This window comes from Setaria italica, chromosome VI, assembly GCF_000263155.2.
Source record: "Setaria italica strain Yugu1 chromosome VI, Setaria_italica_v2.0, whole genome shotgun sequence".
Lineage (NCBI taxonomy): Eukaryota > Viridiplantae > Streptophyta > Magnoliopsida > Poales > Poaceae > Setaria > Setaria italica.
Genome location: NC_028455.1, coordinates 22532286 through 22602500, shown reverse-complemented (window position 1 = coordinate 22602500; position 70215 = coordinate 22532286). Strand labels below are relative to the sequence as shown.

At 44.2% G+C, this 70215-nt stretch overlaps 7 protein-coding genes and 1 pseudogene across 10 annotated transcripts; 3 read left to right on the top strand and 5 right to left on the bottom strand.

Moving 5' to 3' along the window:
- Positions 1 to 4183: 4183 nt before the first annotated feature.
- LOC101756275 lies at positions 4184 to 6097 on the bottom strand. Its single transcript, XM_004973266.4, has one exon. It carries the CDS (start codon positions 5798 to 5800, stop codon positions 4421 to 4423), a length of 1380 nt encoding a protein of 459 aa, XP_004973323.1. The 5' UTR covers positions 5801 to 6097; the 3' UTR covers positions 4184 to 4420.
- A 2114-nt stretch (positions 6098 to 8211) lies between these two features.
- On the top strand, positions 8212 to 9955 carry LOC101755871 (annotated as a pseudogene).
- A 7390-nt stretch (positions 9956 to 17345) lies between these two features.
- On the top strand, positions 17346 to 18491 carry LOC101755458 (leucine-rich repeat receptor protein kinase EMS1). The gene has a single exon (XM_004973265.2). The coding sequence runs from the start codon at positions 17346 to 17348 to the stop codon at positions 18489 to 18491; it is 1146 nt and encodes a 381-aa protein (XP_004973322.1).
- Positions 18492 to 25296: 6805 nt separating this feature from the next.
- On the top strand, positions 25297 to 26443 carry LOC101754636. The gene has a single exon (XM_004973263.4). It carries the CDS (start codon positions 25500 to 25502, stop codon positions 26286 to 26288), a length of 789 nt encoding a protein of 262 aa, XP_004973320.1. The 5' UTR covers positions 25297 to 25499; the 3' UTR covers positions 26289 to 26443.
- On the bottom strand, positions 25996 to 29255 carry LOC101755051 (RNA exonuclease 4). Of its 2 annotated transcripts, XR_001393221.2 has the most exons (8): positions 28898 to 29255; positions 28716 to 28800; positions 27374 to 27482; positions 27180 to 27268; positions 27048 to 27112; positions 26880 to 26958; positions 26526 to 26769; positions 25996 to 26138 (listed from the first exon to the last, which is right to left on the bottom strand). XR_001393221.2 is itself a non-coding variant. In XM_004973264.4 (7 exons), exons 1-7 carry the CDS (start codon positions 29182 to 29184, stop codon positions 26602 to 26604), a joined length of 882 nt encoding a protein of 293 aa, XP_004973321.1. In that variant the 5' UTR covers positions 29185 to 29255; the 3' UTR covers positions 26245 to 26601. The 2 variants fall into 2 exon arrangements, 1 of the variants encoding a protein (XP_004973321.1); XM_004973264.4 differs by lacking the exon at positions 25996 to 26138 and having other exon boundaries at positions 26245 to 26769.
- A 956-nt stretch (positions 29256 to 30211) lies between these two features.
- Positions 30212 to 33122, bottom strand: LOC101754247. 2 transcript variants are annotated; one of them, XM_012846677.3, is made up of 2 exons: positions 32949 to 33122; positions 30212 to 31573 (listed from the first exon to the last, which is right to left on the bottom strand). In XM_012846677.3, exon 2 carries the CDS (start codon positions 31564 to 31566, stop codon positions 30769 to 30771), a length of 798 nt encoding a protein of 265 aa, XP_012702131.1. In that variant the 5' UTR covers positions 31567 to 31573; positions 32949 to 33122; the 3' UTR covers positions 30212 to 30768. The 2 variants fall into 2 exon arrangements, with proteins under 2 accessions (XP_012702131.1, XP_004973319.1); XM_004973262.4 differs by having other exon boundaries at positions 30212 to 31619; positions 32949 to 33118.
- A 3538-nt stretch (positions 33123 to 36660) lies between these two features.
- Positions 36661 to 38506, bottom strand: LOC101753851 (thioredoxin-like protein CITRX, chloroplastic). Its single transcript, XM_004973261.4, has 4 exons — positions 38206 to 38506; positions 37974 to 38096; positions 37191 to 37271; positions 36661 to 37075 (listed from the first exon to the last, which is right to left on the bottom strand). The coding sequence occupies exons 1-4, from the start codon at positions 38455 to 38457 to the stop codon at positions 36959 to 36961; spliced, it is 573 nt and encodes a 190-aa protein (XP_004973318.1). The 5' UTR covers positions 38458 to 38506; the 3' UTR covers positions 36661 to 36958.
- Positions 38507 to 39399: 893 nt separating this feature from the next.
- LOC101753158 (RNA polymerase II degradation factor 1) lies at positions 39400 to 53698 on the bottom strand. Of its 2 annotated transcripts, XM_004973259.3 has the most exons (13): positions 53499 to 53698; positions 52633 to 52727; positions 52219 to 52448; positions 51119 to 51286; positions 50029 to 50389; positions 49784 to 49927; positions 48090 to 48242; positions 47882 to 47998; positions 45380 to 45457; positions 45140 to 45289; positions 41828 to 43645; positions 40646 to 40696; positions 39400 to 40465 (listed from the first exon to the last, which is right to left on the bottom strand). In XM_004973259.3, the coding sequence occupies exons 1-13, from the start codon at positions 53581 to 53583 to the stop codon at positions 40385 to 40387; spliced, it is 3531 nt and encodes a 1176-aa protein (XP_004973316.1). In that variant the 5' UTR covers positions 53584 to 53698; the 3' UTR covers positions 39400 to 40384. The 2 variants fall into 2 exon arrangements, with proteins under 2 accessions (XP_004973316.1, XP_022683094.1); XM_022827359.1 differs by lacking the exons at positions 52633 to 52727; positions 53499 to 53698 and having other exon boundaries at positions 51119 to 51252; positions 52219 to 52356.
- Positions 53699 to 70215: the final 16517 nt, after the last annotated feature.

The following is a 70215-nucleotide window of genomic DNA, read 5'->3' as shown; positions in this document are numbered from 1 at the left end:
TTTGACAAGTTGATCAGAGAGTCAAATGGAGAGTCAAAAATATACATGCTGTTGGAGTTGATCTAAAGGTGGTGGCATAGTGTGTCACATATAGACTGGTGTGCACCCTTACCATCTCCCCTTTGGTTACCTACTTACCTCTTTTAGCCATCTTTTCCTAATGTTTTACTTTCTTTTAATAAGTATGTGATGTTATTATAGAAATTTATTATAATTTGCTTAGATTATAATAATTTGCATGGGACAGCAACTTTTTGTGCTTAATACCATTCGCATTTTTGAGATTGCATCTGGTAGTTCTGGCTTGAGTTTCGATTTGCATACAAAGATAAAAGCTCTATTGGCATGGTGCATGAAGCGTGTTTTCATGTAGCTAATAACTAACAGAGTGTTTGCATAAGTTCGGACCAGCAATATTCGAATAATTGGGTGTTCAACACTGGTTTCTTCACGAATTACTTTACCATAGCCATGCAAAAGGTCCTATTTGGATTCACCGAACTAACAAAAAATTTCTAAAGTTTAGGTAGCTAAATGAGAATTGAAGAGGTATTTATCTATCCTGCCCCTCCCTCCTACTTTATAATTTTTTTCCCAAGCAAGGTAGAGGAGCATTTTGGTCTTTTACCAGTTTAGCTGAGTTTAGTCAGGTTCCACCAACTAAAAGAATCTTTAGCCACTGGGTCCTATTTGGATTCATAACAACTAAATTTAGCTGATGGATCATAGTTATAGGAGAGGTGTGGAGGTGGAGTGGAGAGGCGGAGTGGAGAGAGTGGGGTTAACCGTCGTCAAAGGGGTGTGAGGGACTTTAAAGCGTAAGGATTAACTGACGTGCGGACCCATGGTCTTGTGACTTCTTTCTCAGTAAGGTCCTGTTTGGATCCACCCAAGCTAAACTTTTTCTTTTAGCTAGCTAAAGTTTAGCTAGGGGTGTTTGGATCCACTAGCTAAATAATAGTTGAAGAGGTATTTGTCTATCCTACCCCTCCTTCCCACTTTAGAAACTTTTCTCGTGCAAGGTGGAGGGGTAATTTAGTGTTTTACCAATTTAGCTGAGTTTAACTGGTTTAAAAGAATTTTAGCGGGCTAAACTTTAGTCAGCTAAAATTTAGCTGGTGGATTCAAATAAGACGTAAGAGGGAGTGGCGGGTCCCTCGAAGTTTGATGCAGCGTTGGAAGCCCGCCGTATTTTCCCGTAGAAAGCAAATCATCCTTTCAATATTCGTGGGAAACGCATGCTGAAAACACACCCCTTTTCTCCTTCGTGATCCATGGACGTTCAATGAGTTGTATGAAAATGGAATACTAAAGGATGATATTTATGTCTGGATGCAATACTTTTGTGGTGAAAGAGGTTATGTGGGTTTCTGAGTGACCAAGAAATGGGAATACTGAGGTGGGAATTGATCGTTGGAACTGATAATCGAAACAAGTGGATATATTTTCTTTGTTAAAATGTACCATATCATATTTGAATAAATCTTTCCATCACTTTTTGCTGAGTTTTCGAATTATCGTGGCCCATATGGCGGTCATGTTCAAACTTATCCTATGTTTATGCTACATTCTTGTGCTTTTGTATGAAATAAAGTTTTGTCGAATGGTTTGCAAATCGCATGGCGTGAATGAAAGTCTATGGTACTTAAGTCATGTCTTGCTTTGTGAAATTGGTCAAACTTTGGAATAAAACTATGGTTCCAAACTTCTACGACGTCCTTTTCCGATCATCATATATATTAATTCTGACTATTTTTAATAGTTTGATGGTTTCTTATCATTTTCACTTCATAGCAGACATACTAAATAAAAATATAAATATATGTCATGTTGGTACAACTCCATCTACAAGCTTTAGTTTCTTATGAAGCAAGAACCATGGGCCAATTGAACTTATTTAGTTAAGACATTTTGTCATTATTATTATTATTAAATACATATTTGAACCATTTTATTTACTTTGCAAACTAGAAATCTTGCATGGATATTGGAGCTGGAGATGTGGCATATATACAGGCTTACAGTATCAAACTTTAGGAAAAGAACAGTGAACACGTATCATGAAACAATATACCTCCATGCGAACTTAATGGCTTATTATCAGATCATCATGCTTGATTAAATAATATGTTTCAGCAATACACCTCGATGCTTGATCAAAACAATGTTTTGGGCAAGATCTCTTTAAAGGCATACAGATGGATCATGGTCGTATAAACAGGAACATGTTAGTTTAACATTCAAAGTTTTTTTTTAAAAAAAATGGGTGGTAACTTCATGAGATTTTCGGACCTCTATGGAATCTCTAACTTTTGAAAACCATTTTCGATCTTCCTAATTAACAAATTTTATGTGAACAAAATTCGGTAGAGTTTTGCGAACAATACACCTGAGCACGTTATTTTACTTTAAATCTTCTATTTGGAAAAAATAATGAATGTCCTACTGAAAAAATGGAGCGATATATTGCTACCATACCGTTCTTCTGATTTTTATAGCGAATCGTTTTCTGCTCTTTGATTCCGGATGTAGTACAGGCTTTTTTGCGCTCCGCGTGTGTCCCCTTGGAAAGTGCCCTTTCCGTGGGCCGTGGCCCGGGCGGCGTCGAGGCCGTTGCCCATCTGCTGCCGCTTTTGCAGCCTTGCAGGTGCTGTCGGGCCGTCAGTCAGACTGGAAACCTGTGGGTTCAACGGTCAGAATTCAGCAGGATGGGAGGGCACGCGGCCCCGAAGGAGCCGGGGAGGCCTGCAAAGCTCCATTCCTTGTACACAAATATCTTTGGAGCATTTCAAGGTACTCTCGTTATGTTATGTTATGTACGATCACTTCTCACGGGGGCGGATCCAGGAAATTTTTGTAGGGGGCCTACATATTAGAGATAAGGCTGTTGGGCTTGGTAATTGGGCTTGTTTTTATGACTGTGGACTAAGAAATGAAGCACAGTAGCAAATTGCATACTACTCGCTGGCCCAATAGCTGCTGTCTGGCCCAGTTTCACGAAATTGAAATTACAGTTCTTCCTCAATCACAAGCCGCCTCCAACCTCTATCTTCACGTCTCTATGGCGCAAAAATTCAGGAGTGATCTTTTATAGCTTCATGGGCTGTCTTTAGAGGTAACCAATTATCGGTATTTAGATCCGGGGTTGCCGAGCGATGTCCGAGATAGTGTTTTGGTTAGTGGGGCTCATCGAGATCAGGAACTTGAAGGTAAACGCAAACACACGATTTAGATAGATTTGGGTCACTGGATTGCGTAATACCCTACGTCCTGTACGTTGGTTGGATTGAATTGCTTTAGAGGGGGTCCCTGCCTTGCCTTATGTAGTCGGGGGTAGGGTTACAGGTCGGTTGGTTACAAGAATACTAGTCGGATACGACTAGAGGAGTTCTACTCTTATTCCAACGAGTACTTTCCTGATCCTCGACTAGTTCCCGTCTTTCCATGTAGACTACGCCGTCCTACGTCATGGTCTTCATGTCAGATGCGTCTCGGTGTCTAATCTCATATTTAGTACTGTCCAAACCTTCTGATGGACCCATAGATATATATGTACGACACCAATAGCTCTTTAATTAGTTTTGCAGGAAACCTTTTTGGCACGAGTGTGATGCCTGAATTTTGGTGCCATGGCTTAGGTGTCACCGCAGGTGCGGCTTCGTGGCTGCAGAGAAGAGAGAGAAAGATATCAGTACATATAGGTGGTAAAGCTCATCTCGATTTATGTCCCGTTTGGAGACAGGGACTCCTGTCACATCGAATATTTAGATACTAATTAGAAGTATTAAATATAGGTTAATTATAAAACTAATTGCATAAATGAAGGTTAATTCGCGAGATGAATTTATTAAGTCTAATTAGTTCATGATTTGACCATGTGATGCTACAGTAAATATGTGCTAATCATGAATTAATTGGGCTTAATAGATTTATCTCGCGAATTAGCCACAGTTTATGCAATTAGCTTTATAATTAGTTTACTTTTAGTCTTATCCAAATATCCTATGTGACCCGAACTAATTAGTCCATGGATCCAAACAACCGGTGACGGCAAGAATAATGAGCGTGGGTTGCATGTATATATTATACACACACACGTCTCCATGCTAGAAGCCACTTTGACAAGACATATATATACTAATAAGATTTAGCATATAAATTAAAGGAAAATGATTTGATCTTGTTGATTAGAATGCAATTTCTAGTAGCTTAAAAACCGATTCAAAATTTGCAAATATTTAGAAGACCACTTCAGTTTTTTGTGCCTGAACGCGTGACATAGCCACCCGCTGCTATCTCATGTCCCACTGAACATTACAAAACCCTTTCTTTGTGCTAAAGAAAAAGGACATCCTAAAGCACGCCAATGTTGACTTGTCATAGTCACATCCGCACAGGGATGTCACTTGTCATTGAATTTTTACGTGGCTGGTGTGTAGCTCAAAACAGCGTACACCGCCTGCACCACGGTGCAAAGCAGCCCGACGGCCGCCGCCGCGAGCCCGACGGCGAGCCACGGGTTGGTGAAATACTTGAGCATCAGCCACGCCGCCCACCGCCGCGGCCGGCTCCGGAACCGCCCCTCCATCGCCTGCCACGTCGCGTGCAGGTAGTTGCCGACGGGGTCGTCGGGCCTGAACGCGACACCCTTGCAGAGGCCGGCAAGGAGCCCGGCGACCTCGTCATGGCCGCCGAGGCCGTGCGAGATGACCCCGCGCCTGGACAGGAGCTCAACGTCCCGCGGCGTGCACGCCAGCTGCGACACGAAGACGCAGTACGCCGTGACGTGGCTCCCCGCCGCCGCCGGGTTGCTCTGCTCCAGCGCCATCAGGTTGCGCAGCAGCCGCCACGTCTCGGCGTCGACGTTCAGACGGGGGATCTCCAGCGTGCTGCCGCGGCGGTTGAGCTTCACGTCGAGGATCGAGCGGGCGCCGCCTATGCCGCCGAGGGGCCGGGCCCTGAACCCCACGCCGGCGCAGTGGTACTCCGCCGCCGTGCGCCACCGGCCGAACTGACGCTTGCCGCCGGTGGCTCTGCTGCCGGTGGTGTGTGGCGAGAGTGCGGTAGGCGTCAGGTGCATGTGGAGCAGGTGCAGAAGGTTGCCCGGACCCGGCGGCGCCGCCACCACCGGCGTGGCCACGGAGTACTGCTGCCCCCGCAGGAGCTCCCGGACGTACCCAGCGATCGCGTCCGTCGCGGGAACGCCGGCGTCCGGAACGGTGAGCCGGTGGACCTTGTCGACGACGAAGAACGGTATCTGATTCTCCGCGAGATACAGGGCGTCGCGCACCACCGCGACGGCCTCCATCATGTCGCCGCCGCCCACCGACGGTGCTGCCCCGGCAGCGCCGCCGCCGTTCCCGCGGCGTCCGGCGATGTGGCCGAACCGGACGAGCAAGTAGCAAGCGTCGAGCAGCAGCATGCGGACGAAGTCCGCGCTACTCATCTGCTCGAACGTGCGGTCGTAGCAGCTCCTGGCCTGCCACTCGATTCGCGCGACCTCGCCGAGGTAGTCCTCCAGCGTCACGCCGGCGCTTGCCACCGACATGACGTCGCGGAGGTTCCGGAGCTTCTCGTCGTCCCTGGCGAGGGGCGGGCTCCTGCTGCGGTGGTTGGGCCCGATGCATACGTGGTGCGGGACGTACTCGGCCGGGTCGACGTTGCGGGTGAGCTCGCCGACCACGGCGATGACGATGGGGCAGCCGCCGGGGAGTCGGGGCGGCGGCGCGTCCGCGGCGGCCAGCTCCTCCCTCAGCTGCTGGGCCAGGGAAGGGATGTCCACGGCGTGGGAATCACCCATTTGTGAGAAGGCCTTCCTTTGTGGCACTCTGCTCTGCTGCTGCTGGTGTGGCACGCCATTTCTGGTGAGGTCGAATCTTTAGAGATTTCGAAAAGGGAGCTTCGAAAGGAACCCTTTTAACAAATTTTGGAAGAAAAGATTGTGGTTTTGGAGCTCGCGAGTCAGTCAAGCACTAGTGGTTGGAAGAAAAGATTGTGGTTTTGGAGCTCGCGAGTCAGTCAAGCACTAGTGGTTGGAAGAAAAGATTGTGGGTGGTTTCAGGGTGTTTGAATACTAGATGCTAAAATTTAGCAGTGTCATATCGGATGTTCGAATGCTAATTAGTGGGACTAAACATGAGCTAACTATAAAACTAATTGCAGAACCCTGTGCTAATTCGTGAGACGAATCTATTAAGCCTAATTAATCCGTCATTAGCAAATAGTTACTGTAGCACCACATTGTTAAATCATGAACTAATTAGGCTTAATAGATTCGTCTCGTGAATTACATTCCATATGTGCAAGTAGTTTTATAATTAGCCTATATTTAATACTCCTAATTAGCATCCAAATATCCGATGTGACAGGTGCTAAACTTTAGTAGGGTGTATCCAAACACCCTCTTCATCTCTTGCCTTTTTTGAGAAGGGCGCAGGGAGGATGAAGGTGCCAACTCCCGAGTGTCTCTTTCGAGTTTGGGCCGTTGCGTGAAAACTGCACATGTGCACGAGACAACAAGTAGCCGGTCCCAACCCACCTAGTTTCTGTACATGCCATATCATATAGACATTAGATATAAAATTATGTTGGCAATAAATGGTTTCTTCAAAATAAAGTATCAACCAATCTCCTCTCTTCTCTCTTCTTTCCTCTCCAATCATCCTTTCCCATTTCTTAGATTCTGTGTAGACATGGTTTCTCGCATGAGAAACCATTTCCTTCTCTCATTTCATTAACTCTCATGCCACATCACTTACATGGCATGCTATTTAATACTATAGAAACTATCCTAATCACCGGGTTGGGACTGCCCTCGTTACAAAACTACAATGGATCCATCCAATCCTGCACTCACATTAAATTTGCTACCACTAGCGTTGGGTTGACCTGAGGTCAATGACCAAAGCATATGTTAGAGGTCGAACGAGGGAAAGAGATAATAATCAGATAATGCCATGGTACGTCACCAATTCTATCGCTCTTCGACTAAAAATTGTTTAGGTGCCAAATGAGGGAGTGTGTACGGCTCAGTTGCTGAATAAGTTTTGCTTTATCATAGGACGGTTGGGGGGTTGAAAATGGTCACAATACGAAAAACGAAAAAGGTTAGGCCGCCGTATTTGCGAAATGAAGAAGGAACACATACAGGTTGCGAGATCAGTAGAAGCCGGAAAAGGTATCATAAACACAAGAATGATGTCAAACGGTATGGGAATTTCATGATAACCCCTAATCCAACCTCGTCGTGCTACTTCTCAGTGATCTGTAACTTTTCTTTCGAATCCAACCATACACAAATTCAACCAAACTGGTAAATGCCAAAGATAAATTGAACTTTGCCTTCTTCGTATATACATGCACAACACATGGATTTTTTGAAAAGCATCAATTACATAGGCGGGCATAGTAGGAGGGATCCAGGGTTATGGTACTACCGCCGATGCATGTAACTAACCGTCAGTTATAGTGACCCGGCTATTGAACGTATGGATACCATCCTCTACCTATGGAATTGCTCCATAAGCACTAAAAAAACCTTCCACTGGGACTGCCTCGTTGATATTGAAGCGTCGTCAAGCTGCGGTGCTCTAGTGCAAGATTATGCTCCATCTGATTTCAAATCTATAGCATTGTAGGGCAATTTTTTTTAAAAATATTATAGGACAAGCTAATACCTCCGCCTTAAAATATATGGCGTTTTGACAAGCTAAGCTTTGCTTGTCCTAGACTGGTAAAAATGAAGAGGAGTGGTATATCGCAGGAGGATTAAAAGAAGAGTTTGCAAAAAACAAAGGTGCATCTAGAAAGCCACTCACAGATCCATCGAAACACGTTTGGCACACATTATTGGCTTTTGGCCATTGACTCGAGGTCAACTTGATGATGAGGCTAGTGTAAGCAAATTCACTGTGTGGACAAAATTGAAGGGACCCATCAGGCCATCTGTCCTGTCTCCTGCACATGTGCGGTTCACGCAACCGACGAAGCTCGAAGGCGAACTGGAGTTCCTTCACAAAGCCAAAAGATGAAAGCGGCAGACCCTGCTTCCCTAGTGCTTGACTGACTTGTGAACTTAGAGCCTGCTCCCGTGTCCTTTTTAGATTTGCTGTGAGTTAAACTATTTTAAATTTGATCAAATTTATAATAGAAAGTATCAACATTTATAACACTAGGTAGGTATGCTATGAAGATATATTTCATAATGAATCTAATGAAACTTGCTAGACATCAAAAGTATTGATATATTTTTATATAACTTAGTCATACATAAGATGGTTTGATTTAGGACAGAACTAAAGTAGCACTCTTTGCAGGACGGAGGCTTTTCGAATCTATCAATAAGAGTACCTAACTTTCCAAGGGCCTTTTCAAATTTCAAGTGGAAAGATTATGCACGTGCCTTTCATGTTGCTGCACATCCTGTCTATATTCATCAAACCACCAACAAATTTCTAGTGCCTTTTCTCAGCAGGGCTGCAGAGCAGACTGAAGCAAGAAGGGCAATTGGTGACCTGACTGACCGTCCCTGCCTGCCTACTCATCACACCCATGGGTGATCCCCATGCCGTAGACATCGAGTCCCTGGCCCGGCAGCTGAGGGAGGAGCTGGCCGCAGCGGAAGCGCCGCCGGCGCAGCTCGCCAGCGGCTGCCCCATCATCATCGCTCAGGTCGGCGAGCTCACCCGCAACCGCAACGTCGACCCGGCACGTCTCCATCGGCCCCTACCACCGCATCAACAACCCGCACCTCGCCAGGGACGACGAGAAGCTCCGGAGCCTCGGCGCCCTCCTGTCCGCGGCGAGTGCCGGCATGACGCTGGAAGTCTATCGCGACGAGCTCGCCCGCCTCGAGGGCCAGGCTAGGAGCTGCTACGCCCACACGTTCGAGCAGATTGTCAGCGCGGAGTTCGTGCGCATGCTGCTGCTCGATGCCTGCTACGTGCTCGTCCGGTTCGGCTGCGTCGCCAGACGCCGCAGAAACGGCGGTGGCGAAGCGCCGTCAGTGGGCGGCGACATGATGGAGGCCGTCGCGGTGGTGCGGAGAACCAGATACCGTTCTTCGTCGTCGACAAGGTCCACCGGCTCACCTTTCCGGACGCCGGCGTTCCCGCGGCGGAGGCTATCACGGGGTACGTCCGGGAGCTCCTGCGCGGCAGGAGTACTCGGTGGCCACGCCGGCGGTAGCGGCGCCGCCGGGGACATGCAACCTTCTGCACCTGACGCCTACCGCACTCTCGCCACGCACCACCGGCAGCAGAGCCACCGGCGCCAAGCGTCCGTTCGGCCGGTGGCGCACGGCGACGGAGTACCACTGCGCTGGCGTGGGATTCCGGATCCGGCCCCTTGGCGCTTGGCGGCAAAGGCGGCGCCCGCTCGATCCTCGACGTGAAGCTTGACGTGGCGGCTGCTGCGCAACCTGATAGCGCTGGAGCAGAGCAACCCGGCGGCGGCGGGGAGCCACGTCACGGCGTACTGCGTCCTCGTGTCGCAGCTGGCGTGCACGCCGCGGGACGTCGAGGTCCTGTCCAGGCGCGGGGTCATCGTGCACGGCCTGGGAAGCCACGGCGAGGTCGCCGAGCTCTTCGCCGGCCTCTGCAATGGCGTCGCCTTCGGGGCCGACGACCCCTGCGGCAACTACCTGCACGCGACGTGGCAGGCGATGGAGGGGCGGTTCTGGAGCCGGCCGCGGCGGTGGGCGGCGTGGCTGATGCTCAGGTACTTCACCAACCCGTGGCTCGCCGTCGGGCTGCTGTGTACCGTGGTGCTGGCGGTGTACTCTGTTTTGAGCTACACGCAAGGGGCCACGTAGGAATTCAGAGCCAGATACTGTGCGGCTGGATCTGCGAAAAGTCAATGCATGTGTGCTGTTACATCCTGCATTTTGGTCTGTTTAGCAGAAACAAATGGTCATACGGTAAATAAAGCACGCATATCAAAGATTCAAACTTTGCAATCTTTGACCAGTAATTTGACTATTAATTTTTTATTTATTATAATGTAAACTTTATAGGGTTGGATTCATAATTAAATATACTCTACAAGGATTATAAGTTTATAACCATAAATAATATAACATAAATAATATAATATAAGATAAATGAATGGTCAAAGTGTTATTTGGAAACCGTGTCAGATTATGCCATGCCTTATAAACATAGACGGAGGGAGTGTTGATCAATATAATCAATTAATAACGCAAAAGCTAAGGTCTTTATCCCTATGCAGCACCTAATTTCTTTCTGGTTATGGCTACAGTGTCCCCAATTTGCACACGATTTTTCGACGATAGCTGTGGTAAGGGCGAGATTTTCAGAAGAAGAGGTAGGTCAGCTAGAGGTAGAAGAAATACAGGAATCATCATTGGATGCTTGAAAAATTGAGTGACGGTGGTCCACGCCTAATCTACCTATAAACAACAACTAGACAGTTCAGTGGTGCATAAGATAGCAAACGGCACATATTCTGGGATTTCGTAGATAGTTTAGAAATCAAAGTGGTAAATTTAAAAAATTGTAAAGTTTTAGTCGATTTTTATAATTTGGATACCGCATAATAATAGTATCCGCCCATCCACTTTCTCTTTCTTCGCTACCGCTCTCACGTCCACCCAAAGCAAATCTCCCTCAACTTGAAGAAGGGGCTCCGCTGTGACGGCACCAAAACAGTGTAGTTCTTGATGTGAACAGTAGTCCGATCTTCTATTAGGCTGTGGTAAACCAATCCATGGAGAAGATAATGTTGTATGTTGGATCCAAGGGGCATATGCCCCTTCTACCGCACTGTTCATAGCCCGTCAAGCAGGGTTGCCATATGGCCCTATGGCAGCAGAATGGTGCATTGCTTGCCTGTGCTCCCTTGGCCGTCCAATGACAGTCACTCTGTCAACGAAGCACGTTAAACATTGGCCATTGATCAGACTTCTCAATGGTGCACGTAGTATATAAGCGTCTTTGGTTAGCATGCATGTCGCATAGGGCGCGTACAAGTAGTGCTTCTCTCTTAAATTAGCTAGCATCGAACCTTTTAGAAGTTTGTCACATATTATCTAGCATCGAGCCTCTCTCTCTACCTGACCAAGAAATGGATGTGAGTATGCTGAACAAGATTGTCAATATTCTCCTACACCCTTTTTCCCCGTCCTAAATGGAAAAAAAATATCAAAACTATCAAAATATCATAAATAGTCAGAGCTGGTAGCTATAAAACCGAAAACATAAAAAATAGGACTGACGATGTGACTTTTTAGCAACTGTCCGCTCCGAAATGGGCTTGATCATTGGGCCTTAATTGTACCAACAGCCCGGCCCTTCTAGCTTTCTTTTCCCTTTTCCTCTATTCCAACATTTAATCGTTTTAATCATTTCCCACCTCGAATTTTAATAAAATAAATGCAAAATTCACGGAATAACTCATATTATCGAACACAAGACATGATCCAAATGCTCGTCACGCCTTCATCATGGATTCACCCGACAACCACGGCAAATAAGGATGCGCTTTGTAAAAGAGATGGCTAGAAAATTTTGACTGTGATACAGAATTACAGATACAAGTAACCATTCCGTTTTGTAGACCAAATAACCATTCCACCACCCATGTGCCTGTTCAGCTATCCAAATCTCGAACCATCCCAGGGCTGCAAATTTGAATTAAATTCTCAAACTCCTTTTCTTGGAATTTAAAATTAAATTCCTAACCTACCCACACCCATCTGGTTGGAAGAGGTTGGATTTTTAAGTTGCCAAACAAGGTTTAAGTGATTAGAAGGTTATAATCCTTGGTGTCCTGGTTTTAAAGTCAAAAGTATAGCGAAACTCATACTCTCGCTTGTTATTGTGATAAAGAAATAGTTTCTGGCCTTCGCGAATGCACACAGCTAAACTCTTTCATCATCCTCAACCTAGAAGCTAAAGACAAAAAAAAAAAAAAGAAAAACGAGTAATAGAGTATGAAAAAAAAAAGTAGAGTGTGTTATTGTTTCTCCATCCATTCTTGCCGAATGTATCCTGCCCCACATAAGTGTTGCTTTTCCATGCATAGTTGCTGTGACCAAAACTCCTATATACAAACCCGAACTCAGGAAAATCTTGGAATGAAGTGAACCTAAACTTTTTCTCCCTGCAACCCCTCCGCATTGCTCTCAGGCGACGGGAGGGGTGACTCCGCCGCCCACCAAAAACTCCTCACCAGCAGCTCCAGCCGGCCGCTACTGCTGCCGCCGGACGGCGCACGGCAGTGGTGGCCGCGGTGGCGTCGAATCCGGTGACCAACCACAGCCCTCTCTTCACCTTCCCTCACTTTTCCTCTCCATCTTCAAACATGAGCAGCCATTTCTCCGGTAAGATGCCATTCGTTTGCCAGCTTTTGAGGCCCCAGCTCGACGTCCCTTCGCCAGATACGACCATCTCCGGCCCGGATCTGCCCCCTCCCTCCGTCTTCCGATCATCCCCGGTGGGGGAGCTCGGGGGCCCCCTGTCCAACTCCGGCCCTCAACGGTGGCAGCTGGAGCACGACTCCCCCCTCACCAGATCCGGCCTCCTGCAACCCTGATCCGGTCCCTCCGGTGGGGGAGCTCGGGGCATGGAGCTCACGTCCAGCTACTGCTTCCCCGGAGTAGCAGCGAGTGAGGCGGGGCTCTGGTGCCTTCGAGCTTCGTTGCCCAGCGACGACGGCGGCCAACTCGACTATGCTTTGCTAGATGCAGCTTCCTCCAGTCCAAACCTGGTTCCTCTGGTGGGGGAGCTTGGAGCCTTGCTAACTTCCGACCGTAACCCTACGGGGGAGCTTGGGGCACGGAGCTCGTGGACCTCCAGCTCTGATTCCCCTGATGTCGCAGTGGTCGGGGCTGCTGTAGAGTGGAGGCCCTGTGCCTCTGGGCATCAGAGTCCCGCGATGACGGTGGCCGAGGGCGACCTGTCCTCGGTCCTCGTGTCCTCTCTGTTGCCTCCGTCGCCAGTTAGGGACTCCACTCGGTGCTCTTAGCATGTGGTTGGCCGAATTCCACAGCGCGTCAACTGCAGCCGGTGGCACAGGGATTGCCAGGAGAAATCCAAGCTTGGCTTTGTGCCGTGCCGACAACAGCGACACCCTCAGGTGCCGTTCTTCCTCCTTGGAGGCGTTGTTTTCAGGCGTCCCTGCCCACATGTTTTGGATGCATTTGCGCTGGTCTATGAGGTTTCAGTCAGGAGAAATCCTAGCCTGGTTCTGCACCAGTGCCATCATCGATGACATCCTCAGACGCCATTGTCCTTCTTGGAGGCGATGACGAGAGACCACTCCCCATTGGGGCCATGTGCACCACTTTGGTGAAGGCATCGCTTTGGAGATCCCCTCGTGCCGCCACTCATGACCGCTAATGGTTTTGGTGCTTCTCGTTCTACATCACCCATACACTTCTTTGATCTAGCGGCTAATGGTTGTTGACCTCCGTCGTGGTTCCCTAAGTGTCCCCATCTGGCACCTCTACTCGGTCGGCTGTCTCCTTGTTGATGGTGCCATCAAATCTTATGCCGGGTGGTGTTTCCACCTCTATTGCCATTACCCTCGAGGTTTTCTCCCCTTGTACGGTGTTGGATGGTGGTACGTGGAGCGCGGATGTGCGGTGAATGGTGTTACCATCAGCTTTAAGGGAGATCCTCGTGTCCGATGAATTCTGGTTTGCGCACCTCTTGCCACCTTTAGTCCCCGTTCCATTGGCCTGGCTTCAGATGGAGGGTGACACTAGAACGGCGTAGCTACAAGAGGTGGACTGGAGGTGCAATGGTCACGACACACTTGGCGAGTATGTTGTTCAGTGGTAACTCTAATTGGCGAACGGTGGTTGTTCTTTCGGCTTGAATGATAGCTTGTCAATTTGAAGTATATGTGTGTTTGGGTATTTTGTTTCTCCCTCTTGTACTTCGGTTGTAACCTGTGTTTTATGTTGCTGAAAATCTTGTACCGGTTTTGACCTACCCAAGGCCCTTTAATGAAATTCAAGTGGGGATTCCCCCCCACCCCTGTGACCGTAAAAAAAAAAACTGAACTCCAAAGGGAAGGAGCCACACGAGGGGTAATACAAAGTATGCTCATCTAACTGATCTAATGCTTTATTATTATGATCTTGTTTGAATTCCTTAGTTAAAGTTTAGCTGGTTAAATTTAGCTACTTTGGATCCAAACGGATCCAGCTAAAACGCAGCTGAACTTTAGCCCAAGCTCAAAAACAGCTTTAGCCATTGGCTGGCCAAGAGTCGCTAAAACCAGCTAAAAGCCGGCGAAGTCCAAAGATACCGCCGCATTTACTCGCATCACCCCACGCCGCACCCGTTGGTCCGTTCGTCGCGCCGCCGCCCATCCTCACCGCTTCGACAACGACGACCCACCACGCTGCAGCTGCATATGCTTCGACACCGACGACACCTCGCTCAGGGGCTTTTTCACGCGCCGCTTGCTGCCGCCGCTCACCGACGCCCGCCGTCTCATCCGCCGCTGGCCTCTGCGCCACCCTCTGGTTATGGCTGGTGTCGCTGTCCTTGAGCTTGCAGATGGACGGCGCGGAGCAGCCCAGCTTCTTGCTCCGGTTGCTGCTGTACGGCTGCTGATGGCTGTTTCTGCAGGAGAAGATGCTCTTGAGCGCTAACCTGTAGGATGGGCTCTCCGGCTCCCTGCAGTGGCTGCTCTGCTTTCTCGTCGTCCTGCAGCCACCACTGCCGTCTTTCTCCTCCGGCTTCTTGCTCATCAGTTTCTTCTTCATGGCGGCGCCGGTGGAAGTGCTAGTCTTCTTATTGGCCTCCCTTGCCACTGCCGATCTGCCTGGGTCCACCATTGTGGAGCTACCTAGCTTGCTTGCTTGCTCGACTTTTCTTTATCTGCAACTGCTGGATGAGCTCTTATGCTGGCTACCTCCAGTTAATCTAATTTAATCAGTGGGTTAATAGCAGTTAACAATGGCTAGGAGTTGTGTGAACAATGAATTACTATTTGAAACAATATCAAATATGTGCGTGCATATGTGTTGTTGTAAAAAAAAGGCACCCATCTGCTTGTTTTGGCGTCCCTTGTGTTGGCTATCTGACGCAAAAAGTAGACAGCAGCAAAGGAGCAGTGGCAAGAACTGGGGGTTGGCGCGCAGAGGAAACAAGAGCGGCAACAGAGCAGCAGCGGTGGGGGAGTTGGCAGTAATATAAAAGAAGGTAGCATAGTTATTTATTTTCGACAACTACCATTTAACTAATGGATCCAAACGACCTGACTAAAGGGGGTGTTTGGATCCTGGAGTTAAAAAGAAGTTTAGTCCGTGTCACATCGAATATTCGGAAGCTAATTAGGAGAACTAAATATGAGTTAATTATAAAACTAATTACACAGATGGAAGCTAAACGACGAGACGAGTCTATTAAACCTAATTAGTCTATGATTTGACAATGTGCTCACTAATTAGCACATTGTCAAATCATGGACTAATTAGCTTAATAGACTCGTCTCGCCGTTTACAGCACATTGTCAAATCATGGACTAACTAGGATTAATAGACTCGTCTCGCCGTTTAGCCGCCATCTGTGCAATGGGTTTTGTAAATAGTCTATATTTAATACTTCTAATTAGTATCTAAATATTTGATATGACAGGGACTAAAGTTTAGCTCGGGGATCCAAACACCTCCTAAGCTTTAGCTAGCTAAAAAAAGCTCCAATAGCTAAAATTTAGTTGGGTGGATCCAAACTATTACGTATCGGTACGACCCTGAAAATTTAGATTTTTTTTATTTTTTTAAAACACATCATGTGGTAACCCGGATGCGTCGTTTCACGCAGCATGTCAACAAGTTCAATTTATTTAAGATCAAATTTAGTCTCAGAAGCGCTTTTCAAGACCACTGTAACCTGCTCTGCAATATAAAACTCTTAACGATCACGTTAGCTATAACCACTTAGTACCTGTTCAAGTGCTCTTGGATGCATGCAGACAAAAAAGTACAAGCTTCCAATTCCTAACCTCTCTAGCTTGGTTAAGTTTATTCTTAGGGTGATGTAAATTCGGTACCCAAAAGCCTGAGGATTAGTGTTATGTGTTTGGAAATTGGGACTGCTACATATGATACCTCGGAAAAGGATGGTTGGTTCAACGGTGGTGGAGATGGCTGGGCGAGACGACGAGGTGGTGGAGGTCCGGAGGATAGCCAATGGCTCACTATAACAGGATAACTGTTTAATCTATTTTAATGACAATCATTTGGTTAAAAATGCAGGTGCGAGAGAGAGTGAAATACCATGTACCACTATGTAAGATACAATTAAAGAAGATACCATCATAGGAGACGTCAGAACAAAACGCGTCTCCAATAAGTCATAGGAGACGCGTGTTAATAACCCGCGTCTCCTATGAGTCTGCCGAAAACTCTCATAGCTCACCTGCACTCCTATGTACCAACATATGAGACGCATTTTAACAAGCCGCGTCTCCTATGAGTTGGTTAGTCATTAGAGACGCACATTATTAATACACGTCTTCTTTGTGACGCGGATTTGCCAAAACACGTCTCTTATGAGGGTCACATTAAAGATGCGTTGGAGATAAAAATTTAGAGATGCGAAAAAATCATGTTTCCTTTGACTCTTAACCCACATCTCCTTCGAAGACGCCTTACGTGGTGTACGATATCATAGTGTACGATAGAAATGGACCATTCATTATTATCGTGAAAGAGTATTTGTGCATTGCCCAAATATGCGTCGTTTCATCATGTTTGTGCACCGAGCATGCATTACAATATTTCAACTTTTTTTACTTGAGTGAGAAGATATTATTGTTTATTTCTGGCCACTAACTTTTCCTTGACACGATTTATTTTCGCATTCTGCCGTACATGCACAAACTACAACAACTAGATAATTGCTTATGTTGACTAACGAGGAAGAGGGGTAGCAAAGCTGACGTGCTCTAACCGGTGAGAAAATTTGGAGAGAAATTTTTTAAGAAAAAAGAAACAAAGGGAATATTTACATTCTATATACCTTTTCAGAATACAATAAAAAGCTATTTCAAAACGACCGGACAAGTGACAAAAAGAAACAGTGAAATGTTGTAGCTACAACAAATTTCTAGAGGTGCCGGTGAGCCGAAAATCAGGGAGATGCTCCAACCATGTGAGCTGCTCAACATCGTCGCGACACATCCCACACTGACAGTCCATTCCTTCACGGTAGTGTACGCATCGCAGGTTTGACCTACATCTGCACGCGCACGTACCGTCGCACGTGTGGCCTATCTTGCGTACGTGCTACTTAATCCCATACGTGCCCCCCGAACGCGATCCACTCCGGCCTGGCGCGTGCGCCACGACCGCTCCGGCCGCGAGCGCCATGCACGACGCCGTCGTGGCCGCGGTCCACCACGCCCTCTTCGCCGGCGCCACCGCGGTGCTCCTCGCGCTGGCCGTCGCGCTCTTCCTGCTCTGGCGCAAGCGGCGTGCGGCAGCCGCGAGAGGAGCCGACGCCGACCTTGCCGCGGCCCACTCTGGCTCTGCGGCCGTGGCGACGACGGCGCCTCTCCAGGTGGTCCCGCTCGCTGACGTCGATCGCGCCACCGACGGGTTCCACCCGAGCCGGGTCATCGGGCAGGGGAGGCACTTCGCCGTGTACGCGGCGGCGCCCGGGATCGCCGCCAAGCGCATGCACCCGCACCTCGTCCTCGGGGACCCCGGCGGGCGGCGGTTCCCCGCCGCCGTCCGCTCGCTCGCCGTGCCGCCTCATCCCAACCTCGCGGCAATCGTCGGCCTCTCCGAGGGCCCCGGCGAGCGAGTCCTCCTCGTCGAGCGAGCCCCCGTCGGCGCCGTCGGCCTCGACAGGCTCCTCGCCCGGGACGACGACGCGCGCCACGTCCCCACGACGCTGCCGTGGCGCCAGCGCGCCGCGGTCGCCGCCGGCGCCGCGCGCGGGCTGGCGCACCTGCACGCTCACGGCGTGGTCCACGGCCGCGTGCGGCCGTGCAACGTTCTCGTGAGCTCGTCCGCCGCCGGCGGGAGGCTCGCGGTCAGGCTCACCGACTACGGGCTCGCCGGCTTCCTCGACCGCCGCGACGACGCCCGCGCGGAGGACGACGTGTACATGCTCGGCGCGGTGCTGCTGGAGCTGCTCACCGGGCGGCGCTGGGACGGCGGCCGGCTGGCGGACTGGGCCCTGCCGCGCATACGCGGCGGCGCCAGCGTGGAGGTGCTCGACGTGGCGCGCGCCGGCGCGCCGGCCGACAAGGCGGAGGCGCGGCTGCTGGCGCGGGCGGCCAGGGTGGCGCTGGCGTGCGTGGGCAACGACGGGAGGAGCCGTCCGGGGATGGCGGAGGTGTCGGCCATCCTCAGCGACGTGGAAGCCGCGTACCGTCGCCGCGACGGCGCACCGGCGGGTGAGGACGACGAACCCGACGACGGCGGCGAGGGGCGTCTCAGTGGATGCCTTCTTGGCCCCAGCAGGAGCGTCCACAAGGCGGACATGCTGCTCCGGCCTCCCGTGTGAATGAAAACCCCATAGACGTTGAATTCTCTGGGGAAGTGACCAACTGATTACTACCGGTAACTTGCTAGGGTAGTAGGAAAATGTTCTTGTCTCATGTACAACTTTCAGAAGCTTCTTGTTTTGTTTTGTAAAAAGTACAGTTACTGCTTAGATCATGAGTAGAATGTACAGCTGATTCCAAATTGATCCAGTGTTTTTTTCGATGTCGACCCTGTTCGGAACTCAGAATTTCTTCCAACAACTACAAACATTTCCTGCGAATTGTGGTAAAATTCCGCATCATCAAGGACAAGTAACCAACAAACCTCTGATCGTTTTGCGCCATGATTCTTAATTTGGGAGGGAGGGCTGAGGAGACGCCATTGATGATCATGGGAGCTTTCATCCATGTTTAGCACGCCGTTGACTCACTGTTCATCCATCACTGGTGTCCGTTGACGGCAAGCTGAATAGTTCAAGAGTTAGCAGGTGCTTGCCAGAGACTTTGGTGCCTTGTGCCGTGGGCTAGCGCTCGTGTGGAAGCCATGCATTTCTCTGTCAGATTTGGCAGATAGGATTGCCTGCCGTATACTCAATCCCAGCCCGAATAAATGCAATCTCCTGTACTGCCGATCGTTTGCCCTCGTGACCTTTTTAACATGGAGACGCAAAGGTTTCAGCAATTATGTTTGGAAGAAGTTTTTTTTAAAAGGTGCAGAGCTGCCGATTATATTAAAAAGAAGATGAAACATTTGGAAGAAGGCAATAGCTGAGGAATATTAGAAAATAGTAGTCAAATTTATAGAATTGTGAAACTATGTGAGCCTCTCAGCCACCGGTAGCCACACTAGGAGCTCTATGTCAAATTGGCACTTGTATAGCCGATAAATTTAGATCGAGCCCGCTGATGATATTCAATGAAAAATCACATATATTTTCATATCATCTCAGGTAGAGATGACCATTATGTGAAAATTGTACTGCACTTGGGAGATATGTGTTTGTCAAACTATTTTTCATTTGAAGTCATGCCTAAAATTTAGCTACAAAAGTTCTCGTTGGTCAAGTGGCTAGGAAGTTCAGATATAATAGTTTAGCAACTTTTTTGGCATCTAAACAACTTTTCAATTGAAAAGGCGCTTAAATATAAAGATGTGGATCTAGAGTTGTGGGCTTGTGGCATCCATTTAGTCTGGTTCAATCTTTTCGATTTCAGCCCACAATTCAGGATCGATCATCCTGGTTTCAACCCAAAAATCAGGATTTCATTGTCCTGACAGTTGTGTCCTGTTTGGGGCTTTAGGGGATGTAGCGTTTTTTTTATAAGGTCATGTAGGATCAGGATTTCATTGTCCTGACAGTTGGGCCCTGTTTGGGGCTTTAGGGGATGTAGCGGTTTTTTTTTATAAGGTCAGGTAGCACAGTAGCAGTTCTGTTTTGGCCTTTGGGTTTGTCAAATTAGGGTACAAATTAGTTTGTCCTAAACGCTATAGATTTAAAAGTAAAAAGGTATGGCTAAGTGGAAAGTAATTCTCAATTACGGTGCATATACTGTACACGTTACCTGATAATATCCTTGCATAATAAACCTTTGGGTAAATGTGTTATGAAGGAAAATGAGTAAAGAAAGGGGTCTTAAGAAAGAAAGCATCGCGAACTTAAAGCTCAGGTCTTCACTAACTTCCATGTAAATTTTGTACTAGCTCAGGATGAGTTAGCCCAGGATGAGTTAGTACACCCTAGTGACATCATAGATGAATCATTGCAATATCATGGAAAAAGGTCAGCTCTATTGACTATTGAATGAAACTTATCAAAGTTCACCTAACGACAACTAGTCAAGAAAGCAGCAGTGAAAAAAGAACTCCAACGAACACTTAAGATATGCAAAAAATTGATGATACACCCGGCAGTTTCGATGAAAGCAATCCTGACCCTTGATATCAATTGGATTCCATGTGATCTTGTCCTAACTATTCGTATTATATTTGTATTTATATCTTTTATTGGTTGTATGTTTGTATTTATATCTTTTATTGGTTGTATATGAACCGAATAGGACATATGACCAAGAATCTTGGCAGTAGGACAAGACATAAAGCTATAGTGGTACATAGGTGCCATGAGGTACACCTTTTCTATTAACTTTTTAACTCACATCCCCACCCACATATAGGTTTCATGCATTTAATATTTGAAAATTCGGAAAAGAGTTGTTGCATATGGTGATTTCAAAAATAAAAAAACACATACTTTTACATATAGTCATTTAATAATGATGTGAATGCCTGCGTCTCTATTGTGCGATTAAAAAAACAATTGTGATGTACATAGTGGTAGCAGGGTACCCATTCCCCTTGTACACAATTGTACCGGTGTTATTTGCCCTTCAATTAGACAAGTTGTTTATCTATACCCTTAGGCCAGCTCTAGTGTTGCTCAAAATCGATTTGTAGCTCAATAAATCGAACTGAGCACACAATAGCCATCGAACCATGCATGTTAGAAGTAAAATCGCATTCCGCATATGAGTCAAACCGAGCTGAATAAACAATGAGCTACCGTGCTATAAGCAGATACCCAGGCTCTTCACGGCAAACCAATAGCTGACACGTAGAGAGAGAAACATTGCTTTATTTTGTTCTATCAACTCTAATTGAGTGGCGGGACCCACATACCAAAGCATGCAATGCGAACATCAAATTTCCTGACACGCTTTTCACCTGTTAGAGCAAAATTGATTTGACACTGGAGCTGACCTTACTGTTTAGGCGCACATACCACATTCTCTATCTCCAATCCTATATAATATTGTACACTTAATGTACACTATTGTATCAAATGCATAACATTGCACACCCTATGTATCGTTGTTTAAATAAGATGCACACACACCGTGTACCATATTTTTGAAAACACAGATAAAGGAATAACATTCATAGCTGAAAGGAAAAAAATAAAAAATACAAATAAGAGTAGAGAAAAAAACTACCGAGTCATGCAAACATCGCGTGGATGGCCAGAAGAAAAAAAATCCATCTCACTAAAGAAACAATTTTGTGCAAGCTTAAAGGCAGTACAATATTTTTTTCTCCCACCATTGCTGCAATTTTTCCATCAATTTTTCACCGAAGTAGAATAACTCGATCATTAAAAAAATCAGTACTCAATTTTTCCATCGATTCACCATTCAGCTAGCACGAGCAGTACACATGGAAGCTACAAGCACAAAGCAGAGGGAAGGCAGAGCCATTCACACATCACGTATCGGAGCTATTTCTGAACCAAATCAGCATGAACATTTCACAAAAAAATACTAGATAAATGAGAGGCCCAGGAGCTTAAAAAAAACACCCACCCTTATGCACCCACCATCTCCTCGTTGTCCGCTGCCTTGCGAACCGACAGATAGCTCAACGGTGGGCGCTTCCGTCGTGGACACCACCCGCCCGGCTCGAACCCGGTGCGTAAAAAAAAACCCTCGCTGGCGCAGCCAAGGTTCGGGATTTTTTCACGGCCGGAAGCCGGTTAAACTTTCTCTTAGGCCTCGTTTGGATCATTGGAATTGAATTCCATCCTAATAATTATAATTTAGACACAAATTAATTAAGCTAATATAATTGTATGTGGAATATAGTTGTATATTATAGTTGGTGATATGGGAGAGATACTTGTATGCTGCACTTCTACTATAGAGAAGCGAGTCTAAGAGCGTGCTATAAGAATTGAATTCCATTCTAATAACCAATCAATTTCCATCTCTCACCCCATGAATTTAAGATAGGCTTATATCTAAACTTTGGAAAGTTGTGGAATGCCACATTTTCAACATAAATTAGCCTACTTCATAAATAGATTCCAATTCCTTGGACCCAAACGCGGCCTTAATGAAAAATCGTGGGGCGGTCTTCCCCCGGCCACGTTTTTTTTTTTATCTGCTGCCTCGCTCTTTGCTTCTTGAGCTTGTGCAGACGAGGTTATTGGGGTAACTCTCTTGGCCGCTATGTTGCTTAACAACCTCACCTTGACCGTCAGTGACGTCGAGAACCTGGGAGAACGCGGCCGCCGCGCTGCTCAACGTCGTCGTGGCCTGCGGAGAACAGCCACCATCCCCACAACACTCCCCGTACTTCACGCGCGAGGTCTCGGCCTGGAGCTCCGGCCGTGCCCCAACGTGCCGTCCGCATGACCTCGCCCGGGGGTCCCCGGTGGACCGCCGTCACTCGCTCGCGGCGGAGGCCCTCCGCTCCCGTGCGCGCTTAGGTCGAGCAACGTGAGCTCGGCGATCTTCTCGGCTGGCACGGACTTGTTGGCGTAGTCCGGGAGCACGCCCGGTGCCGCGGACTCGGCGATGCACTGCCGGCCCCGCTTTGCCTCAGACGCGGCGCTGCCGTTGTCCACACGCGGCTCGCGCAGCATCGGCGCCGGCACCGGCACCGGCCCACGCGCCGGTCCTCGCTGCCGCAGCCGGCCGCCAACGCGCAACCACGGCTCGGGCGGCCGCGCCTCGCCGCCCTCGCGCCGCGCTGAGGTCGAGAAGGCGCTCACATGCCTGCACCGCGGGACTCCGTGGAGCTAGCCCACTCCCAGTCCCACGACAGGCTGCTCTTGGACATTGCCACGGACGCTCGCGACTACGAGCATCGAGGCCCCCCTCCGACGGCCGAGGCGCAGGCCGCCGCTCGGAGGAGGAGCGGGAGTTGCTAGTGGAGCGGGAGCCGTAGCTGAAGCAGCAGAGCCACCCTTTCTTGTTTGAATAAATGGGATACTTTGAAATAATAAAGAAGTAATTAAGAGCATAATTTCAAAGTTTGAAATAAAAGAATAACCAAAACATTTCCTTACACTTTATTCTGACCACCGAAAAACCAGTGTCCAACCACCCAAACAAGACTCGGGTTTGGCACCCTACATACAATTAAGCCCCAAACTTGAGTCATCAAGAAAAAAATAAACCAGAAACTTGGATAGATCCAACTCTAAATCCTGGCATCGCATAGGTTGGCCCCAGAATAACACTTTGATCCTGAAAATGTTACTGAACTCCCTTTGCAAATGCATATACATTAAAAAATTTCTACTGAGCTGCATTTTCCAATAAAAACAGGAATAAAAAAGTAAGTGCACTTCACATGGAAAAATAGAACAAAATTGCATGTGTTACCTTGCCAATGGTTTTTTTGGACGATATCTTATGTCGTTGGGTATAAAATCTGAAAGCATATTTATGACACAAAACGGCAATAATTATTTTTTTAGAGCTCCTATGACAACAACATAGCGTAAAAAGGGGCCGAAACAGAAGCCCATTTTCCTTTACGTGTCCTCCTCGGTGTGGATCCCCCAAAAACTCTCGTGGAGTGATGGGGCCTGATGGGTACCAGAGCTGGCAGGCCGCCCTCCAATCCGTACTTCGCGGCCGGACCTGAGGAGGCCACTGTGCCACGACTCAACGGCCCAATAAGCGCCCTCGATCCCCGCGAAGCCTGCGGCGCCGAGAAGCGCGTAGAGCGCGACGGCGGCGGCACCCCGGCGCGCTTTGGCTAGGCCGCCGCAGGTGGCGGCGCCGGCGGTGGAGCTCCAGTATGCAGCGCTCATCTAAGTAGCACGGTAGGTAATTACCAGAGGAGGTTTAAAACCATGTTTTTGGAAATAACTCTTAAAGAGTTTTGCAAAAAATTTGAAGTTGATCCCTATATTCATATTTTTTTTCGAAACTAGAGTTTGTGGAGCCCGAGATGTTTGGCTTGGAGATCTGCAACCGAAGCTATATATTTTTTTAAAAAAAAGTTAGATAAACTTAGGAGGAGCTAGGTGATTTTTCATTAAAGTGCACGACCACACCTCCCACGCTGTATCATGGAGTAGTTCTAAATAGGACATAATAGGCTTTTAGGATATATTTTTATGATAAGCAGACTATACAAACTTGAGCTCGTAGGCTACGTAATCCGGGTGACTTTGGATAGGCAGACTAGCTGCACCGCCAAACTTAAAAGCTCGTAGGCTACATAATGCGGATCTAGCTGGTATGAACAGTGAGTGCCATGTGAGCACGAAATGTTCTTTCATATTTTTTTGGGTGGGGGGATTTGACCTAATCACCGTAATGGTCAATTATACGATGTACTCAAATAGGCTTGTGCCTTTTGAGTGCAAGCAAACACATGGTGGTACACACAGGGCGTGACATAACGGGTCCGTGGCCTCCTATATACCCGCTATCGAACAACATTTTTGTTTATTTCACGATTTGTATTATTATAGAATTTGTGGCCGGCCATTCTGAATTGCAGATTTGCTTTAATCTCGCAAGGTTTGCATCAGGGAACACATCCACGTTTCATCCAGGAGCTTTAGTTTAACCCTTTGTGTGTTACCAAGGATGCATTATTAGAGCTTTCAACTACGGATAGAAAGCCAGAAAGGAATTTGACACCGCGAGGATGTACCAAGGAAATGTCAGTCTGCTTTTGGTAAAACAAAAAAAAACAAGAAAAAGAAATGCTACTCTGCTGTTGTGCTTGATTAAGATTTGTGCGCATTGGTTGAATCGTTGATGGTTTCACCTAGCTAATTAACTTGGATTAAGTAATCCCATTACGTTTAATTTTATGCTATTTCTTGGATGACGGAATCGAGTGGAGCTGCTACCGGTTGGATCCTATCCTGGAGGATCCGGAAACCCGTCGAGCAATTACATCTCCCGGCGTTTCTTCGAAGCAAGATCAACAAATTTTGCTTGCCGTGCTCGCAGTCTTTGGGCCCGAGCGACAAGCCTCGCCGTCAGTACCACGACAGCAACGCTAAATGCAAAACTCATAAGCAACCAGGAGCCCATGACCCAGCCACTAGCAAGTAGCACCCACAAAATCCAAATAAAACCGCAAACCACAAGCCACAAAGATCTCACGTCCTCTACAGACTACAGAACTCCAAGAAACAGCATCAAAATGCGAGACACCTGCAGAGAAGAGCTACAACGAAGCCTTCAAGCCTAGAGCACAAGAACAGAGGAGAGGAGAGGCGATGAAGCTGGAGAAGGGGTCCCTGGACCTGGTGCTGGTCCCCTGCGGCCTGGTGGTGATGCTTAGCTACCACCTGCTCCTCCTCTACCGCATCCTCCGGCACCCCAGCACCACCATCATCGGCTACGAGAACCACAACAAGGCGGCCTGGGTGCGGCGCATGGTCCGGGCTTCCCCGGACGAGACATCGCTGGCGCTGAGCGTCATCTCCAGCAGCATCTCGGCGTCCGCCAACCTGGCCTCCCTCTCCATCGCGCTGGGCTCCCTCATCGGCGCCTGGATTAGCAGCACCACCAAGGTGTTCATGACGGGGCTCGTCTACGGCGACCGCAGCCAGGGCACGGCCGCCGTCAAGTACATCTCGCTCCTCGTCTGCTTCCTCGCCTCCTTCACCTGCTTCATCCACTCGGCCAGGTACTACGTCCAGGCCAGCTTCCTCATCACCACCCTCGACTCCGACGTGCCGGCAGCCTACGTGCAGCACGCCGTCATCCGGGGCGGCAACTTCTGGTCCATGGGGCTCCGGGCGCTCTACTTCGCCACCACGCTGCTCATGTGGATCTTCGGCCCGATCCCGATGTTCACCTGCTCCCTGCTCATGGTGGTCATCCTCCACATGCTGGACACCAACTCCCTGCCCCTGCACCAGCACCAGTTCACAGTTAGGAAACGCCATGAGCAGCAGAGAGGTCTCAGTCTCACATCTGCTACGATTGCTGCAAGGCAGCCCAGTCCTCAGAATCCAATTCTCAGCAACCCAATCTTGTCACCTGTGACATTTTTCAGTTGATGGTGGAAATGTTTGTTACAAAACCTGAATGCAAGTGTGAATTTACACACTACAGTGTACATGGATGTTCAACTACAAAATTTTCATTACAAACATTGTTTCCCTAGGACAAATGCTACACAGAGAATTATGAATCAATGGTTTTCAAATCACGACATTGGCATCAAGTATTCTCTGAAAGTTTTATGGTTAGATACTGACTTGAGACAGTTCCAGTAGGATTTATCATATCCATACCACTTGTCAGAGTGAAAAACTTCATGTCGAGTATGGAAATGGTTCGCACAGGTTCCCAGGTATCTTTTGCTAGTCTCTATAGAAGCACAGTCGGGACATTGGGGTCATTTGTATTGGACTCAGCAGGTTTCTTCTTGCCTCGCTTCTTGAGCTTCTTTTTGAACCTGAATTGTTCTTTCATGTTCTTCTCCCATGTTTTCTTGTGCTTGTTGTAAATGAACATCGCAGCTCGGGCATCCTCAATCTGTAAGAGCATCAATAGTGGCCATGCAAGTAATCATGAGCAGAAGTGACATCAAGATGGAAGTGTTAGGCTGTTGACAAATCAGTAATCATGTTTATAGTATCACATACGGGGCAGTGTTCACTCTGTTGTATTTTAGCACCAAGTACTTCATTGGCAAGATCCTTCAATGACCGCCTCTTTCTCTCCCTAGTGAATTGAAATTCACACGTCAATACAGTTAGGGTAACCATAGCAAAAAAATAATTAGGTCACAGAAGATGCTCAGACTATCTAACCTTCGGAAAATTTCATATTCTGATGTATCCCGAGTGTCCTTCTTTGGGTGGCTTAGTAGCAAAACCTGGAAAATATGAATTAAATTAGACAAGGACATAGGGTCCATAAAGAATGGAGTTACAGCCACCAACCTTAAGATCATTGTGCAGTGCATGCCCAACAAGAATTCTTCCTTTAATCAGCTCAGCTACTTCCTTCTGCACAACCCAGAATTCTTTGGCTGCAGTAACATAAGACAGTTGCATAACCCACATAGATCACCATCACCTCTCTACAGTAACAAAATATCATAAAGTGATAACTGACAATGTAGTGACATCTCTACCTTTATTCATGTGCTTAGGTCTAATCCCACTAATGCGTGTGCGGTAATCCACAATTCGCTCCACTGTTCGAACGTATTCATCATACACGACATTGCCAAAAGAATTAACCTGACAAAAAGCATATTAAGATTAGATGATGATATTTCAAAGGCAGGAATGCATGTGCATTGCCCAAATGTTTGGGAATTTCAAACAAACTTCATCAAATACATATGTTGCATTGCAAATACTACAGAAACTTATATATCAGGTACTACATAATGTTGAACAAAAAAAAGTCCAGAATGTTTGGTTCCCTTGTACAGCATTGCTACTGCTCCAGAATCTTTCTTGTTGGAGGAGCAAGTTTGCCAGTTTGGCTCTTCCTCCCTTGCTACAACAGTAAGGAAACATTTTCCCGCTCTTCCTAAAGCAAGGCTAGGTAAACCTACACTTACAATTTTCCATCAAACTTAAGCATGTAATTCACAAACTTCAAGAATAACCTTCACAGCTTGAAGCCTTGAACCATTTACAACACATCAAACTCTCTAAGTGTTTCAAATCACCAGAGGACATCATAAAGAACCCACACGATAACTTTTGTGCACCTATCCTATAAATAAATGTTATTGATTCTACATGGAGCATTAACTCCAGATCCAGGGATATAGAAAATCAAGTATACAAATATCACTAAAACATTGTATGATTTTTTTTTAATTATGTACACATTCTATTGTATTATGTCAAATCCTGAGATTCATGCAAGAACTAGATCACTAGTAACAACACTAAAACATTATCTTATAGCATCGTCATGGAAGTAGCAAGTAGCCACAGAAAACAATTTAATAGATAAAACCACATTATAAGGGGAAAGGGCCATATTGCACTACTCAATTGCTGAACACTGCCTAAATAAAGCTAATATATATGCTACTTTATTAGCATAATTCTGAGCTTAACATCAGGTAAATAAAAAAGCAGTAGAAACTCCCAAATGATAGGAAATTACTTTATGGTACTGCCAAACCTAAATATAAGCTAATCATGTTTTTGAAACAAATACCTGCATGATACCAGTGTCAAATGCAAGCTTGTAACAACCACTTTCATGAAACCACAAGAATGTCAATCCGTCTAAGTCATGGAATTATTGAAACCACCATATTCTTAAACCAGACATCTATGAATAACCACCCTCCAACTGTAGATTACCCTAATCAACCTCACAATATCTCCACATCTAACAAAATCCAGCTACAACATAGTTGCAAATTTCATTCCATTGACAAAGCATACTGTTACTACACATAGTAAATAAATAAACATGAAAATTGAAGTAAAAATGGTGCTTACCAAGGTGACCCTGCCGAGGGCACTCTTGCTGCCATCGGAACCTACCCCGACCATCTCGCAGTCAATAGCCACCGCCTTCGTCAAGCTGCCACCCCGAATCGCCATTCCCAAATCAGGAAGTAAAAAACCAAACATCTAAAAAAACTGGCAATCCGAGCATCTCGCTGCGCGGGCACGCTCACCTGGCATCGTCGGAGGTAGGCTCGAGCTTCACCACCGCCTCAGGGGGCGGAGACGGCTCCGCGGGCGCCCGGGAGGGCGACGGAGGGCCGGAGTCATGCTTGCGCTTGCCGAGGTGGGTGGCGGCGGGGCGTTGGGGGAGCTTGGACTGGAGCTGCGCCCAGTTAGGGTTCAGGGCGGAGGGGCCGGCTGCTTTGGGCTTGGGCTTCCGCTTCCTCTTCGGGTTGCGGCCGGGGTTTGCTGCTGTGGCCGACGGTGAGGACAACGGCGGCGCAGCTTCTGCCGCCATGGATGATTGCGGCGCGGGAGGACTGCAGATGGAGGGTTTTCTGTGCGAGGGTTTTCTTTTGTTTTGTTCTCTTTTTTTTTAGGAGGGGGTTTTCAGGCTCAAAACAGCGTCACTATGTTTTCTTGCTTATGCTCAATTTTTAAATGGACAAGCTAATCTTTCGGGTTGCTTTTTCTTTAAAAAAAACTAAATTTCAGATTTATCAACATTTTTTCATGTCTTTTACAACATCGGTGTTTAAAATCAGATCAATGTTCAAACAAGACAAGCATGATAAACAGAGTTGGCAAGACAAGACTTGAGTTAAAAATATACTTATTGGCAAATAGGCTTGGCGTGATGGCGGTCAAGGGTGGCGCAGCGAGATGGCAGATGCGCCAAGAATCATGGGTGTTGGTAGGAAAGGGAAGAGTGGGAGAGTATCGTCAACGGAACCCGATAGAGCTGGTTTAATGCGTCGAGAATTGATCCCTTGAAAAAATAGGAGAAAAAACTGACATGTTTTTATAGCATCTCCTATATTTTCATATTAGGTTTTGAGTCCTTGTAGATTACTGCTGCAGTGGTGAAGCGTTAAATGTAGTAATTGTTGGCTATGGAGGGCATACAATGGTGGCTCCATGAGCGGGTGCAAAACCCATTCGTTGCCCCTCCAAATATTTAGATATCTCATTGCTGACAGTACATCACATCTCGCCGGCGTTTATCGACATCTTCATTCGTTCATGCGATTCATTTTTTTTCAGTACGGGATCCAAATGTTCTTTTGCACAATATCAAAAGAGTATTTGGCGCACATCATTTCAAATAAACTATCGACGGATCTCAACAACTCAACAAGGAAGATGCGATGGTGCAGACGTGCACTGGTCTACTTTACACCACTTTAAGCTACAGAACTAAGCAGATTTCTGAGCTTAATTGGCTCCTACCGTAAATTTGTATGCCACTAGTTAAAACTGATAAACCTCTTACCAATCTGCTCAAGAACATCAGTCTTCCCCGGATGCCAATGCATAATCAGCTCTTAAGACACTGAAACAAGCCATCTGTCCACTCCATGGAAAGCCCAAAGGAGCTTGTCTGCCTGACTTGTGATTTACTTTCCTTTAGAATGTTAGATCCTCTTAATTCTGAAGCTGCAGCAGTGCTTGCAACTCCAAACACAGGAACTTTACAATTATGCAGCCTCCCACCCACTCAGACATCGAAAATTTGCCTGGGGAGAGACCCAACACATCTTTTCCTAAAAGTTCTCAGCTCTTACAAAATGAAGTGCTATTAAAAGATCCCTCCATATCTGCAAGATTACATGATTTCAGCTTGACCTACATCAATTATCGTACAAGGGGTAGTCTAGAAAAGCATATTTCAAAGCAGGATGAACTTTAGTCTCCCTGTTCCCAAAAACTTTCAGCACTCGCTTCAGCTTCTGATTCTAGATAATGAGCCAACCTTGAGCTATCCATCCAAAAGACATATATGGTTTCCGTCACCAAACTAACTGCAATCAGAGGCCACTTCAGACATTCCTTCCTGTAAATAGCATTCTGACATTTCTAGCTGACTAAAATGTGCTAGAGATCAAAAAACCATCTCAACCTGGCTAGGGTGACACAGACTGTCAATGGCATGGATCAGTTTCCTCCTTGGACCTACAGCAACAAGGCCCATTTCTTTCAGCTGGGTCATTGTAAGGGAAACTAGCTGGTACATCCCCAGCTTTTCACTGTCCAATATGCCAACAAACCATCCAAGACCACGATAAAAAAGCCAATTCCTCAGTCCTCCAAAACAAGCAACACGACTCTCAAGGAGCCGGGCTCGCATTATCTTATTCGCAACAGGTGAAGAAATAACTGGCATCCTTGGATCATCCATGATTCCAGAAGAATTTGTCACTTTCCCACTGCCTTGATGAAACAGTCCTTCAACAGCCTGACATCCACCTTCAGTCCATTCTGACTTTACAACAGGGGCAGCAGGACACTGTGGCGGTATGTCACCCACGATCCTTGGAACATCTTTTTGAACTGTACTTCCAGAACCCTCTACTTGAAATTTCTCACTAATGCCATCTTCTGGAGGGAAATCCTTGGGTGTCTTGGCAATCAGCTGCTTAGGGTGCTTCTTTCTGGCAGCATTCCAGTCTCTCTTGCTCTGTGTTAAGGTAGAATGTTTAGAACTTACTGTGGGCCTATCTGATTCAGGGTTTGCAGCATCTGGTGTTGGTGGAGGAATTAATATGGTGATCCGCTGTTTCTTGACTATCACCCAGTCATCATCCTCATCAATGCTGTTCCTTGAACTTGACGGATCAGTGGAAACCTCTGTAGGTGGCTTCTCATCATAAACACCAGACATGGCTAGTGAAGTGTTCATGAACTGCCTTTTATGCACACAATACAAAACCTCCTTAGTGTTTACAAGACTACCTAATAAGATTTGAAAAGAAACAACTCGATGTTATTATTTTTTTTTTGCATTTTGTGCTGAATTGAAAGTAAAATGATAACAAAATCTATATAATGGAATACGTATACAGTTACCAAAGTATCAAACAATATACATTAAAAATAAGGGAGGACAGGGTGACAGTAAAGAGTATGACATAGTGATTCAAGGGTCAAGACAACAAGAATGTATAAACTGTGCTTAGGTGAAGAATAAGGATATAATTAACCAATTATAAAAGTTCAATTTCAGCAAACATATATCTTTAGTGGCTACAATTTGTAACATAAACTTTCCATTTCAGTCAGCCTTCCCACAATAGTTAATCCTACACATAATCAGCCAAGTTTTCATTAACTAAACTGACAAACCAATTTGTACCTTTATGCCATACCATTATTTTTTTACTAGCATTGCATTAACTGCTTCGTTGTGTGTGTGCGTGTAACGGTGAAAATCCTTTTGCATCATTTCACATACACAACAGCCTTATGAGCCACAATCACCTAGGAATGAGGGACCCATAATAGGATCCAACAAGAATGGTATCCATTGTATCCAACACACAGTCACCAAACTCATAGGTTGAAAAGGTACAAAATTAACAAGTATGACAAATGAAGCGACAAAACACGCAAACAAGCAATGAAGTGAACTGCTACCCTACTAGACATGGCTGGCCCACAATTGCAAAATGAGCCACTTGAGCTTGATAAGAGAATAAATAAACTTTGTTTACTATATTTTTCATCTTTATTATGAGTTGATTACTTCCAAAGGGAAAAAAACAAAACATATCTTAGAAATTGGGAATAGATGATAACATGAGCATGTTGCCCCAAAGGCACTGTTGCATCTGATTAGTTAAACATCCAAGGATATGTTTCCAAGATAAATCTAAAATGCACGCATGGAGAGAAAAGAGTTTATTATTGGCCAGGTTGAGCTGAGAGATTGGTTTGATTCTTCAGTCCATTTCGCCCAGCTCTGGATTACTATGACTTAAATATATAAACTTTTGGTTAAGTGTCGATCCATGAAACCCAACGGTACTAAATTGATACTCGATTTCTCAAAGCTCTCATCACATATTCACATACATCCATAGAGACAGGGCGGCCACAGTATAGGACATAGGTGTATACACATGTACATTCGATAATTTGCGCACAAAAAATCGAAGATCGTAGGTATTATACATGTAGATAACTGTAACCGGGTCAGATCCGAATGCAAATAGCTCATGTTAGGGTTTGGGGTGCTCCGTTTCGCAAAGGAGGAAGGGAAGGGAAGAGAAGGCTCGGGCATACCTGGAGCGTGCCCGTCGCCGGCGAAGGGCCGTGGCGAAGGTCGCCGCCTCTCACCCAGTAGTCGTCGCCAGGAAAGAAAGGGAGGCCAAAGACTCAAGAGACAGCCACAAAGGGAGAGGTGAACAGGAGAGAGGTGGATGGAGATGAGGAGGATGGGTGGTATACTCGCATCGCACAGACTAGTGACGCGCAGCCCGTATCGATGCCCAGTTACTTTGTTATGGATCTATATCGCTGCGGATCGATAAAAGTTTAAACGAATAGTAAGACTTTGATACAAACTCCTAAAGAAGTTTAGTAGTGTACTAGCCCTTAAATTGCTCCGTGACTGTTTGGATGGACTACTAATCGTTAGGATCTTAGAGGAAAAATATCATTTTTACTCCCCAATTACTCCTCTAAACTACCTGAATTGTTCACGTCATTAATGCATGCGAGGGCAATAGGGGTAAAGGGGGACTTGGGGACCACTTTTAGAAGAAATAGGATCCATTAGTACCCCTTAGAGCAACTCCAAGAGACCGCTAATCTTCCCCCCAATACCTTCTTTAGGGGAAAAAAGAGAAAAAAAGAACTCCAACAGTCCACCTAAAACTCCCCAAAAAATTGGGGACGCGAAAAAAACACCTCTCTTCCTGCAAATATTCGCGACTCCCGTGTTCCCCCAATCCGCCCCCGACCTCTTTCCCGCGGGCGTTTTTTTTTCCGGGCGCGCGCTCGGCGACGACACAGCGGCTCGGCAACAGCCACCGGCGGCACCGAGGACGAGGAGGGCTCCGCCTCGGGGTTCGGCGCGGGGTTGGGTCTCGACGACGGTGGGCTCGGGATGTTGGCCGCGGAGGCGGCGCTAGAGCTGGAGGAGCGGGAGATGCCGCCCTGCCCGCCGAGCGTGCGAGCTTGAGGACTGCGGCATCGCCGCCACATCCGGTAGCTTCTTCTCCTTCGCCACGCAATGGGTGGCCGGGCCGAGCTAGAGAGCGCGCGATGGTTGCGCTCGAACTGGGGTCCTCACGCAGCCGCAGACGAGAAAGCGAATCAGCGGAGGAGAAGGCCTCTGGCGCCTGCTCTTGTCCGGGGGCCGTCCGTGGTGGTGCCAGGCCTTGGACGAGGGGAGAGACCGAGTGCTAGTTGATTCACGCTATGCGCGCGCGGCGACGGGTCAGGCACTAGCAAATAAGCGATGGCGAGGTCCCGATTTCAGGCAGGCGCGCTGGGGTCTCCAAGGACAAGCACCTGAGTCTCCGCCGTCAACATTCTGAAACTGCAGATGAGAATAAACATACAGAAGCAGTGGAGGCCACCACTACCGCAAAGGATGATGATGCAGTAGAAAAGAGACATCAAGACCCAAGAACATCAGAGATCTATAGTTCCGCTGAGCCTGGAGACGAAGTGGAGAAACCTGGAAGGGACTTGTGATTCTGCGTTTGAGATTGCTGCGGCTCTGACTAGCGATTAGATGAGCTTTGCGTATGTGCCAACAGTTGTAGAGAATTGTAGTTTTGAGCCTTTAGATGTTCAGTTAGGATAGTGGTACCGTTAGTAGAATGAAATATGGGACATTGTTATTCCACAGTAGAATGAAATATTTGGTGAACAATAGGATACTGGTTGCCAAATTATCGATACAAGTGAGATCCTTAAGCGTCGTTCTTAGATTGGCGTTTGTATTTTTCCTTCTTAAGTTGATGCTTTGCCGATCGGAAAAGAAGAGGGAGAGATCGAGCGGAGAGAAAGGAGCAGCTCGGAGAACAGAGGGAGAGATCGAGTGGAAAGCTCCGGCGGAGCAATAACGACGGAACCACATGGTGGATAAGATAATGGATCCAATTATGATGATGTGGCTTGTTTTGAATTATTGGGGTATAGTTTTTAGCGTTTTGCTGTGGGCTGATATGTTTTTAGGGAAAAATTTTTTTAGCATTCCCCCAATACCTCATTTTGGGGAAGAATTTTTTGGGGAACTCTTGGAGTTGCTCTTAGTCCTCCTAATGAAAATGGTCCTCCTAAAATTTAGGAGTGCACTTTTAGAATCCATGTTTGGATGCACAAGTCCTAAAAGTGGACTCCTAATCTTTAGGATGGTGTATCCAAACAGGACCTAATTTGAGATGGATGAAAAATAGTTGGATAATGTTATAATATCATGGTATATTATCGAAATTCATCGAACGTGAATAACAATTTCTTTTCACTTTCCAATAGTCAGAAAGATTCTAGATTGATTGCATGTGCCAACAAGATAGGACACATTTTCTCCCCCTTTTGGGTGTCACAGTATGTGGATAATTTGTTCACCATTTTAGCCTAAGAGCAAATACATCACTACACCTCAGCACTCTCATAGGTCGTCTCATGCAGTGTCACGTATGATTTTTTGCTGATGTGGAGAAGAGAGAGTGAGGAAAGAGAGGGATGTTGTTTCGCGAAACAACCGTCTCATAGGCTAGATTTTAGGACTACGAGACGACTACTCCACCATTGTACGGGGTGTTGTTGCCATGCAACTTATAATATTTCTGCAAAATAGTCAATTTCGTTCTCGAATTCTTGGCCTCGGGTCAACTTCATCTCCCAACTCTCAAAAGGTGAGACATTGAATTGGAATACTAGAGTTCGGACCAAACTGCACCTTTCGAGAGTTGGGGGATGAAGTTGACCTTAGCTCAAGAGTTTGAGGGGGACATTGGTTATTTTTCCTAATATTTTCTTTTTTCTATACACAAATTAAGGAAATAGAATTACTATGAGACAACTTCAAAAGACAACACATTGTATAGATTATTTGTTAAGTCATCTTAAGATTACGTGTCAATGCATGAGACCGCATATTAAACAACACCAATGTACTTGCCATAATCCCTCTGAAGTTCTATTGGGATTAATGCACATAACTCCTAGCATTAAACTTGGCATTGGAATTTGTAATCTGTGTGCATATGAATGAGCTCCCTCTAGTTCGAGGGACCCGAATAAGTAATGTTTGGATTAATCCCCTCCCAAAATTTATAAAGTTATTAGCCGTTCGGACAGATGAATAAATAAAAAAATATTTTCAAAAAAACTTGGCATTTGAATTTATCGGTTTAATTAAAATAAAATAGGTCAAACCCAATTAAATCGAACACGGGCTAGAAAACTCTGTTGTATAATTTTATGGTAGTTTTGGCCCTGTAGTGTAGTTTTATTAAATTTACACTTGAAATGTATTTATTTTACAAAAATAGTCCGTCATTTCGAAAGATTAAGGGAAAATCGCTCATTCACGGGGTGATTCTAGAGATTGTCCTTAGAAGGGGGAGAAAGTGTGCGGTGAAGGTGAATGGAACCTTTTTCGCTTGCAATCGTAGAAGTTATTGATCCCTGTTTAATTTGCAGAATCGAATTGGCTGATCCAATCCAGCGCACCTCATTTCTCCAAGCACAAGGTTGCTCATAAATTAGCCAGCGAAGCCTGGCGACACTCCTCTCCTCAATATCGGTACTCATGCTTCCACATTGCCCATGCAACTCGATGCCCTCGACAGGTACGGTGCAGCTAGTCTCATCTCTGTCACTTGCGTATGAACTATGAAGCAATAAAGTGTTTTCATTATAAAAAACAAAGTCGTTCGCCGCGACCTCGAGAAAGTATAACTTTACAATCCCAAGTTCCCAACAAGATATCCGTTCAAGGACCAGATTGGTTCCCTTGAAATTTGGAGGACCAGTGTGAGCCAAAGCCAACTTACCATTTTGAGGGATCAAAATGATAACTGGTCTAAACTTTGATGAGGACGCAAAACAAAATGGAGACACAGCAGAATAACTTAGTCGTGAGTCTCAAGTGCGAATCCTATGCTACACCTGCAGATTTTGCACACAGGAAACCCTAGTAATGGAGCAATACAAGAGCCAAATACAGCACAACAAACTTAATACCTAAACCCCTTAGGTCCCAGGACAAAATTTCACCAGCTACAAACATAAAACACTGCCTATGTGTGATGTGTCTATACGCCTCCAAGCTGTCATAGCTCGTTGTCAATGATGTTTCTGATCATATCCATTGGAATTAGCCCCTCGGTACGTATGGCATCTTTGCTTTGGTCCGGACTGAAGAAATACAGCGTCGGAAGTCCTCTTACCTGAATGTTTCATCAATGGTGTTTCTTCAGTCATTCAAGGAAAAAAATAGTAGAAATATCAAGAAGAATGTAACCAACACTTTGTTAGCTCAAATGTGGGCCAGGATGGGTGTACCTGCATATCTTTTGCAAATTCATATTCATCATCTGTGTCCACCTTCACAAATAGGGCATTGTCCTCATACTCAACTGCAAGCTGCAACAATATATTGCAACAAAATGCTTTAGGATACTGCAAGGTTTATTACAGAGGTAGAATAATTTGTCCATCTTTTCCAAAATATGCTTCCAAACCAATATGTTATTTCCCCCGGCCCTTCTGATCATTGAGGAAACACTACTAAACTGAGGCCCAATCCCAAAAAGATTTTTTCCCTTAGGCATCAACATACCACACTATTTCACAATATTCTTCAAGAGCACTGACAGAGTACTCACTAATTGCCAGGTACAACAATATCTTTTAGGGAAATGATTCTTTATAATTTTTTTGGTTCATTTCTTTTTTCGAAGAACCGTTTGGTTCATTTCAGATGGTATTCAGAACTGTTAAAAACTTCTTCCTAATAAAGTTCACTACCAGGCTGCAGAAGCTATCAAATGATGTCCAGTATGATATTATTCTAGACTAAATCACCCAATGGAGGTTTTCAAATGTCGTCAGAAGCTTTACAAATTGCTTAAATTAGCTGAGCAGAAATGTCAGAGTAGCAGCGTGTCATATTCCAATCCATTTCATCCCATTGCCACCCATGGGCAAAGCTCGTTTAGTCGTTTATACCACTAGTCCCGTCGCTTGTAACCATACAGGCGTGCGTTGCATTGGCCAAGATAATCAGAAACCACACTGAAACGAACAAAATCAGAGGATGCGGAACTGGCAGGGGGCGTGGCGTACCATCTCGATGTCCTGCGCCATCTGGACGCAGGGCCCGCACCAGGTCGCGTAGAATTCGACGATAAGCGGCACCTTCCTCTCCGCCCTCACCAGCTCCTCCACCTCCTTGGCCGACACCTTCTTCTGCAACCACGAACAGCGAAAAGCACCATTCAGACACGGAGTCAATGGACTTCGGAGCGTGATGATGCGCGGCAAGATTCCCGGCCGAGCGAACCGCGCTGCTACGTACCACGAGGTAGTCTGGCGAGATGTACTTCCCGGATCCCGGCACGTAGGGAACCATCATCTCCGCCGTGGCGTTCCGTCGAACGGTCGGCGCGCGGCGGGCGCTGGCGCCGCCGCCGACGAGGCTGCAGGCGCGGGAGATGCCACTGCGCGCGGGCGAGGACGGGACGGAGAGGAGGCGCCGCGGGAGCGGGGTGGCCGCTCGAGAGAGGGGACCGGCGGCGCAGGCCGGCAGGACGGCGGCGACCGTGGCCATGTCGAGCACGGAGAGCGCGCGGAGGGAGGGAGATAAATCCTATCCGGTAGACTTCCGTGCAAACGGTACGGGGTTTTAGGCAGAACCGCATTCTGCGAGCGACACCCTCGTATTTCTTGATATTTTTTTTTGGAACTTTGGATTGTTAGTTTATTTCTGTGTCATTACACTAGTAATACTACCACAAAGTGCGAACCTAGCGTCGTGAAAGTGCCACTACGAAATGCTTGCTCTCAAATTGTACGCCAATTGAAAAAACAAAACTACTACTCCCTCCGTTCCAAATTGTAAATCATTCCAAGAATCTTGGAGAGTCAAAACATCTTAAGTTTGACCAAAATTATAGAGAAAAATATAAAGATTTATGACATCAAATAGATATACTATGAAAATATAATTGATAAAGAATCTAATGATACTTAGCTGACATCATAAATGTTATTATATTATCATATAAATTTGGGCAAACTTGAGATACTTTAACTCTCTAAGATTCTTGGAATAACTTACAATTTGGAACGGAGGGAGTACCCTCTATTTCTAAATTGTGCTCCACTTTTTTTAATGTAAAACTATTAAACCACCCTAATGAAGTTATAAATATATATGCAGAACATTTATTAGTGAGAAAAATAGGGGGCAAATGGCATTTCATGAAACGTGAGGTGCCAATTATTTAGAAATGGGTAAAGTAGTCAAAAGTGTGAAGTTTAGAAACGGACGTTAGTAATATTATTTGCCATTGACAATAACCTTACCTTACATGCCATTAGTGACCAACAAGCAGTCTTGATGAGTTCAAACAAATGGCAGTCTTCCCATTATTGTTTAGAAATGATGAAACTTTTTGTGAGATAAGAAAAAAACCTGATGTTGTGTATCACACGTCAAATGGTGTCAACAAGGATTTGTCACACGTCAAATGGTGTCAACTACGTCCGCTAGGCAAATGTAGCTCCCAAGGGCATTGCGTTTGATATGGATTACTGCCGTCGTTCTGAAGGGCTGAAGCATCTCGCTTCAACACTTCTATTACATGTTCAATAGCTAGCGGTACATCATAAAAACTGAGAATCTAATATTTACAACTCCCTCAGTCACTATGCTTAAGTAGCAAGACCAATTGTCCAGGGGCAAAAAAAAAAAAGAAGAAGAGAGATTAACGATTGGAAATACCTAACAGTTAGATTCAATATCTCAAATCACTGGTAAAATTGTCACCTCTGACGTTCACACATTGCTAAATACACCAAGAGACAGCTGCAAAGAATATCGAAGCATGATAGCAGTTTAACCCAGACCAAAAAACTTGCTAATATGTACCAGCAGGTTGATGGGATTTCCAGCCTTTTCGCTTTCTTTTGTCGCTCTTCCACCTGACGGCCATATCATACAACATATAGGAGCTATGACAGAAAATCATACGCTTTATCAAAACATACTCTTAGATATCACTGCTTGAGTGAAGTTTTTCCAATTGAAATTTGAGTGCTTCATTAAAGCTCGACAATTCATCTCCAATATATCAGTGCGCCTTCTCCAGAAATGTGAACGTTACCGAGAAACTCTAACCAGGCTGTCGATCATAGCTGACATTTCGCACAATTTGATTTAACACAAGCTAGTTCTCTGTAGTTCATCTCACCTGCAGTTGAGGAATGCAGTCTACCATAAGGTAACACCACCATAAGATTTGTTACATGGAGCAAGCCGAGTGCAAGAGTTCAAGCTTCGTCATCAACAGGGGAGAGGCAGCTCATCATCACCATTCTGACACAGTATGGAGTCAAGGCCATCTACTGGCACCAAGATAGAAAATACACATGCGGCCTTCCATGTTTCTTAAGCATGTCCATGGATCCATTTGCCAGACGGTACTTAAATCTTTCATTGTCTTTTGATTAGAAGACAGGTTATCCTAAATGATTCAGCGATTTGAGCGTGACTGTGGAGTTGACGGGTAGGATAACTCAGATTGTTCACCACTCCGCAGTTTGGAACCATCACTCTGCATGAGACAAGTAAATCAGGATTGAGAAAAAAAAATTTCAGGGAAATCAAGATTGGAAATTGTGAATGAAAAATTAATATACTTTTGCTGACGAAAGAAGTCAGAGTATGCATCTAAAACACGCAACATGATTGAAACTGCTTTAATGCAAATGAATAAGCTGATAATTTATGTAACCTGTGAAGCTTCAGACTGTTGCCCATGCTCCATTTGCTTGGTCCTTCCATCCTGAAAAAGGGATAATTTCTCAGAGCAAATGCCAGACAAGATTATGGATAGCCTTCTGCACGTGCAGACAGGGTTGCCCTTGAAGTCTTAAATTAGACAGCATCAAACCAATGAACTGACACAAGTTCAGTTCGGATGCAAAATAAACAAGACAATAGCAAATCCCGTTAGGTTCTGTGCTGGACTGCTGACCCTATGAGTGCTTTGGCTATTTGACTCCGGTAGCACAGGCCCCATACTAAGTTGGTAGAGGATGCCCTACATGACACTCTTAATCAGATGTGGTCAAGATAAATATAGTAATCCTAGAACTACAAAATAAGTTTTACAAAAACTCTACATACGCGCTGATGTGGACAACCACCATCACCACGTGAACCTTTCACTTGGTACATTCAATTAACATGCATGATTGTTGTCCATGTTAGCACGCAAAGCATAGTTTTTGTAAAAACATCTTTGCAGGTGTAGCATAACTCGGGTGAATAGTATATTCTGATTCCATCTGTACTATCTGGTAGTCACGAATTGCAAGGAGAAATATCTTAAACAAGAGGTTTGGTTCAGTAGTCCTCTTTGAAAAAGGTCCACGAATCTTGAAGTAGAATAGGCAACATAAGTGGAGGACATCGATGGTAAAGAATATAAAAAGCATAACAAGATCGAGAGTGAATATCCATTAACTTAATAAGATTTTTTTTCTCCCATTTTCCATTTACCCTCCTTCCTCTGGACAGAAGAAATACATGCCAGATTGGTTCATAAAATCTATAACCTACTAACTAATGAATAGATACTGAACAATCTCTCTCCCGTGTGCATTAACTTTTTCCATATTGTGAAGAGCCAAAGTTTATATCTACAAATTACGGATTTGCTCACATTAGAAACTTAACGAGTTCAATTTGAATAACTTTTTACAATAAGGCATCCTGAAGCACAACACCTTGCAGAAAGGCAGGTAAGCTGGATTTCACATGGCGTGAGTAAACATACAAGAATGAAATGAGAATTGAACTTGGGTACTGAAGTACTGTTGAAATTTTAAACTTGGACTAAAGAATGGACTATAACCAAGTTAATGTGCTCATACCTATCATGTTTCATCAGAATTTGGTACAAGGTAAGTACCTGAGGGTTTGAGTTGTATGTCTGGTCCTTGGGTCCTTGTTGGTTTTGTTGCTGTTGCAGGTACTGTTGCATCTGTTGTTGCATAAACTGTTGCTGAAGAAGCATCATCTGCTGCTGCTGTTGCTGAAACAGTTGCTGCTGCTGCTGCTGCTGAACCGAGTCTTGCTGTAGCTGTGGCATCTGCAGAACAAACTGTTGTTGCTGCATTAACTGCTGCTGAAAGAGCTGCTGCTGCTGCTGCTGGGCTTGCTGTTGTTGGTACACCTGCTGCTGCTGCTGCATAAGATACATTTGTTGCTGCTGCTGCTGCTGGAAATAAAGAAGCTGTTGCTGCTGCAACTGTTGGCTTTGCTGATCCATTTGAGGTGCTTGTTGCTGCTGTTTATTTTGGTCATGTTTGGTATCCCCTGAAGAAGAAGGATGCTGACCCTGTTTTCTGTCAGGGAGTTGCTGAGCTGGAATTGTCTGTTGCAGTACTACTTGCTGCTGCTGCTGCACTTGTTGCTGCCAAAGTACCATTTGCTGCTGCAACTGTTGCACTTGCTGCATGAAATTTTGCTGAAGATGCTCAGTTGGAAGGTGTTGTTGTTGCAGACTCTGCATCTGTTGATTGTGCTGAGCCTGCAGGTAATACAGTTGTTGCTGATAATACTGCCACATTTGTGATGCATACCCTTGCGTCATTTGGAGATACTGCTGATTTCCCTGATTGGACTGTGCAAAGAGTTGATCTTGAGTTTGTGCAGATGTTTGAACATTCTGAGCCATTGTATAAGAAGGCCCTTGCTGTTGTATGTTTTGTACAGGCAGAGAAAGGTTATTAGATTGATGCGTTTGAGAATTCGCCACCTGGTTTTGCAGTTGAGCTTGAAAACCCAGAGTATCCGCTTTTGTGTTCACTAATTCTGAGCTCGAAGGTTTTGCACAGACTGCGAGTTGTTCTGCCGGTGAAGATTGGACATGATTTTGACTCTCATGAACAAGAGCAGAGTTTACCTTGTCACAGTCAGTTGTGTTTGGGCTATCATTAGACCTCTCTAGGTTTGCATTACTGACAGACAAACCATCCTCTGTGTCAAGCTTTACCTGAACCTCCACATGATGCCTTTCCTCCAGCTCTGGAGATATTCGAGCTGGATCAGAAGAACTTCCACCTTCTTTGGGCATGCTTGATCCAGATGGCAAATCAGATTTGGAGCATACCATTTCACGATGGATTCTTGCAGATACCACAGCGACCTTGTCCTGAGAATTGATGCTTTCAGAGCTAGCAATTGCTTTGGAAGGAGAATTACAGTCGCCTGACTCAGCTACAGGGGCTTCGTGGCTTTGAGCCTCATGAGATGTTTTCTCAGCATTTTGTTCATGCAAACTCAGATCTTGATCAGTCTTTTCTTTAGCAAATGAATTCATTTGGTTCTGCATTCCATATTTGTCCAGGCTATGAGTGCATTCCTGAGATGCCCTGCTGGTCTCTTCATGTGAATCAAGATTCTCTAAAGCTTTCTGCTCTCCTGCATCTCTATGTCCTTTTCCTGAATCCACAATGTCCCTTTCCACTTGTGACTCAACCTCTTTATCAAATATAAGAGAAAAATTGTCAGTTTTGGTTGTCTGTTTCAATTTCCTTATATCTTCTAAAGAATGATCATGAGCAACAATCGAATGTTCTGTTTTTCTCCTCTTGTTATTCTCTTGAACGCTATTTCCTATAGTAGGATAATGCTGTGACATGTTCCCAGTGCTGTGAGGAAACAATTTACTATGCCGAGCCCATGCCTTTCTGAGTTCTTCGACACCTCCATAAAGGTCAACAAACTGTGAGAAGGAAAACAAATGAAGCATGTAATATATCTTGAGTTCCTGCTGCAACACTGCAAGTTCTCTCAGCATGACCAGAGAAACAAAGCAAATGTGAAGCAAATACTAAAATTATTTCAAGTTATCCCAGCACGACACGTTGACACTTCAAGATTAAACATTGAATCTATCAGTTATAATTGAGATTCTGTGACCAAAAAAAGTTACAATTGAGATTCAACTGACATAAAAAAAGTTTTTATGACCAAATGGAGAATAGGTCAATTTGGTGCTCTGAGAATACTAATCAAGCATAAGGCTCTGGCTTTCACTTAGCAGAAACATTAAAAAAATGATAATGACTGTCATCTTAACTAAATGAAGATGTAACGCTAGCTGGAGATTATCAAACGAACGTATACAAATATTTCTCATTTAAATAATATAATCACTGACTAGTTGCAAAACAACCCAGTACCATAGGCTACCATTTGATAAGGAGGTTCCAGGTCCCAAAACCAACCAGCAAGATACTACAAGCTACAGCTCAAGGCTATTGTGATTCTGTATAGTATTTAAATGCATAATATACACATATTCGAATCCCCAACACCAACTACCAAAATAAACAAAAAAAAAGCATGCATGATTCATAATTGACCATCTAATGGACCTGTTAGGGACTTATGTTACTGGGGAGGGAGAGGGAGGTGGCCGGCGGCCATTGTGGTGGAGGCGCAGGGAGAGAGGGCGCAGGCAGGGGAGGGAGCTTGAGAGCTAGAGTTTTAGGGTTTAACCCTTTACTTCTTTCTTGATTCCAATGATTACATCTCCCCTCATATTTATGGGGAGGACCCTACTTGACTCCCAAGTCATCCTAATAACTTGACTTACAAGCAAACCTATCTCTAGACTCTTCCTAACTCCTAACCTAGGCAGACGGGCGGCGGCCAGCGTGCTACAGTACCCGTGGGTACTGTTCACGCTGGTCCTCTTTGGGCCAGCTCTGGGCCCTGGCCCAACCGTCCTAGCTGGGCTCTCTAGGTCCCTAACAGGACCACATCTACTGTTGTTATTAATAAAAAGTGCTCCTAATTCCCTGTTAATATCTACCTGTTAATAAATATTTGATGGGACACGTTCAACGCAAAATACACAGTTTGTAAATTTCAAGTTAAGAGCAAGCAAAACGACAGTATAAAATAGTTATTAACCAATCCTTAGGAATAAAATATGAAGATAGTAATACCCATTTTGCATCGTGTGTAAAAGTAACATAAGTGCATTGTACCAGCACGAATTGAACAGGAGCATATCATGTGCACACCTCTATTTCAACCCAAGTCATCATCTGATTGGTGCTTAAAGTGAAGGAGTTCCACAAGTGTATAGATGGCAAGTGTGCAAACTGCAAATGCAACAGATACTCCTACAGACCTACTGTCATACACCCCCTACTAAAGGAAAACATGTGGGAAAGAAAATAATGGCATAACTATTGGAAACTCTAACCTCCAAAAACAACAATGAGATATCTTCACGGTCCTCAGGGCTTAAAGCTGTTGATACATCAGATCCAGGAGTCACGGCATTAGAAATAACAGAATCAAGAAGAGGTATTTCTGTAGGTCCTCCATGTGTGCTCATGAACTGTATGAGTCCCTAAACAGAAAAAAACATAGAAATTATCAAGGTTTCTTTACGTACAAGAAAGGTAAATAATGTATGAACTGTGCTCAACAAATTATGCACCTTAATCAGTGGTTTACAGGGTACACGATTGATTCCCTTGACAAAGACTTCTTTAGCCTCCACAATGCTATGACTTGCCTGTAGAGGATAACATGTCAGCCTAAATAAAAAGAAAAGGAACATGTAAAGATAGTGGATACAGATACTAGTCAATGAAGAATATGTTAGATAAAAAATTAACAGCTTCCTGTATATTATCATAGAAGCAGAGACAGATCTTGTTACGCTCATTGATAATGCATATACTGGACAAAAATCAACAGTTTCCTGCACCATACTATAGGAAAAAGTCTATATAACTCCCTGAACTATTGTTGTTGGTCTACTTCACCCCCCAACCAACAAAACCAGTTATTGTACCCCCTCACCTAACAAATACATTTTAATTGACCCCCTAGGTGGTTTCCATGAGTGGTTTTGACTTGTTGACACATCCAGACCCCACATGTCAGCGCCACTGTGGCATGGGCCCACCCATCAGCATCTCCTTCAACCTTTGCCCATCCCCTCCCTCAGACCCTCTGCCCAACCAACCACCATGCTCCCTCGTCAACGAGCTCGCTCAAGGGGCACATGCCACCGTGTGCCCGCAAGCTGCCACTGCCACCGCGAGCTGCTTGCTGTCGTCGCCTCACGCAACTGCGTGCCGGAGCCGCGAGCTGCCTGGTTGCTGCTTGCCGTGTTGCCTCACACAGCTCGCGCGCTGTGCGCCGCTGGCCCACCGCACAGCCTAGTGCAGCATGCTCGTGCCGCGATCCGCCCTGCTTGCTGCCTACACCTTGCGCTTCTTGCGTGCCTCCGCGAAGCCGAGCATTGGCGAGCCTGCGAAGGTCCGAGCGCCCGTGTGCTTCTGCGGCAATCCGCCCAGCTTGCCGCCAACCCGCCGTTGCCTCGCGCTGCTCGCACACCACCGCAGAGCCGAGCGTCGGCAAGCCCGCGAAGGTCCGGGCTTCGGTGTGCTTGTGCCTCGAGCACTCTTTGTTGGTTTACACACATACCCCCTCCAAATAGTGTAATTAATTATGGTTTTCATGGGCCTTCACGTTTTTATGAATAACCCCCTAATATATGAGATGCCTTTAATCCAGTCCAAGTGCGGTCCTTTTACACATCTAACCCTGTAGCTTTAGCGTTTCGCAAATACTGTTTACTGTAAAAGCCACAGTGGCACTGACATGTGGGCCCAAGACGCGCCAGCAAGGCAAAACCACCCATAGAAACCACCTTTGGGGTAAATCAAACAGTTTTAGTTAGATGAGGGGGTAAAATATCTGGTTTTGTAAGTTAGGGGGTGAAGTAGACCAACACTAATAGTTCAGGGGGTTATGCATGTTAGGAATAGCACTTGTATTCATAATAGGGGACTAGGCCCATATATATATGGGTACAGGAAGGAGGAATATACACAAAACCCCCTAATACAAAAAGGAAAATACCAACAGTACATATACATCAAACACCCCCCTAAAACTCATGGTGGGTCAAAAACACTAAGTTTGGAGAGATAAAATCTGTGCTGAACTCGGATCTGTGCCTTTGTAAAGAAATCAGTCAACTGCAATTCTGAAGGCACATACTGAAGAGCAATAACCCCATCGTGAACCTATGATCGTGTATAAGAAACATCCACACCAATATGCTTAGTAGGCTCATATGAATCCAAAGACGAGGAACCCAATCTCGATAGTTGGTGCCATTGAACAGCACTGGACAACGTAACACTAGACACCACCAGACAAAGGAGCCGAAGGAGCCATGGCGACAACGAGAGCGCAGAGGAACAGCGGCGCAAGCGTTTTTTTTTACAGAGCCTCACGGGCGCGCAACAAAACAGAGGCGCAAGAAACAGAGTGGAGAAACCCGGCAGGCGACCAAATCGAGTGGCGGCGACATGCCGCAAGCGTGGTGCCGGGGTGACGACGATGAGGATAGCGGGTGGCGGCGCGCACGGGCGCAGACGAGCAGCGGCGAGGCGGATGGGTCCGGCGGGCGGCGAGACGAGCGGTAGAGACGAGCCGCAGGCAGGGACGGAGAATAGCACGCAAGTGCAACGTGCGAAGGAAAAAAAAGAACCCTAGGGCAGACTGAGAAGAAACCTAACCCTAGTTTGGCTCTGTACCATGTTAGGAATAGCACTTGTATTCATAATAGGGGCACTAAGCCCATATATATATACGGGTACAGGAAGGGGGAAATATACACAAAAACCCCTAATACAAAAGGGAAAATACCAACAGTACATATACATCTAACAATGCAGACTTTTTCCCCATACTATAGAAGTAGATACAGACATTGCTACACACATTGATCATGCATATATGAATCTAATTTCGGTCCATTGCAGATATGGGATACATGTTAGCCAGGTAATGAATAACCTACAATCTGCACAGTTCCTTTCATGTGGAACCTGAAGGATGTCTTTGTAGAAAGCATGCATAGTGGAACTGAAGTGGGCATAGCATATTTGATGTCCATGGCAAAGTACTTTGTTCTTACCGCATATATGAATTGAGCAAAATTGCTGTACAGGTCCTGAAGTAACTCTATGTTCTGCTTCTGCATTGCGTCCTCAATGGCTGTCTCGTATATCTTAGAAGCTGCTTTACTGTTTCCCTATGAACAAAAACAGTGGAAGAGTATGATAATCTGACGAAGATAAGAAGTGCATAAATGACACAAGGCACAAAAATGCATTGGTGTATACCATGCGTTTTTCCATGTTGGCCAGCCTATTGATATTAGCATAAAAACCCGAAGTGAAGTTACTGCTTGCTTTAACAAAAAGAGAGCGTGCAGCTGATGCATCACCAATTTGCTCTTTAAACAACGCGTAATACATGCAGAAAGTTGGAACTCCCTGCTTGGATGGGGGAAAAAGAGAGAAACAAGAATGAGACTGATATCGCTTAGAGTAAAGTGCATGCTCTAAAATAACACAAGAAATTAAGTTACAACCTTTATTTGAGATGGAGGGGCGGAACACTGATTATGTTTGTTTTGAGAATCTATGTCAATTTTGTTAATATGAACATATGAAATCTTTCCATCCATTTGAGGTTCTAAAAATTCTAGTGGTTCATGAATTTAGTAAAATTAACTCATTGATTGGTTGGTTGACTACATGCCAAAAAGGATACATAAAATCTGAAACTGTGTCAAGTTTATGACATATGACAGGCTTGTATAAAGCATAATAATGTGGAAACACTCGAATAAAAACTTGCAGAGGGATAGAAGTTCGTACTACAAAGCAAAGGCAATGAACTTCAATATAGTATAAATCAATAAATCTATAATGCTTATCAGTTACCAATTCACCCTTGTGAACAAGGAAGAGGAACAAAGACAACTTTTTAGGTGTAACTCTTTGGAACTGTACCACCCCTTGTTTTGAATCAATAGGCTATCTTCCAGATGTATTAAGAATCAGAGTCAAGGGAAGATGTTATGAATAGCACTTGTATTCAATATGAGGGCTCTAGGCCTGAATATATACATGTACAGAACTATAGATATGCACAAAACCCCTTATACAATGGGGAAACTACAAAAGGTACATATATATCTAACAGATGTATCAGAAGTTGATTGTGCCTTCTCTGTATGACTGTTATGACCACTTGTATGTAGAGTGAACAGATCCCATGGAACTGTAGTAGACTAGTGGGCCTTTTTATCTTCTCCAGCAAGAATATGTATTTCCCCAAAATAATTAATTAGTTTCCTATGATCAATATTTAGTATCTTACATACTCCCTCCAGTTACTAATAAGTGAGTTATGGGTTGCCTAAAGTCAAATAATCTAAACTTTGACCAACACATTGTGTCACATAATGAAATTGGAGGAGCTCACATTATTTTATGATACTTGCTCAATATTGTTATATGATTCAATCGACAAGCATATCATCATCATACTATTGACATTTGCTTGAGAAGCTGTTATTGGCAGTACCAAGAGTGAGCGAATGCGTGAGTGCAAAAAAACGATGAACTTGAAACTGTAATTAGTAGATTGGTCTTGAAAAGTAGTTTCATGATATCATAAATATATTACATTAGAAATTCATGATCAAAGATTACAGTTCTTAGACCGTTCCCATGCCAAAATGATTCATTTTTGTAACCAAAAGTGTATGAGTTCGATCAGTAATTGTTTCGATTAATCTACCCATTGTTAAGAGTCTCAGTTGAGAATAAACAAGAAGCTATCTAGTCTCTCCATCCTTAACCAAGCCTCAGACTCTACCACAGAGAAGCCCTGCACCCTTGCCAGAGGTAAGATGAGAGCAGGTGCTGACTATGCAGATAACACAGAAAGCACGTAGGGTCCTGACTCCTGACACAAACCTAAAATAATGAAAAGGTGTAGAAAGCCAAGTACATTGCCAAGATACCTTCACAAAACATGATGATGCTCGAACAAGAGCATGGTTTGCAATTTCTCGGCCACCTTTAGCATCGACATACTCCGAGTAGCGAATCCAAAACTCTGAATAATTAGCACAAGGGATCAAACACCTTTCATAGAGCTTTACAGCCTGCAAACAGAAGGCAAGGACATGAGATGTAATCAGATGCTAGAATAGAAGATATGTGGCTAGCCTTCTGCATAAAGAAACAACTACAGGATGAAAAATACCCAGTCAAAATCCCCATTCTTCTCAACATAGTCAAGGTACTGGTGCCAGTTTTCAAGCTGATCAATATCAAGTGGCTTGACATGAAAAAAGGGCCTTTTTACGGATGCCTCAAAGCAACAGATTTCTTTGTCAATTTTACTGGACCTTTTGTAGAGCCTCTCCCCAGCAGCTAAGTAATTCTTCAATGCTTCAGGACTAAAATGCCCACCTTTTTGGTCAAATAAGTCAGCAATAATAGTTGATATATCCAATTCAGAATCTTCAGCTTCTATCATTTCCGAAGTATGTATCTTGTCTGATAATCTTCCAGCAGCACAACTTGTCACCTCTTGTTCCAATAATGTTACCAACTTTCTAAAACTGGCACATTTACAATCCCAAGAAAGAAAAAAGAAAGAAAGAAGTCCCGTTAGTAAGACTTCGTGGCGCGAAGGCATGGACAGTTCTAGTATCAACATCTCCTAGTTATCCATAGCAATTCTTTGTATGCAACTAAGGGCCTGCATAAATCTCTTGACCATCCTAGCAGATCTATCATAACCTTGCTCAGGAAGGAGCATTTTGCTATGGTCTGCAAAAGATTCTTTTGAAGTAGAGGAATTAGATCTCTCCACCATCCTAGCATATTTTTATGTAAGTGGGAACTGGCAAGGTTAGCTATTTGCTATTGTCTCCACATACAAAGTGGAAGTGGGAGTTTAATGTCGTCTTTACATTAACTAGCTCAAAAAACAGTTGACTATTATATAACCAGGTTGTTGATCATATTGGTAATATGATTCAAAACTTAATGAAAAGGGAATAATATTTAAGCCAACAGCAGTAAGAAGAGCAAAAGAGCAAGTGTAGCTTTCTTTTGGGTTGTGTGTGTTGTGTTGTGTGTGTTTTGGGGTGTGTTCTGTGCTTAGATTAGGGGCTCTCCCCTTTTCTTTGTACTTTCAATTCTCTCTTAATGAAATGACACACAGCTCTCCTGCGTAGTTCAAGAAAAAAAGTAGTAGTAATAGTGAGAATAGCCTAACTGGAGTACCATAATTCCTAAAATGCAAATGTTAAATCACAGTGACATCAGAAAAGGCTATGACATACCTTTCATAATACATGTGCAGCTTCTTTGTTGGAAATTTCAGTGTGTTGATATAAATGATGGCAAGCTGAATCAGCTGCTTCTGAGAACTTTCAAATTCTATATACTTGTCCCACAGGTGATAGCACAAATAGTCCTTTTCGACAAGAGATAAAGCTCTTTCAAATAAACTGCCATGTAGAAAAAATTAAGTACAAGATGTACAGAAGTAATATATGATAAAACTTGACAATAGGCTGATCTCATCAGAAAGGGTCAACATGATATCAAAATTATCAGAGGATGTTTATTAAACATTTATCGCATTTATAAATTGCTGCAGGCAATATCCAGATTGAATTTTGAGATAACATACATATTCCATCAATCAGTGAATGCATGGGTGTGCGAGGGAAGGGCACAGAGAGATTTGAATGATCATAAGGGTAACAACACTACTTTGTTTTTTTTTTCTTGAGGCCTTGGCTTTTTTATCATCATGATCAAAGCCAATCTAGTTTGATCTGATTTGTATTAGAAGTTTACACCATACAAGAAAATGCTCATATTTTTCTAGTAACAATTGGTCATCAATGTTCTTTCTGCTCCAAATATTTCAAAATTATCCGCTGGGTAATAGTTAGGAATTAATTAAAAAAATGAATTGTACCTGGCTCAGGAAATATCATTTCGTAGCATTCAAAACATACGACTAAGGGCGTCTCAGATTATGCCAAATCAGCATTTTGCTTATGTGGCAGGGAAAGTTAATAGGAAGATAAAGGATAACTGCTAGTCAGTACTCACATCTCCCAATAGACATGCAATTAATAAATCTATATGACATGTGGACCCATATTAACTTTGAAGAATGTGCTATAGATCCATTGAACATGTTGTTTATTATGTAATCTTTAGATGACTTGTATGCTTCTTATAGATAGTGGTTGACTCCACTATAGGAGACGCTCTAATACGCTATGTTAAGAATTTTTTGTGACTTTCAAAAGGGGGCAAAAGAAGAAAATGATAAAGACTAAGGAGAATCAACATTTTTTTCACTTCAGTGTACATAAGAAGCACAATTGATTCCAAACCAATACAACACTAATGTTTCGTTCACCTTCTGATATCAGCAGGTTCTTCATATGCACATACACCAAAGCCACAGTAACTGACCCAAAGATCAACAGAATGAGGCACAGCTTGGACAGCTTGTTCATAAACATCCACTACATCTCTGTTCATGCATAGTCGTGCCTTGTGAGCTGCATACTTGATCCAGTAGCCATAGCACAAAGGAAATTCCAATAAGAAGCTACCATATACCAAGCTTATAACTTCTATGTCATCCTGAAAGAACGCTAACATCAGAAACCAGATGAATGCTTAACATATAGTCACACAGCATTCAAAAGCATTCAAAAGCATTCAAGGAACATATCATTCCTTCAATTTCTGTATGTGATCATGTGACATCTCATGAGAAAAAAGGAGAGGCAGTATTAAATGAAACAATGAGAAAGGTCTCACTTACTGCTGATGTTCCCTCTGCAACACTGATTAATGATACCCAAGCATCAAAATTGCCCGTCCTATTACGTAATAGTCGAATTCTGTTCTTGAAAACATCTGGTATAGAGTCAAACAGTCATGTCAATGCATTGCTGAAATGCTAATCCAGTACCAAACTGCAAGCAGAGACAGAAGATTTCTGACAGCCCAAACCCATGAAATTGATAACTAGATACATTTCTATCAAGTTATCATCGTTACAGATCCTCTGTTGCCAACAATAATCCACAATTTCCTTTACTCATTTCATTTTCATTCCACTGCAAACTGCATGAGGGAAAAAAGAAAAAAGAAGAAGAAGAGCAACATGAGGTTTCAGCAGGTTGAGCCTTCCCCCTTGAGCACCTTGTTAGTTACAAGTTACAACTGTCTTCCGGTATGTACCAAATAGCATTCACCTCCAGCTCAAGAAAAGAATGAACAAAGAATATAATGGACAGAGAACTAGACCAACTGACAAAACCCTAAAACCTACTCAAAGAGCTCACAGTGCTGACGTCAATCCGTCGTTATCCGCATTGTCAACACATAGGCACCAGCACTTCTTGAATTCTTAACCAAGAGAAACAAAACGGCACAAGAACAGCTACGAGATAAGGACTGACATTCCTCTCAGACCGGTTGGGTACAATAAACCCAGCAATTCCTAGGTCTGAGCGCATCAGTGTTAACACAGCTCATACCGCACACAAATAAACTTTGCCTAAAACCCTAAATAATTTGGAGCTGGTGCCTTCAAGAGCCTTCGATTTAGCTGAAATCCGCAACGATTTTGAAACGCAATTCCCTCGAAAGGAAAGGGAAAGAGAAAAAACGGAATCTGCTCACCGAGCTGCGACGGGTGGTGCTCAGGCGCCGCGGCTTCCGACGCGAGGGCCCCGGCTGCGGCCGCGGCCTCCGGCTCCGGCTCCATCTCCGGTGGTGCTAGGGTGCCGCCGCTGGCGTGGGCGCGGCCGCGCGGGTGGTCGGATGGCGGCGTGTTGGGTTCGGGTCTGACCCGAGTCTTTAACTGTTGCTCACACTGTAGACGCTTACTCATGGGGATGGATAACGGGTTGAAAACGGACGGGATTTATCCCGTTCAGTCCCGTCCCGCCCCGCCTCGTTTTCCACATTTGACCTGCCTATTTTCGTATTTACGGATAAATCCATAAACGAGATACAAAACGAGAGAGAGTCTATCCCGCCTGTTTTTTTATCTTGTATGGGATAAATCTAAGATAGATTTAGGTCTTGTTTGGCACGGCTCCACTCCTAAACTCCAGCAACTCCATCAAAAAATTCAGCCAAACACCTCAACTCCAAAACTCCATGGAGTTGCCAACTCCATGGAGCTGTAGTGCAAATAGAGGTGGAGTTTTGGAGCACCTCTTTTGCTGCTCCAGAAACCTCTCTTTTGAACCTTCTCGTGGAGTTGGTGGGTAATTACCCACCAATACCACTGGTTACACAAAAAAACGTTTCATTCTATTCTCCCTTCTATTCTCCCGAGCCCCACTCGCCGCCAGAGCCCTGCCCGTCGCCGCCCCCGTGGCCGGCCGGCCCCGCCGCCCGTCGCCCGGCGCCGCGCCCGCCGCCCGTCGCCGCGCCCGTCGCCCCCTGCCGCCCGTCGTCGCCCGTCGCCACCCACCCAGCCGCCTGTCGTCGCCCGTCGCCGCTCGCCGCCCGTCGTCGCCCGTCGCCACCCACCCAGCCGCCTGTCGTCGCCCGTCACCGCCCGTCGTCGCCCGTCGCCACCCGCCGCCCCGTCGCTACCCACCCCGCCGCCCGTGGAGGATCTCCCGTGTGCGGCACAGTGCAGTGGAAAAAGGGGAAGAAGAAGATGGGATAGAGAGGATGACAAGTGGGGCCTTAATTAGGGGGCAACAATGGCAATCCACACTGAAATCGATCTTTTTGGAGCTGAGAGCACCCATCTAGCCAAACACCTCATTTTTGTTTTGGAGTTTTGGAGCGGAGCTGGCTCCATGTGGAGTTCTAGAGTGGAGCAGCTCCACCCGAAGTTGAAGCCATGCCAAACAGGACCTTAATATGCATTAGTATGTACCTAGCTCTAACTCAATACTCTTAAGAGGTCATGCTAGCCATACGTTTCATGAAAGATCATTAGCCTAAGAATCTTAGAGGTATCAAAACGTGGTTGGCAACTAGCAAACAATAAAAATCAACAATGTCATATACGTGCATACCAAAGTATGAGTTTCCATTTATGTACCCGGTTTCCGCCCTTTTTCATAGTCTTGTTCATCCCACTCCCGTTCCTGGCTATTCCAGAACCGGACCCGTTTTCGGTAATAAAATATGGTAACGGAAATGGGAAAGGGGCTTTCTCGCCAGTTTCCATCCGTTGTCATCCCTAATGGATATGGATGTCATTAAATGTGTGACACCCGTCCAAACTTGCAGTTACCTATGAGTGCAGGTGCGTATATTTAGTACTACTCTACTAGTTGAGCAAGGATAGAGCCAACTTATAATCCTTTGTATTCCAACCATAACACCTTCAAGTTAACCCTTTCAAATAAGGATGAAAGTGTAAGTAAGATGCTACTCGGAAGGGCTGGGTAGCCCTAGAACGGGGTGTTGCAAAATCTAATTATCCGTATTCGCATTTGTTTACAAAATCCAATTATCCTTATTTGTATTCGTTTTTAACACATATGTATTTGGATCCGATTTTTAGTGATTTTCTGTATCCAGCTCCAAATTCGTATTTGATATTATCCGTATCCGTGAAAAATAAAGTAAGTCGTCTAAAACTTATTTATATTACTAAATACTAATTAGAAATGATGTTAATTTTAGTATTGCTAATAAAATAATTATTTACACCATTTAAACTGTTAAAATATATATGACAAATGACTAATTATGTTAACCTAGGGTTTAATTAATTTTAATATGGCTAATCATATTAATTTAAATTTATTATATTATTTATTAAATAAATAAATTATATTTAAATGTATCAAATTAAATATTTTAATTATTAAACATTTTTAATTATTTATGGAAATACTTATTTTTTATATTTATTTTGAAATATTTAATAAATTTATAAATAAATATATTATTTTCAATAACATATCTATTATGTACTACGCTCATAATTTACTCCCTATTGATAACATGATTTTTGATCAATTATAAAACCATTGATAAAGCAAATTGATACTCGTTATGACACTATGTTATAAGTCGAGTAAATATCTGAATGCGAATGCGAATTTGAACTATTCGTTTTGTATTCGTATTCGAATTTGAATTAAAATGTAGGAAATAGTGCTATCCGAATTCGATTCCATGCATGTCTAATCCGAATCCATCCCTACCTACTCCTACCACACCATCCTCGGGCGTCAAGCCCTGGCCAAGCAATATTATGATTGCGATATTGAAGCAGTGTAGTTAGCTGCCACATCATAGGTTCCAAACATAATGATGGAGGTAGTATCGGCGGCCAAGAAAATTATGACCAACGACATGTTGGAAATCCCAACAAAGAAGGCTAACACCATGAAGATCGAGTCAATGATTGACTGCAACATCGAAACAATTGATTTGGAGATAGTGATAGCTCCAAACATGGCTTCATTCCAAATACAAAAACATGCTCGTTAGCTTCCTTCGGTGGCCCACGACATATTTGCATGGAAACCATATATGCCAGGGGTGCCCAAGAAGTTGGTCGAGCACATCTAAAATGTCGATCCTAAAGCTACACCACAGAAGCAACGCATGCACAGATTCGGCCAAGACTGAAGAGAAGCAATCAAAGCAAAGCTTGCCAAGTGTTAGCCGCTGGATTCGTCAAAGAGGTTTTTCACCTCGATCGGTTGGCTAATCTTGTCTTGGTACGCAGGAAGAATACTAACGAGTGAAGGATGTGTGTCGACTACACAAACCTCAACAAACATTGACCAACATATACCTTTGGGCTCTCCCACATAGACCAAGTAGTCGACTCCACTTCTGAATCTGCCCTACTCCACTTCCTTGATTGCTACTCGGGCTATCATCAAATTTCCCTCAAAGAAATAGATCATTTTTCTACCACACCACGAGTGCCCTGAAAGCACCATGAAGTTTTGTGCTCGGTATTGAAATCCACTAATCCGGAGTAGAGAATAGATTACCACAAAAGAGCACTTGATCCTTGCGCGGATCAAGGTGGAGTGATACCCTTGTGCGGGTGCTCCAATAAGGACTAGGTAAGAGTGTCAACTCTTCAATACCTCAGGAAAAAAATCAGCATTCAAACCCTCTCTCTTTACATTCCGCAATTTACAATCTGCATTTGAATTCCTAGAATTGACATGCTAGTGTAGGTTGGAACTATGTTGCAAACCTTTATGTGAGTAGTATAGACATACTTGTTAAGGTTGTAGGCACATGGAGTGATTAGGTTTGCTTCTAGGTTTTAATTTTTGCAAAAATTTATAGAAGCCTAATTCACCCCCTAGGCATCTTGATCCTTTTAATACCCAATAGGTGAACCTTGAACATGTGCACGCCAAACTGAAGGATTTCTTTGAAGGTAACAAAAAATCCTGATTTTGCCAATCTATACAATGCTCGGAGGCCATACCCATTGGGTGCAATTGCTCGGTGCCGCCCAATGAAGTATGGAAGGACAAAACTTGAGTACATCATAGCCTCTACAAAGTCATATTGATCATTCTTGAATATTTGAACAAAAATGTACTCGGAATGAGGAACAAACAACTTGACAAAGTTCAAGAAGTATTCAATATGTCTATGACCCGACTATGAAGAGCTCAAGGACTTGATAGACGAGGACTCATGGGCTCTCTGAGATGCCATGCACTACTTTGAAAAAGGGGATAGGCCAACCCAAGTACTCGAGATGGAGGCTATAGTGCAGGACGGTGTAGCTACCTAATCAGGAGATAGAACTAGTTAGGTATCAGGAGAGTAATTGTCTAGAACTAGATTAGGACTCTTTTTGTCTTAAACAACTAGAATTCATGTAAAACTGACATGTGACCATACCCATGGATATATAATACAAGCTAGGGAACCCTCCAAAACACATCTAATACCGACGCAAGGCAATACACCAAATAGGATGTACTGTATATATTATGCAATTCTAGCGGCCCGAACCTGTCTAAATAGTGTCTCGCATTCCCCTTCAAGTTCCTGATCTCGGCGAAGCCCCAACAATCAATCTACCACCTCGGGGTATCCCTTGGTAGGTTATCGGTCTAAACACCGACATCAACTACTACTAAGTTGTAACACCCCGTCCTCCAAAGCCGCGCCGTCTAGCCCTTCCGAGTGGCGGGCACGCGTACACATAGCACCCTGCTTACACTTTCATCCTTGCTTCGTGTAAAAGGGTTAACCCGAATATGCTATAGTTGGTGGACAAAGGCTTATAAGTTGGCTCCACCCTTGCTCAACTAGCAATGTGGTACTAAACATGCGCACATGCGCTCATGGACCACTACTGGGCCATCCAAAGTTGGGCCATATGTCACATATGTGTCTGACCCTCGAGGCAATAAATCTCGGGGGCTACACCTGATGGGCGGGAAACCCTTGCTGATGGGTTGAAAACCCTCGCATGATTCCTTTATGATCTCTTCATCTTATCTTTAAAGTCGGGGCACTCATGAGAACACACCCTAGATTACAAACCGTGACTCATCTGCGTGTATAATTCATTTGAATGTGAATGAAATAATGCTCTATACGTCGTGACCATGGTTTGTAGGGAGTGGGTGAGTGGGATGGGCCAACTAATCAGGGCTTGAAAATTTTAAAATAGATGGATGCAAAACAATTTACATGCATGGCCAAATATTATAATTTTCTTCGAAGTGAATATTTTTACACTACATATGATTCATTCTACATGTTTATATTCAAGGCTGCTGAGTACTCACACCTATCGAGACTCGGGCACCAAGTTTCTTCTCTGGCACTGTTGGTATAATTAACGACTACAAATAAATCCGCAAGTGCACAGATACCATTGTAGCTTTCACCTTAGAGTATTCCAAGAGTATCGAATCCAAGGGAACGTGTGTGCACTAATTTCTGTTCTAGTCGATCCAAGGACACACCCAGATAGGTAGCGAGGGTAGAGAGGATTCCTAAAGATAGCACTATAGGTGAGTTAAAGGTCAATCTCCCAGGTCAAATACTTGCTTCGGGTGCTGACTTACCCTGAATTAGTCAGGCGCCTCTATCCCAGAGCCTAATATTTATCCAAACGTGAAGGATTACAAAGGACCAATAGGGCTGTCACCAGCTACGGCCTACCTCTACGGGCTATGGGATATACAGTAAACGAAGGATAGCCCTTAGCCCAGACACCATGTATACATTATTGATTACTACTGCAGCCTAACTACGTTTGGGCCCCCCGTAGCAGACTATAGCACTTGTATTAATACAGAGCGACGTAACCGTGAGTAAGAGAAATGATCTGACTCAAATACAAATGCTACTAGTGTATACTATAGACATACATGAGAGCATTCAAGCCTATACTATAATAGCAAGGGTATATGACTAGCATACGAGCATATAAACCAAGCATACAAACATAGCAAGGGAATAAGGTTAGTCATGCAACCAAGTATAACACTATAAGAAGTAATCACGAACGCTTATTTAACTCTGAAGATTGTAGCAGCATCCGTAGAGGTACAAGCTGGGAGGAGAATGCTGACCTCCATCACTCCTCCAAAGACCGCTCACTCTCTCCCTACTCTAAGCACAAGCTAGGCAAGGCTTTGCCTTTGGAATGAGGCTCTAAGCTCTCTTGGATGGTGTGTCCTCAAATGAGTACCCCCATCTACTATTTATAGAGTGGAGGTGCCTTGGGAGAGCGGAGATGCTCCAAGCATTTCAAGGGAATCTCAAGGTAATATTATCCTCCAACTCTTCTCCTTGTGTCACCTAGTTGTTGGAGGTATGCCCTAGAGGCAATCATAGAGATGATGATATCTGTTTGTATCCATGATTTGTATATTGTGTTCATTGAATATCCATTAAAGGCTACTTGAATTGATATGCAATTATGTGAATTGTATGTGGAACTCTTTACTTGTATGGTTATTCTAAAAGTTGTCCCTAGTCGGAGTTCATGTGTGAACACACATGAATATTAGACTAGTACATGTATTAGTTGATGACTATGTTTCACAAGTCATGAACATGGAGATGTCAAACTAATAATGTAGGCATATGTAGAGACATGTGCTAGGACTGACCCAACACGAGAAGTAGTTCTCTCTTTACACAACATGTACGCTTTGTCCTTAGACCTGAGATCGTCGCATGTACTCAAGATGTGGATCGACTTACTTAGGGGCTATCAAACGCTACACCGTGACAGGGTAGTTAAAAAGGTAGCTTTCAGGTTTGTCAAGAAGCATGCTGTGAGACATGGTCAATCAAGATCGGATTTGCCCCTCTCTGATTGAGAGTGATATCTCTGGGCCCCTCGAGTGATTGGATTCGAAAATGCATGGCCATGCTACATATGGTTAAGAGTTAACCTACAAAGAGATTCCGAATCACAGGATCGAGAAAGAGCGGTCGGCTTGAAGCTAGACCAAATATCGTGAGGCAAAGAGAATAGCATGTACATGATGTTGTGACGGTTCGTCTGATATGATCTTCGTGTGCGTATAGGAGTTGGCATGTCTTGCTAGAGGCTGCTACCGACTATTGGGCCGAGTAGGAGTACTCGGGCCATGTCTATACATGTCTGAACCCATAGGGTCACACACTTAAGGGGCTGGAAGCCCAATTCGGATATGATCCGAGTTGGATCAGGTTTAGAAGTACTAATGGGCCTCGGACCCAGAGGCCCGTCACGAACCTCTATAAATAGAGGGGTAGGGCGCCCTAGAGTTTCATCCCTTTTGGCAAAAAACACATCTGTCGCACCTCCCACGCCATCGCCCTGTTGCAACTCGCGGATCTAACAGTCCGTCTTGCGATGCTTCCTCCCTACACGTGTGGATACCTTGGAGGTGTTGCACCTGCAGCACTTGGACAAGCCGCCGACGAGCCACGACGAGCCAACGACGAGCCGCGGCACGAGGACGATCTTGCCACACGTAGACGAGCTACTGAGGAGCTGCTCGACATCGACATGATCGACTACGTGTTCGACTACGCTGATTGACTTCACTGCCCCGACGTGATTCTACATCTTCCACACTAGTGCGTCGAGTGGTAATCTCGTGATCCATATACGACAGTTTTCCTGGTTTACGCGGTAGAAAATTTTTGTTTTGCGCTAGCGTAGCCTACCTCGTATCCCAACACTAGTAGGATTCGAGGCCTTGAGGTGGTAACTCCCGAGATAATAGCCATAACCGCCTTTAGGAAGTCACTAGGAGTCGACATGTGGAAGATGGGCTCGAGGGGTGCTAGGGCTAGTTCGGCTGAACCATGGGCACCACTTCTCACGTCGCCCTTTGTCTGGGACACTACCTGGTGGGCCCTCAAGTCGGTTCTGGGTGCTCACGCTAAGATAAGGCAGTTTACCCCTTGATGTGGGCCCATAGATCTATGTGCTCTTCCCTGATTGGCTGGAGTTGTGTTTATTTTGCCTCTTGGTGCGCTTTCTCCTCCTTTCTAAGGATAAGTCACCTGCATACAAATGCTCACTAAGACTTGTGGAAATGGTTAGTAATAAACCCCTACCACTAGGTTGATGCTCATCTTTTCGGTGTTTATGCAAGAGTTGACGGTCTAGATTTGGTACTTAAGAGCCGTCAACAACACCCCCACACTTAGCCTTTGCTAATGCCCGAGTGAAGGGCAAAGTCTAAGGTGGAACATGTCTTCTTATAATAAGGAGCAAACATATAAGATATTCCAAACCATACCTGCACTTGTGAACTTTTTGATGTTTCTATCATGTTACCTTGGGCGGTTGATGACTAAAACGGTCTTGATTCAAATCCCCTCCACTCTTTCTGTCTCAGTAACTTGGTTTTTTGGCAATGTTTTTTCAAAAGATAACCTTACCTAGCTCCTCAAATGATTCTCTCAGATCGCTCAGTGTGTATGATCCTCGCCAAAGCATTAACTTTCCTTCTTCACCTACTTCTAATAAGGCTTATGTGGACCTTAAGGTAGGGATAAAGATGAGGCATACCTGCATCACATATGTTGCAAAGCCAAAGACCGGATCCAAGTAGAATACTAGTCATACAATCTGATCAAGATGTGCAAGTGTGTGGATGAAATATGGTGGAAAGGTGTATGGACTCCTTTTGTACGATTTCATCTCTCTCCTTTTTCTCTTTCTTTTGGACATGGGCTATCTTTTTCTCTTTCTCTCTTTTTCTCTCTCTTTTTTTCGTTTTCTTTTTTCATCATGCTTTGAGCATGGCTTTATTTCTTTTTGCATAGCCTATGTCTCTTTTGCAAGGATACTTTTGGAGAGAGAGGTCACAACACATGTGGAGCTTTATTTGGTGGATGGATGGATGGGATATTACTAGCTTCCAGTGTAGAAGTCTAGTATGTGGAGTGTACGTGATCTTGACAATGAAAGTATGAAGAATATTCCACAAGGGTCACATCAATTTGGCAAAGCTCAACATGATGGCAAGCAACATGTGTGTATAGGTTTTTCAATATGAACAACATATGGCTTTGATAGGATGGAGGCATATCATTGAGGAGCTAGCTAGGTCATTATTTTTTAAGATAAATTTCCCAAGTACTTTGGATAGAATAGATCAAGGTTAATTTTATCATGCCATATCTCAAACATCAACAACCTAGATAGCATGCTTTCCTAAAGATATAGGTTCACAAGCAAAACAGCTGCAAGCGAGGAATATAGAACATGTATGCCAACCATAAGGAGCATGTTTTTAGCCAAGGTTCATTTTAATTCTGAGTTTAATTTTAATGATCAGAGATGATACTCATTTAAACTATGTACCATGGAGTAAAGAGGTAGAGTGCACATACCATCGCTTGTCGAAGAAGATGGGGATCGAGGCGGACCAGTGGTGACTCGGTCAAACCACGGGAGTGGCCGACTCATTCTGGTGCTCTCACCTTGTCCCTTGTCATGTTGGTGCAGTTGAAGTTGTGCGACACCTTTGTGGGAGATCTCGAGTGTGTGTATCGATGAGCTTGAGAGATCTTACCTGATGCTTTATTCAAACAAAAAGGTGGAAACAAAAGTGGACTCTGCTAGTTCGAGAACCAGGGAGCCTTTCTTTATTTGAACTCAAATATTTTTGGGAATTTTTTTGTTTATTTTATTTTATTTTCACCATGGGACCTACTCAAACAAGGATGAATTAAAATTGCATCAACATAAGCAAAAGAAGATATACTTACGATGGACCCTGGAAGGGTGATATGTACCTCCTTTTTATGTTGTGCAACATGAATCCGATGCCTTGGTCTACCTTTCAATTTGAATCAATCTCATTGACTTACCCATTTGGGTTTGAAGATTTTCTAAAGGGGTTAGTCCACATATACAATCAATATCCATGAGAGTATTAACTCTAAGGTTCATCAATCAAACTTGACACCATATCTTGTTTGATTGAAGAAGACATTTTAACCTAAGCACCATGCTTAATTTAAAAGGCCTATGAATGTATGCTGATGGAACATACATTCAAACTAGAGCATATGAGCATAGATAAAGGAAGCATGAAAGCATGATCAAGCTATATTCCAAGGGAGATAAACATGAGAATAAGATTGGTGAACTTCAGGCTACCTCCCGGAAGGGCTTTGTTTAAAGTCAAAAGCAGGACATACCTGAAGGTACTTACCATGGTGTTTGGATGATGAAGAACTCCGAGTCATCGCCGTGGTAACTCCTTTCTTTTTTTTAGAGAACATGATGCAAGAACCAACACCATCTCCAAACCAAGATACGATTCGGCACGAAAGGAACTTACTTGGGATACTCACATACCTCCCCCACACTTGGAGTTTGCATTGCTGGGCAACGCAACTCAAGTGTATGGAGTTCAAGTTTCCTTTTGTAATTGTTTCCTCACCAAGACTTACCAAGGTGTTGTAATTGGTGTAGCTCCCATGTTCTTAGGCGTCACCTGTCCATCATTCTTTTTAATCACCACCTGAAATGGTTAGCGACTAAAGATACCCAAGGAGAGTTTATCCTAAAAACATACTCTTGCTTTTATTGAAGGGAAAAATAAATGATAATCTGGGCTATCTCCCAGCAGTGCTTTGTTTATGGTCACAAGCTTGACCATAGGAACATCCTCTTGCATCTGTCATTGGTGATGTGTTCCCCTCTCATTGTGGCGGAACCGCCCAAATTAACTTGGCTAAAGCACACTTAAGTCGCTTGACACGCGATCATGCACTTTAATCAAGTCAATTCGGTCGTCCGTCGGATTTCATCCGATAAACCACATATCTCAGGATCGGGAAAGCAAGACTCGCACGAAGGCGAGTGGTTACGGTCCATCATAATTAAACAAGTGCATTAAATTATTACAACCTCAAGTTCAAAATTTAAACAAAGTTTGCAGAGTTCTCAAATAACCGAAATAACTGAGCGGAAGCTAGACGTCGTAGCAGGATATCATGACGAATCCGATTATGACATCAATGGTCCTGATCCTCGCCGTCCGAGGTGGGATCCCACTTAACCATCCAACCAGGAGGAAGTTGGGTAGGCCAAGTGTCACTTACAGCGAGCTCAGAGGCATCAACATCACCTGAAAAGATGTGCCACAACAAGGTTGAGCGACTACGCTCAACAAGACTTAACCGATCGGTGGTACTACTCCACCAACACCTAGACATGCAAGCTTTTGGCTCTAGGGTTTGTTTTTGCCAAAAGCGACTAGTGTAGGTCCTTACTTTCAATATTTTAGCCACAAGTTCTATGTTCATTTACCAGTCTAAGTTAGCAACTATACTAAACAAGCATAGTTTCCAAACAATTAATAGCAAGTAACCATATTAGGTCATCACCATCTTTCATTCTTACTCAGTGTAGCATAGCGATCAAGTAGTCCCAAACTGTGAGAGGCGGACGAATCAATTCGAATTTCTTAACCATGCATGGCGAACCTAATCTCACGACATCCGCGCACCACGAAGGGTCGCTTCCTTTGTCAGCTGTCCCCATCAATTCCCAGACCTGTGTCGGGCCTACTTCCCTTGGTACAAGGCTTGATGGACCCGGCCTCTGCCGTTCCATGACCTCACTTGTTACCACATGATGCACCAGGGGAAAAATCAATTTCCAGAGATAATGGAATGATCCGCTCACATCCCGGTTCAATCAGGCACTAGGCTTCCCCATCCCATACTAGGTATGAGATTAGTACTTTCAAACACTTGATCATGAACACTATCACATCTCGACCTTAGTCCAATTTCATGTAGACAGACGAGGCAATCCACCGACCACCAAAATAGTTCACAGAACCCTACCCCGTCCATCGTCCTTATAGTTGTAACAAAAGGAAAGCAAACAACTCCTATACCTCGCGAGTGACAGTCAATCACTCGACTTTTACCGAGTCCTATTAAGCATTGCACTACTTGGCCTATCATACTAGTGTTCAGATCAAGGGCACTAATTCATGCATCTACGGTTTCAATCAATTCCTAAAACTATGAATGCACAATCAAGCAACCAAATATATTGCAAATAGTTAAAGATAGAAATTTATGCTTCGGGGCTTGCCTGGAATCCAACACTAGGTTAGTATTTGTTAGACGACACTCGCTTGGCGAGCATCTCCCATCTCGGCACTTGCTTAGTCCTTCCATCTTCGGGATAGCTCCACCATACACCGTCTTTGGGTTCGGCTCCATCATCACATCCTTCACGTGGTTTATCTAGCGTATCTAGATGAGATGCAAGATGCAAGAGCATGAATACGAAGAATGGTAAAATGAGATGCATCACACAAAAGCATTCAGGACAAGCACAAGGTTACACCACAAGACATAAGTACTTAGAGAGCAAGTTATTTGACTAACTATCACTCAAGTCTCCAAAGAGATAGCAAGCATTACAAGCATGTCACACTAGTTAACTCAAGTCAAGCTATTGCAAGCATTTAACAGTCAAGAGCTAATTAAGCCTAGCATCATACAAGAACTAGGGTGATGGTGCTTATCAACATGGCATACAACCAGCAGGTTGAAGGTGATCAAATTATATTACATTTATTTTTTAAACCACTCATGCACAAGCAAGTCACACACCAACATCACTAAGGTTCTAGCAAGCTATGCTGCAAGATTATTTTGTAGCAATATGCATACATGACCATTTGTTAGTTAAGTGCTTAACCAATATTATATAACACATTTATAAGATTCTTAGGTAGATCAATTTAACTCTAATATTGATATGAGCTAACTAACAAACACACAAGGCAACGTCAAGTTAAAGCTAATAACTTAAGCACATTCACAGAATCTGGACAGTAGCATAGTAGTCAATTGTTTTAGCTGTAACTAGAGATATAAGCATCCGACAAGGGTGATCCTAGACTTTCTGTAAAGTTAATGAAATTATCTAAAACTTTGTTATTAACACCAAAAGCTGATTCAACAATTAACAAGGTGAAAACACACTAATGAGAAGATCTGTACAAACAAGGGTAGAAAACTGACATGCAACTTCAGACGGCAGCAAGTTGAGTTCTAGTTTTCTCAACAAGGTGGTTCTAGAATTTTTAGAAATCTTAACAGACTATGCACAACTTTGTTATAAATACCACAAGCTAAAAACAAAGTGAACCAGGTCAAACATCACAAAGAAGATATTTCTATCAAGATTAGGACAGATCCTGTCATTCCACTTCACAAGCTCATAACTGGAGATTTAGACCACTAAAAGGGGTTATCTTTGACAATTTGGAAAGCTCATGAAAAAAACTACACTTATTATATTATCTCCAAGACATGATTCAAAGCTTAGCTAAGTCAAACAATACAATCATTCAGACTTATACATAGAGCACGCAAAACCTGATGATGAATTTGTAAAATCTATAGCTCCTAAACCATTAGGCTTATGGTCATGAAAATTTAATATAAGCTATATTATGAAGTTACCTACAGATTTTGTATTCACCATATTTACAGAAAATGTCATTATCATCTCAAAAATATTGCCACAAAAGAGACTATTCTAGCAGCCATTTCAGCACACATACAACAAGGTTCTTCATTTAGTTCTTTAATAAGGTAACATATGCATAAGTTAAACACATAGCTCACAAATACTATGAACATAGTTAATTAGCATTAGTTTTAGGTAACATGGAACATCCTAAATAACTTAAGCAAGAATTAAAGCAAGGATGAAGAACTTATGTAAGCAACATAATCATTAGTTGTTATGTTAACATGAGAGCATACATATGAGTTATATTCAAAGCTTAACCATTGCTTATCACAACTTAACATCATATGTACCCCTCAAAAACAACTATTAAAAGCATCACATGACTTGAGTATATGCATCTACTAACAAACTTTCATTATCCAATTATATAGAAAGCATATGTATATTAATTATAGGTGATGTGGCAAATATCTCATTTGGAGCTGAGATTTTTGTGAGTGGTAGATGCTATTACAACATGGCTGCTGCACAAATTTTACATGCTCAGGTTTTTATAATTAATTGCTAACAAAAAGACAAATTGCTAAAGCAAGAAAATATGTAAAAGCAAGATCAATCTAGAACTCAACATTTTTTTGTAAACATATGGCCAATTAAGATTCCATAGGACACAACATCATCATACAAAGGTAGTGGAACTATATCCCATTTTTACACCTACATAAAAGTTATAACTTATTTAAAACCGTTTATGAAGCAATAAACAAGTTAAAACAATAATTCAATCATACTACATCTAGTGAATATGAAATTTTTACCACATCACACCTATAGTATCAGTAGCCTACCATAAAAAAATTTCACAGCAATTGGAGCACCACAACTTTAGATATGAAAATGGCAAGCAAAACAAGCTAAAAAAATACCTATTTATCAAGATTAAATCAAAACATGATAAAAATAGTACACAACTAGCATGTTCATTATTTTTCTTAGCTAGAGAGTGTCATCACAAGACTAACACAACTTGAATCACAATCTTTGGACTTCTATAACTCAAAATATGCATCCAACCAACTTAAAAGGATTTCTCAAAGCACTTTGAAAGAATAAATAAAAACATCAGAAACTTTGTACTAACACATATCATATTATGACTCTACTGCATAATTCTTCTCACAAGGATTCCAAAACATCTTCATTTGCTATTTTACATTTTTTTCTACAATTTACTACGAATTTCCAAAGTTGCAGCCTTTTTAGATCTAGGAAATAAAGAAAATCGAGTCAATCTTGCAATCTAACCCCAGGTCTACGGGTTAATTGCGCAAAGGTTCCTGGATTTCACCCATAACCGCCTACACTTCTTCTTCTCCAATGAGGCCCCCCACGCAAACAGATCACAGGCACAGTATACAGACGGCGCCTGGGCACACGGGGGCCGGGAGAGGGACGACGCACGGGGCGTGAGAGCCTCACCAGCAGGGTCTAGCGACGAGGGGGAGCGGCACAACACGAACCTTCAGGAGGTAGCGAATGGGGGTGGGGGAGCTCGCCGTGGGTAGGACCGTTTGGCGAGGGAGGGAGCCCGGGAAGGGGCAAAACGGGTGCGCGTCGTCAAGGAGGCACCGTGGCTGCGAGGAATCGACCGGAGACTCGCTCACGGTGGTGGATTTCACCGGCGAAGGTTGGGGAAAACTTGGAGCTTTGGCACTGTAATGTAGGCAGGAGGAAGTGGTGCGGGGTTTGGGAAGGCTGGTGCTCGGGTTTTATAGGCGGGGCGAGGCGAGGATAAGAACGGGCAAGGTGACACAGCACCGGGAACGAGGATTGGAGGGGAGGGGCTGCTGGTGGTTGCCGGCCATGTGGCGGCCATGGCAGGTGCATGGAAGCTCGCCCAACCGGGTGCGAGGAGGGGCGTGGGATGGGTCAGGGGTCACGTGGGAGATGCCCCGGCGACCAATCGGCGGATGGGGACCTTGCTGGCATGGCCGTAGGTGGCCAACGACCATCCTCAGTGTCTGCACGGCCAATGGCATGCGTGCAAGTGATTGGATAGAGGTTGAAGATGACTGACGCGTGGGCCCGCGGAGAAATAAAATGTGCCAACTTTGACCCCTTAAACGACCTAGCTACCGTTGTTCAAAAATTCCCAAAAAATACTCGTTGGAAAGATAAAATCACCAAGAATCTAATGCAATAAGAATAAATTCAAAAGATATCATGGTTTGCACACAATAGACAAAACAAAATAGCTAAAATTAAAATTTAAATGAATTTTTGGCACAAGAAACATCTCTGAAAAATTTGGTAAAAATATTTTAAAATCACTAAATGGTTTTTAGTATTTAAATAAAATATTTGGTGGCATAGTTGTATGGAAGAAATTGAGGTTCCTTCACAAATTTGATTTTTCACCAATAAATAACAAAATTCTAGGCACTTTACAATGCATGGTCGAAACATTCATTTATGCACAAATGATGCTAATGATGGCCAACTATGCACAAAAATATGTTCATGATGCTTAATTATGCATGATGGTGCTCGTGATGCATGTCGTGACGAAGGTGTTGGGTTTAACGCGTATTCTCACACCAAGTTTGAACTACGCGGTTTAATTTCCAAAAGTGAAAGTTCATGAGCAAGGTATGTGCTATGACTTTTGTAAAGATCAACAAGGAAAAGCTCGATGAAGTTGCGGATAGGATGGTAGGATCTTTGGTGGAACGTCGCCAAAGCTGTTTTGGAGTCGGATTTGAAATTTGACCGCTTGTCTACTCGATTTTGGAACATCCTCTGCTCAAAATCAGAAGAAGTCTTGTGAGTGGAAGGTGTTCAACCTGAAAAGTTCTATTACTAGTATATTGGTCAAGATTTAAGTTCTTACATAAAATTTATTTTTATCAGCCTCAAAAGTTGTTCTCAATAGGAGAAGTTTTTAACATCTAGCCAAAAATTTAAGATGTTTTGGGTTCTTAACTCTTAGCAACTTAGAGTTAGCTCTCACTTATTTCTTATTCCTTTGTTGATTCTTTGATTTAGTTTCTTAATCACTTTAATGATTCTCTAATTGAGTTGCTTAATTACTAGGGCTGTCACACTCATCACCAATTGTTGATGTGTCATTAAAGCTTTAACTGCAAGGTTAGTGCCATAGTGCATCCACGAAATTTGCAATGTTTATGATAAACATATGCATCTACAACCAAACTTCTAAACTTTTTGCAAAAGAGGACCTAAAGGTAGTTGGAGTCCTTATATGCATTCGTGGTGCACAGCGTGGCTGACTCTGGAGAGGCATCAAACGAGCGTGGTTCTTGTGGTATTTCCAGAATGAAGCTCCCATGCTCATCTAAGGAATCCTTCCTTTGGAATTTAGAGTCGGTGCCTCACAAAATTCCATAACCCATGGATTTTCCATCTGAATAGATTCATCGT

Bases quoted from the DNA above. Each gene is read 5' to 3' on its own strand.
- LOC101756275 (XM_004973266.4), bottom strand. From the start codon at position 5,800: ATGGGTGATTCCCACGCCGTGGACATCCCTTCCCTGGCCCAGCAGCTG.
- LOC101755458 (XM_004973265.2), top strand. From the start codon at position 17,346: ATGCACGACGCCGTCGTGGCCGCGGTCCACCACGCCCTCTTCGCCGGC.
- LOC101754636 (XM_004973263.4), top strand. From the start codon at position 25,500: ATGAAGCTGGAGAAGGGGTCCCTGGACCTGGTGCTGGTCCCCTGCGGC.
- LOC101755051 (XM_004973264.4), bottom strand. From the start codon at position 29,184: ATGGCGGCAGAAGCTGCGCCGCCGTTGTCCTCACCGTCGGCCACAGCA. The intron at 28,801-28,897 runs GTGAGCGTGCCC...TCGGGGTGGCAG, and splicing joins CCTACCTCCGACGATGCCAG to CTTGACGAAGGCGGTGGCTA. The intron at 26,770-26,879 runs GTATGTGATACT...ATGCTCTTACAG, and splicing joins AACAGAGTGAACACTGCCCC to ATTGAGGATGCCCGAGCTGC.
- LOC101754247 (XM_012846677.3), bottom strand. From the start codon at position 31,566: ATGAACACTTCACTAGCCATGTCTGGTGTTTATGATGAGAAGCCACCT.
- LOC101753851 (XM_004973261.4), bottom strand. From the start codon at position 38,457: ATGGCCACGGTCGCCGCCGTCCTGCCGGCCTGCGCCGCCGGTCCCCTC. The intron at 38,097-38,205 runs GTACGTAGCAGC...TCGTGGTTGCAG, and splicing joins TCTCGCCAGACTACCTCGTG to AAGAAGGTGTCGGCCAAGGA. The intron at 37,076-37,190 runs GTACACCCATCC...TGAAACATTCAG, and splicing joins AATTTGCAAAAGATATGCAG to GTAAGAGGACTTCCGACGCT.
- LOC101753158 (XM_004973259.3), bottom strand. From the start codon at position 53,583: ATGGAGCCGGAGCCGGAGGCCGCGGCCGCAGCCGGGGCCCTCGCGTCG. The intron at 52,728-53,498 runs GTGAGCAGATTC...ACTCTATACCAG, and splicing joins GCACCACCCGTCGCAGCTCG to ATGTTTTCAAGAACAGAATT. The intron at 52,449-52,632 runs GTAAGTGAGACC...GCGTTCTTTCAG, and splicing joins TTGCAGAGGGAACATCAGCA to GATGACATAGAAGTTATAAG.